This window comes from Mytilus trossulus, chromosome 14 (genome assembly GCF_036588685.1).
Source record: "Mytilus trossulus isolate FHL-02 chromosome 14, PNRI_Mtr1.1.1.hap1, whole genome shotgun sequence".
In the NCBI taxonomy this organism is placed as follows: domain Eukaryota; kingdom Metazoa; phylum Mollusca; class Bivalvia; order Mytilida; family Mytilidae; genus Mytilus; species Mytilus trossulus.
The window spans coordinates 12419745-12491833 of NC_086386.1; the positions used below are offsets into that span (position 1 = coordinate 12419745).

Here is a 72089-nt window from a genome sequence, read left to right on the forward strand (position 1 = left end):
AATATTTGAACACCAAAGTTGAGAAAGACTAGAACATGTGAAGAAGTATATGACCCAATGGAACCTACACATAATATCTAATTCCATCATTAACCGAGGAAGTTGGAAACGTAGTTCAGTAATGATTTCTAAATTTATTAACGGTTTCACATCATTTCATCAATCCGAACCCACTGGTTTCACTGGTTTATGAAAATAGTAAAATATCGATAGTTATAAGTTTGAAACCGTAATTGTTAAAAGAAGAAAAAAGCTAGGTATAACACTACGAAACAAATTTTATCTATATAACAATGACAATAACACGGTGAGTATGGTTGTCCTGCGAGAGAACGTACTGTGCTGGTGATTCGGTCCTGACGGGTGCTGGTGATCAATGAAAAAATGTAAACAAAGACGAAAATGATGATTTTTGACGTTTTCACTCATAAAAAATTGAAGAAAACAGTTGAGATTTTTCAATTTCGTTTCTTATGGGTTCATATATAAACCATTAAAAAAATGACCCTCTAAACTGTTTCAGTAAGCGTAACACAAAAATGCTCATTTTCAGAAAATCTCGAACTGAAAAAATAAAACAAACATGCTCATAGAGTCCGCTTTCTATACCGCAATCCACACGACAAAACAATTTGGTGAAAAAACATTGCAATTTATTAAAATTAAGCATTTTCTCAATTTATTCATGTCCTGATACTGTGCTGGTGGGTCCTGTCATTGTGCTGGTGGGTCCTGATACGGTGCTGGTGATTTTGGATAAGAAGTTGGTAATATTTGAAACAAATGTTACAAAATCAATAAAATTAGCCAGATAATTGTTGCCAACAGGATCTATGACTCCCATTTTAGCTCTTGTGCATCCATTTGGCTGTTTAATATGTGTTTTAGAATGATCTGAACTTGTATTACATAATAACATAAAAGGGTAACATCTGTCGTCGAATATCAGATAACAATATATAGTATCTAAAATAAGATAAACATACCACAATACTGTATAATTCATTTTATGTGTCAATTTGTTCGAAAAAAGTCGAAAAGAAGAGACTTTTTTAATTTCATGATTATATGTCGCTTTCTAGATCTATGCTTAGCATTTATTTCAGATGACATGGACTCCTCACCCTGATGACCCTGCTGTCTTTCATAACTTTATCCGTATACATATATTAATAGATAAACAAAAGGCTGCATGCAACACGTATTTTTGTATGTAAAATGGTTCGTTGTAACGAAAATATTTGTGGTGAATGGCAACTGTGAGGGTCACAATCTTAAAATGCTTATAAATGTTGCTGGAACCAGTTTCGTGATCTGATCTGAAATTTCTGAAATGTTCAAGGTAGATAGACATTTTGATTTTTTTTAATTGGGTAATGAACCATTGTGTTGATCCCATGCTAAACATAACAAAAATCTCTGTACAAAGGCCTGCGAATTTTCTTCAAAAATAGTGATTTTATTTTCACTAAATTATCTTTTTCTACTAAATACAATAATGAACTATAAATAATAATGCTAAAAATTAAAAATGCAAGAAGTTTCCCCTTGATATATGTACAAAATTATATCTCTATTATTTATTGTCTGTGCTGTTTTGATACTATTGCAGTTTGCACATTTCGGAATTGACAGGCCACATGAGGGGTCATAAACCGTACACGAAAAGATAAAATATTGATATAAGTACTTAATTTGCATCTTTGAACCCCCACCTGGCTTGTTTTTTTAGGAGCATGGGGTGTCTAAAAATGGTCGATTACAGACAGCCGAGTACTCATTTTACTTTCCAGGCGTGTTATTGTTGATTGTTAAAGTCCTGAAAACGGATAGATGGAAACAAAAAATGTTTGATATATCTGGCTTTAGATTCAGTTTTTTTTTAATATAAATTAAGGCTACATTTAATATGATAATTCTATGAATTCACAATATAAAAAAATGCAGAAAAAAAAATGAATGAAGTGAAATATCTTAGTAAGGAGTCATTACTACAGAGATGGTGTGTTTGACACACAAAACTTAAAAGCTTAGTGATATTACCAATATTAAAATGAAAGTGTATTTTAGTTGGGTATTTTTTCCATTTACTCATTTTCAATTATAATCAAGGCACATTTTATTTTTATTCATGAAAAATATTTATATATAGAAAAGAAGGACACATTGTTCACTTCCTTATTTTTTCTTTTACAATACAACTTTTAAATCTTACGGGAAACTATTCCGAGCTTTCACTGTAACCTCGCTCTAACTTATCCCCATCCCTCCCCCCCCCCCAAAAAAAAACAAAAAAAAACACCAAACAAACAAACTCGCAAGACTATTGTCATTCTTATAGTCAGCACTCAATTGTTCACAAACAAATGTGTTTGAAGCTGCTAAAGACATGATTCAAACGCTCAGAAAGTCCTTTGTTCTATATTTTTGCTCTCAATTTTTATGCAAAATCTTTTACATTTTTATTTTTTGGGTAATTGTTGAAGGTCGTACGATGGCGTATGGTTGTTAACACATACTTCCTTTGGTTTCTTATGGAAATTTGTCCATTGACAACAAACATATCACATCATCTACTTTATATAAGTATTGTATAAATTACAACGTATTTTGGTGATCTTGCAAAATGATCGTAATCCCGAAAATCGTAAACATATTTTATTATCTTAAAAGGGGGCAAGAAGGGTTCCATTAACAGGCCAATAAATAAGATTACAGTTAGTTTAAAAAAACATATTTAAAAATAGGTGTATTTTTTCTCTCATAATAACAGTAAACAGATTCACAACAATGTCAATTTCAAGAAAGCAGACAACAGCTAATAAGTCAATAACAGTACAGCATCAATGATCTTGAATATATGCCACTTTTAACTAAAATAAAAAAGCACAGAACCAGGACATAGGAGCACAGAACCAGGACCGTTTTTCTTATCACCAGCACAGCGTCAGGACAATTCCGTTTAACGAATTTGCACGACTTTTGCAATATAATGTTGTTGTAATATACTTTGCATGGTACTTATGACACATCAGAGAAAAATTAAGCAACAAAACAGTCGTTTTATTGCCGTTCTGATACAATGTAAACAAACCCACCAGCACAGAATCAGGACCCACCAGCACCCGTCAGGACCAAATCACCAGCACAGTACGTTCTCTCGCAGGACAACCATACCCACCGTGAATAAGCTACAAACATCATGTTCGACACTAAAACATTTCGATTTTGGCAAAAACTAAAAATAAATATAAGAAGTGAAGAGTTTTAAAGTGTATTTGCATACTTTGATGTTCAAAATGTGGTATATAGTAAAAAAAGAAAACAAGTACACATTAACCATGATAATTCCATATTTATTTATTTTTTCGAATATAAAAACAAAAATGCCATTAGTTTTGATTGGTTTTTACATTAAAGTGATTTACAGACTATTGACGAAGCATCACAAGCTAATGATTGATTAGTTTGTTGTTCTAAGTTTTTGTCTCTTCTAAATTTCATCAAAACCTATTCTTTGGTTTAACAATACTAACACCTCTTTTGACAGAATGATATTTTTTTTATATTGCAACTATTTATTATTGAAGACTAAAGACTTTGTTTTTATTGTAATACATATATACATCTATTTCTTGGTTTTATTAGGCTGATTCAATATGTTTGAATCTATAATAATAATTCCATCTTCTTTACGTTTTTTAAGAGTTAGCAAACAGTTAAGGTAAAAAAAAAAGACCAAATCATTAGACAAGTTTAAAAAAGAGCAGTAAGATTTGTTCATTACAACTACATAGACCCAACACCTGGCTGTGTGACACTATATTTTGGAAAGCCTGGAAGAACAAATGAAAACCAACATAGGGCTAACAGATATAGACAGACAACAATATATAATCCTCAAAATCAGATCAGAGGTACAGGCCGCTTTTACCAAGAAAGAGCAAAAACTGACACCTATGGACAGTCATTCTTCCCATAGACCAACAAGGATTGGAACAAACTTTTATGTAAAAACTCGACCGACACGTGCTCGATAGAGATTCAAGTAAGTCGACAGTATATCTTGTACATAAGTTTAATTGTAAATTAGTAAATGTTTTAAATGTAGATAACTTTGAGAAGACTAGCTAATTTGGGGGACCATACACATTCATATATTAATTGTGTTTCTTACTTACAAGGAGAAGCTCTTGGTTATGCTAGGATACTTCAACATGTAACTTTTTTTCACATTGCATTGTTACGTTGTTTTATTGTACTCCTGTGACTGTAAGGTTGTAGAGATATCGGGATAGTTTGCGCAACCATGGTTTTATTGTACGCCCCCAAATGACATGCTTAGCTCATCTACTTCTTAATATATCAGGGTGGTGTTTAGTGACCAAATTGAAAAGTTACACACACACAATTATTTTGAAAAAGTAATAAAGAACTTTCAGACTTACCTTTGACCCCCAAAAAAGGAAAACTTAATTGTTGTTTGTCTTTCCTTTTTGTGCTTTGTCTATACATGTATATATATATTATGTTTCTTTGTTACATGTATGAAGTGGCCTTGTACTCATACATCCCGTAATTGTGTCATTATACTTTATGGTAAATTTGTGTATTCTTGTCTATATATTTTACTAATATGCTTGGTCTATGCGCCATTTTGTGTTTCTTTGTTCGTATTTTTATGATTTTTTTTAGTAATTAAAATTATAACACAATGTTGACTGCTTTATGTTTGACATTTTTACCTAATATGTCTGTTTGTTTTGTCCACGCATCGATGTCAATATAATAACTGTCATACAAGTGAGATGTTTAGCTAGCTAGTTAAAAAACCAGGTTAAATCCACCAATTTCTACCTAAGACAATACCTGTACCTACTCATGAATATGACAGTTGTCCTCCATTCGTTTGATGTGTTTGAGCTTTTGATTTTGCCATTCTATTATTGACTTTCCGTTTTGATTTTTCCTCGGAGTTCAATACTTTGTGATGTTGTTTTAGTTTGAAATAAAAATAAATCATAATTTTCTGTGATAAATTGACTAACACAATTGTGCAAAGTAACGTTGAGTTTGCTCTAAAATTCAGGTTTCAGAAAAGATTAACTGTCCCCAAAGTTCACACGAGTATAGCGAATTGAAAACACAATGATTGTTTAATTCAGTTCTTGTAAATTAGATCATGCATATAACAAAGACAAACTGTAGATTCCTTTTCAGCGTGTGCACTCTTTAAGTACAGTGGTATGTTTTCATTTTACAATTAATGAACGTTCCAGCATAAGAAACGCTGGTTTACATATGGACTTTAATATCACCAAGATTAAAGTTTTACTCATAATATTTAGATTTTGATGGTTAAATATAAACGTGACTGATCTTGTATGTGTTGTATTTTAACCTTAGGGTATACGTTTATTCATGTATAATGTTCAATATTTTCTGCAATCCGTATTCCGTACTACTCGTGAAATATACCTAATTGTCCAATCGGTTCACAGTTTTCTACAGTAGTTCAATGCTTAAATCGTTTATAGATGTAACAAAATCAAATAAAACTGTCAAGCTGACATAACTCGACTATGACCTATATCTGAGTTAATATTAACTACGTATATTACAATGTATGCGCCTGTTCTAAATCAGGACTTGTAATTTAGTATTTTAGTTTGTTTCTCTGCCTTATAAGTATATTGAGATATGGTATGATTTTCAGTGAGAGACCAGAAAACAATTCGACAGAGTCCAAATAACGTGAATGAAAGAATTTGTTAATGTAACAAAAAGTTTTTTTTAGACCTGAAATAGCTCAAAGCTGTTGCCAAAGTGCGGAGTTATATACAGTTTTGATCAGTGGGATGTAAAAACACGCAGCCGCGTCCGGTCAGAATGAGAAAATTAAATCCAATACCTCGTGTAAAAAGATAGGGTGTGTGTCACACACTCTCTCCACGTTTAAAATCAACAATGTTTTTAAGGGTCCGTAGCTGATCCGTCGCAAGGCAAACTATCTGTCCCTATGCAATAAACATTCATTTCGCGGAAATGCAAATTTGACCTTTACACAGCCAATTTTGCATAGGTACTATGTGTGTACCAAAAATCTGTAGTTCTGGAAATCTACTTCTAATATTCAGTACTATTTTTTTACTCTAAAATTATTGTAATATTTAGGTACCTGTATTTTAAAGTACTTGATTTGTACTTGAAAATTTAAGTACTACATATTTTTGGTTACAACAATACATTTTCGGCATTTTGATAGTATGTCTATTTCAAATCTCTTAAAATTATAATTTTCAAACATGGAATATTGTGATCGCTTTTGGTATTATTTCTGTACCAAAATTTTAAGTACAAATTAAGTACTGTAAAATACAGGTACGTTAATAGTAAAAATAATTTTAAAGTAAAGAAATAGTACTTAATATCAAAAGTAAATTTTCAGTACTACATATTTTAAGTACCTATGCAAAATTAGCTGGGTAACCAGGACGATCCGTCTAAAGGATATAGAAATAAGAAGATTTCTGATTCCTTATGGGATAACTTTCCACAACAGTTCAAATGAAGAAGATATAAATAATTTCAGCAATGATAAAATAAATGTTAAGCACCAAGCAAACAATAATATATTCTCGATCTAGAACGGAAAGTAGATCATTTGTTCGAAGGTTAAAATGATTGAACCCAATCACTATGTATAGGGTATCACAAGCCCAGTAGTCATTACTTTTTGTGCTGACATGCATTGTAATTGATATGGTTATATTTATTTTACTGTTTACAATTTTTTGAATTTTTTGAAATACTAAGGCTTTTCTACCTCAGGCATAGATTACCTTAGCCGTATTTTGCAAAACTTTTAGGAATTTTGGTCCTCAATGCTCTTCAACTTCGTACTTTATTTGGCCTTTTTAACTTTTTTGAATTCCAGCGTCACTGATGAGTCTTTTGTAGACGAAACGGTCGTCTGGCGTATATACTAAATTTAGTCCTGGAATCTATGATGAGTTTATTTACTGTATAACTTCTTGATTAGTGCCGTTCTTTATTTCTCCATGTTTGTATGTCTGTTAATCACAGAATTGAAGTATTGGTTGTTGTTGTGGTCTATTGTAATGTTTAATATTCATTTTTTTTGTAAGTAGCAGCAAGTATTTATTCGATGTTTTAGACTAAAAAAATAAATCACAAACATATTGAACTATGAGGAATATTCTAAACGGAGACTCCCAAATCAAAAAAAACAAAATCAAAATCTCAAACACATAAAACACATCAAACAAATGGATAAAAATTGTCATATTCCTGAATTGTTACTGACATTTTCATAAATAGGGTGGATTATACCTGGTCTTATAGCTAGCTAAACTTCTCACTTGTATGACAGTCGCATCAAATTCCATTAGATTGATAATAATGCGTGAACAAAACAAACGAACATAATAGGTAAGAACGTAAAAAAATAGAGGTACAGCAGTCAAACTTGTGTTATAATCCTAATCACTATAAAAACAAACAAACATGTAACAAGGATAAAATAACCTTTGGAAAATATTTTCTTATATGCAACAAAATTTAATACAAAGCAAAAACTTGACTGATGAATGATTTTATTGTTTTTAGAATGAAAATACAAAATAATCTGCAAACAGTTTCAATCATTTTTACAGAACAAAACTATAACCACGGAAACATTGCATAGATGATGACAGAGTCAAAGAAGCATTGGTCACGGTAATTAGTTTTCACTATAGTGGTATTGAGTTGCCCAGGACTACAATTGATGACCCTTTTTCGTTGTTCTCTTCGATTATAGTGCATTTTTTCTCTCCCTTACTCATTCGTGATACTAAAATCAAATGTTTGAACGCATAACAAAGACGAAGAGGCTTGAGAACCCAAAAATCTGCAAAAGTTTGATAAATGCAGCCAAGGTTATCTAGTTATGGGGGTTGAAAATTACAAGTAATCAAAATAGTTGAAAGTATTGAAGAAAACAGTTTCAGAAATGAAAGAAAAGAGTTGAAAATACATTTTTGATATTTTATGCTAAAGAAAATGTTCTATAGAAAAAGTGAATTGTGTCAGACACAAAAAGGTAATATTTACAGTTTTTGAAACATCTTCTTTTGCATAGGTCGAAATTTGTGAGTTTTAAAGGTGCTATTTTCTTGAATGTTTGATATTATGTTTTACTTAATCTGGTTAAAATAACACACATAAGAAATTGGGCAAATCGTAAGGATTCGATTTATTTAATGTGACAACAACGTAGAGAAAAGAATTGTCAGCGACATGAAAATTCAGATTCATAAACATGATAAACAAGAATGTGTCCAAAGTACACGAATGCCCCACTTGCATTATCATTTTCTATGTTAAATGGACCATGAAATTCTAGTAAAAAATCTAATTTGAAAAAAATATATAGAACGATCATAGTATAGGGAACATGTGTACAAAGTTTGAAGTCGATTGGACTTCAACTGCATCAAAGACTACCTTGACCAAAAACTTTAACCTGAAGCGGGACAGACGGACGGACGAACGAACAGACGTACAGACCAGAAAACATAACGGGTAGGTGGGGCATAACAATGGTTGTATTAACGCATAAATGAAAGTTGTGGTTTAATAGCAATGATCAAATGATGTATTATGAGATGATAAAACGGTAATATTTCCGATACTTTCCCTCCCCTCCCCATATTATCTCAATTTCTCAAAGATGACATGATGATATTTTTTTCTATTTAAGGCAAAATATATATCTATATATTAAAAAGAAAGTATGAAAAATCTATGCATATTTCCTATCATGATGAATCACCAATATTCAATTAATTTTTCTTTGCGTTTTGTGTAAATCCCATGGCATCTAATATACATGATAAAACCAGGTTGTCTTGGCTTGTGGGTGACTATATTATTTCTGACTCTACAGATCATGTTAATAGCAATATCGGTTCCATTATCATTTATTAACATTATTGTGCATAAATTAAATAGAAGTGCAGTTACTACAATGTGAATAATGTACAAAATCTAAATGATTAAATATAATAAAAATGAAAAATGGAATGTGACTACGTTATCTTGGATTCTTCTATTCGTCTAATTAAATATATTGAAATATACATCCAAATACATATCTGTGACCATTTTTATATACTATGATTCAACCCTCCGTGTTAAATGTAACATACATATTTTTGTAAAGAATGTGTTATTTTCTATAATATTTTCCTGTTTCAATCAAATTTATAATTCATATTTTCACCCAAAATAATAAAATCTTATATAAAAATATGTAATCAAATTTAATTAATGAAAACTACGCCTTCTGCTTCATAAGGCGAATAAAATCTTTTCAAATTTTGATTTAATTAAAAATAAATTACCGCACTCGCTCACGACCAGGTATAACCAGTGCGGATATCTAAATAAATTGTAATTAAATTGGTTAAACTTTATGTATTTCTATCGAAACATATTCAAGAGAATTTAAGAACACAACGTTTTTTTCTTCTTTCGTTTTTTTGTAAACGTTTTAAAGAATTTATTATTTATAGTTGCTTAATATCGGGTGGCGGGCTACCTAAAAACAAAGATAAAACTGAAAAAGTCAAGACTTGGTTCATTTTAAATTTTTTCGTTGTTTTCATGCATGTACTTCAATCGCACAATCTTTTTTTTCTAATTAGATATCGTGTTTTCCCTTCCCTACATTTGCATGTATATATTCTATTGTATATTTTACATGAAAAACAAACGCACTAAATGTAAAAGAGATGATAATATATCTAGTTAGTTAAATAAAAGATATACATATACATGGAATAGACGTCTCATTTTATATTTAGCCCTTTCACCATACTTCCTCATATATCACAGTAAAAATAATAAGTTATACATTATTAAGTAAAACAATTCAAACATACACGATCAGAAATGATATCTACGCTATTAAACTGTAGTATTCTATATCGTCTTTCTATTCATGTCAACCGTGAATAGAGAAATGCCTCCAATTGAAACACTACCGTAAACGCACATAAATGACATAAAAATTACCATATTTTTTGGTAAAATACAAAATGCATATGTTTCAGAAGGCAGTTCATTTCTAAATGTATATTATTTCTACTTGGAATACATTTTATGTTTACCTTTTATGGAAGGTCCTACATGACAAAAAAGTAAAGGGTATAACGTTACTTGTTAACATATACATTGCATATCGTATTATTATCTGAAATTATCTTTACCAGACGCACACTTTTGACGGAAAACACAAATACTGAAAAACATTGAAAATTGATAGAAAAAAGTTTTGGGAGCATCAACACCTTGAATCTATCGAGGAAACACGAGGTAACTGTAGGTTGGTAAAGTTCTCGAGACCAACAACACGAGGTTACTGTAGGTTGATAAAGTTCACGAGACCAACAATACGAGGTAACTATTCAAATTCATCTAATCTAAAAATCATAAAAATTTAAGAAATTTAAGCAGAAATTAAGAATTTCATAAATATTTGAAATTTCTAAAATAATCCTTCATGAACGACATATATTTAATGCTGATAAATGAGGAAAATCCATCGTATAAGCTTTTATGTAAAAAATATTTAAGTACATGTTTACCAAACGATACTGATTGGCATTGCATATTGAAATCTGTGCATATATACTACCACCAGAGACAAAAAATACAAGTTGTCACGGTTTTCACTCTTAAAACCATCACTTTATCGTTTGTAAAGCTAGAAGCAAGCAACTTGTATTTCAACAACACCATTGCTGAAAAGCTCTTATTAGAAGAACCGTCATCTCTGCACACAGAGCCCTGTATTTATATCACACATTTCAGGAAGGATAAAGTTCATTGGCCACTTGTCTGCTGTCACAAATAATGTGTCCAGTAGAAGACATTGAACATTGCAAATAAGAATGGAAATAAGAATCTGGAAGCTACGTCCAAATACATGGCCTGTATGTGACCTGGTGTCCTATTCATGGACCTAGAAAGTGTTGGATCTGTAGCTGGGTTTAATTTCATCTCACCGTTTTCACCAATAACTACCTGCAGTTAAGATTAAGACAAAAATAGTAATTGTTGATAAATGTTCCGTATCAACTACACAATTGATAGATGATGGTCTTTTAGTATAAATTATAAGCTCTGACGGTTTTTTTTTTATCATTTTACACGACGGGTGCCACATGTGGACCAGGATCTGTTTGGTAAGGTTCGTGTTGCCCAGTCTTTAGTTTTCTATGTTGCGTTTTTTTAACTGTTGTTTATTTGTTTGTCATTTTACTTTTTTAGCCATGGCGTTGCCAGTATATTTTGGGCTTTTGAGTTTGATTGTCCCTTTTGAATTATTTGCCTCTTTTTTTAATTCCATTTTCAAAGTAGAAATAAGAAGTTTGGTCAGGAGCATTACTAATAATAGTATATGATCATGAATAATGTGCAAGAGTGGATATTCAGTATCATAGTCAGAGAAAGCATGTTTCTAGTAAACTGGGACACTACAACTCTCTAAAAATCAATTGCGACCAAAGGACATACATGTATATAATAATGATTTCAGTAAATGTTCTTCGTTCGTAATTTTCAGATCAAGTGCACCTGTAAGTTGTATTTTAGCAATAAACATTAATATTTCTTTTAAATTAATATAACTTAAACTTTTGTTGAAGATTCATACTTTTGATATGTCGAAATAAAGTAATATTCTTTCAAGTTAAACTTTGTGATATCATTATTACCAACAAAAATATAATAAAAAATAATTTATGAAACACAAATATTACCTCCGCTGATTTTGTTTTCTTTTTCTTTGTTGATATACGAGGTAAAATTGGGATATCTTTTAATCTAAATCCTCTATTTAGGTCACGGCGACTTAACACATTGGCCACAGCAAATTCAATCAAGGCAGCAAATACAAACAATAAACACGTGGACATCCAAACATCGATGGCTTTAGTGTACGACACTCGTGGAAGTGAGGCGTTGACCCCTGAACTTTGTGTAACCATGGTGAGAACTGTCAGCACACCTAACGATATCCTTCCTGGTACTGCACCGACATTTAACCAGAAAGACATCCACGACAGAAACACAACAAACATACTGGGAATGTACATTTGTACGATATAATACTTAATTCTCCGTTCTAAAATAATGTCTGCTATTAAACAACTGTGACCACCTGAAATAGAAAAATACTCATCTTTTAATGACTTACACGTCAAATTCATGTTTTGAAAGAGTTTTAATTGAGACGGCTACATTGTTTAAGTAGTCTCAGATTTAAAGCATCATTTTAAAACTATGTATATTTTACTATGATTAAAATAACTATTAAGGTGCACTAAGAAGATAAACGGTTGTTCAATTTTAGCCCTTTCCATATTTGTTATACCAATGAAATATATTCCATTTTATCTATTTGTTTCCTAGCTTGTATTCAAAGCTTGTGTTTCCCGACAATATTTCATTATACAGAATATTTGAGAAAACATGTTTTGACTGTCATATACCTCTATATTTTCTTTATAGGAAATACAGGGGTATCTCACAAAACATGTTTTACCCCGCCGCATGTACTAGTATGGGTCTGTTCCAAGGAGCCTCTGGCCTTTGTTGGTCTTGTATGATTTTTAATCTTATTCCGTTTTTGAAGTTTAGTATGACGTCCATAATTACTGACATAATATACATTTTTGTTTAGGAGCCGGCCTAAGCACGCCTCCAGGTGCGGGGTTTTCTCGCTGTGCTAAGACCCATTGGTAACCTTGGCTGTGAGCTGCCCTTTGGTCGGGTTGTTGTCTCTTTGACACATCACCGATTTCCATTCTCAAATGTATGTTATGACATATGTTCATAGACCCTCTAAGGCATCTGCTTGTATAGATAATAAAGGGGTATATGTATTATCATAACTACTAACTTTTATCTCGTCTTGTTCTGGACTCATTTCTAATATTTACATTGGTAATAGTAAATTGTGGCAATTCCACGTCTTCATTTTTAACAACAGGTCTGTGTTCACCAGTGGCCATCCATCTCAGTTTCAAACTCTTTTCACTTAAACTAACTGTAAGATTATCAGTATAACATATACTCAATGTTTTGAAGTGAAAATAATAACTTTGACATGTCGATGCAGTACATGTATGTATAGAAACAAATATTTCTAAAACTATAATATGATGCAAACTTTTCAATTTATTATATCATACATGTTATGTATACGATGCATATCATTTTACATTTTTTAAATTGAGTCAAGTTAACCTATATTTGTTTAGAAATATATGTAACAGATGTTTTTTGGTCGCCATAACAGAGTGCTGTTTTTTTGTGACACAGAGAACATGCATACATGTATGACCTCTTTATAAAATTTATATTCCGTTTTCCCGCCACATTTGATCTATTACCAGACAGAAGAACACGTTATTGGCTGAATTTGATAATGCTGTAGTATGCATGCGTAGTAGGATACCCATAGGGAAACCGTGTAACTTGTTCTATCATTGTAGTTGCTTGAGTTTGAAACAAATGCAGTTTTCATAATTAAGCAGTAACAATGATGCAGTTACAAAGAAACCCCAGAGGAGATAAGGGATGATAATTTAGTTTGTTATGGATAAAGATAAATATTAAAACAAAAAAATCGGAGAGAAAAAGGGAAAGGAACCAGAAAACAAGTCAATTTATTCGGTAGAGAAATATTCAATAGACGGTTAATCTTTTGGCAAACGGAATTATGATATAAGTTTTCTTAAAATAGCCAATTTAGCTAATAAATGGTTAAAATATTGTGTACTTACAACTTTCCATTTCAATAGAGCATGTCTGACGATCAAACGGATAATTCTTTAATTGCATTGGGCAATTAAGCTTCAGGGACACTCTGTAAAAACAAGGCAACATTTGTGACAGATGCTAATCCATTGGGGCATAATAGAATTCATGTATCAATTTTCATTTTTTTTAAATTGTTTTATAGAATAAACGAGACAATTACTTTGTAAATATATTTGTTTTATATTGAGAGATGAGGATTAACGAAACATATCGCTACGACTTTTAAAAAAAGGAGATGTGATACGATTACCACTGAGACAATTATCCACTAAATTCCAAGGGACATGTATTTGAACGGCTACTGGTCAATGTATGTTCTTATAAGAAAAATTGACATTGGACATAACAATAAAGATCCTGTACAAATTGAAGCATATTATTTGATATAAAGGTCTGAATATCCACTTTAGATCATTTACGTCCAAACATCAGCGACCAACTCTTCATCGTTAGCATTAAAATTTGGATTTTCAATGATGTTTGAGTTCAATTGAGCATACATTGTCGAGACATGCTCATATTTGATTATATTTTACCATACATTACATTTTATTTGTAAAAAACTTTTGCAATATACTATTCAAATCAAAATCATCTTGTAGTATAATGGCAAAAATCAAGTTGCTTTATAGTATAAGACACATATTTAATTACCTTGCAGTATACGACACATATTTAATTACCTTGCAGTATACGACACATATTTAATTACCTTGCAGTATACGACACATATTTAATTACCTTGCAGTATACGACACATATTTAATTACCTTGCAGTATACGACACATATTTAATTACCTTGCAGTATACGACACATTTCCTCCTAAGTTGGCACTTAACATTTTATTTGGTACAAAAACGGAATGGAGTCTGGCCTCTTTTTCATTTGGGAAATAAATATCTGGTAACCATAGCTTCTCCATACTCTTATGATCAAAGGAAACTTTGTGACTGGATGACTTCATAATCCACTGTATATATCTCTCGTCATGCCAGTACAAGTGGAGAAAAATACCCACCGTGAAATCCTGAAGGTATCAAGAGTAAAAAATAAACATGTATCTCTCGTCATGCCAGTACAAGTGAAGAAAAAAATCAACCGTGAAATCCTACAGGTATCAAGAGTAAAAAAAACCTTCAATTTCATATCAATCTCCATAAAAATTGAGAAACGTAGATTGATAAGTTATTGTTGCAGTTGCCTTTATTTCTCGAGCTGTACATTACCTTTATGTACTGAACGAGAAACGCGAGGTACTCGTTGGTACATTGTAGTCAAGGTCGTTACACTTTCCTTAATAGTATAGAATTTAAAACAGTTAAATATCAAGGAGATATAACAGTTTAATGTATCAATGAGACGAGTAAATGTACGTTATTATTAAATACAAGTAGTCTATATCCCTTTTTAAATACCTACAATACTTCGTTCCAATCAAATTTTCTTAATTAGATTTTATCTTGACACCACACTTTTAAATGATTTCATTAGACTAATTTATCTCAAGAAATAAACTGCATCCTCAACGTAAATTTTTAAACATCTTTGATACTGAAATCTAGTAAATCTGTATTAAACTTATCATCAAATTGAAAAAAGATAAACTTAACTGCAGCAAAAATTTCAAATTTAATTCCTGTGACGTAAGTGTTTACATTGAAATACATTGATGTACTATAAATTGTACAGGATCAACTTAAATCTGCACTGTATTATCGTTAAGAGATAAGAAGGGCGGGTTCGATTAGCTTAATAAGTGTTTTGTGGGAGTTTTGGGAACAGTTAGGTCTTATTCAACAGATTAAAAAGACGATAAATAAACGTATTATTATAATTAGATAGATATATCATAGTTATATAGCATAGAATTAAGAGATACAGAGATTAGACTCACCATATTGGCTTCATTTATTGAATCAAAACTGTCAATATTCAGCTCACAGTCGACGAGTATCGCACTTCCTAAAATCAGTTTAAAACAGTATAAAATTACAACCAAAGTAGGTTAATCGAACGCAACATTGTATCTAGCTAATTCGCTCATCTTAAAATTCAAATTCATACCAATTGACTAACTTATCTTAAATATCTTTTATATTTCAGTGTGTTGTCTTTACGGAAACCAACCCTAAATCAAGAAAAAACAAGAAAACATTTGATGCGTTCGAAAATTAGTATTGCGACGCTTTGGTAATTTTTTTTACATGATACCGAATCAATTGGACCATTATTAAGTGTTTCCAAAATATCATTATTTCAGATCGACATAAACTCTAGTTTCGGAAGCCTTAATATAAGACTTTTGTAATCGAAAAATATGTTTTTACTTGATCCATCTACAGGACTCCAATTAAAATTGTATGTTTTTTGTGGTTATATTATTTATAAGATTTAACTAACTCAGTAGATTTATTAACAAAGATTATATTGTTGTTTTTCAGTTCTTACATCTGTTATTTTTCTTGGACGAGAATCAAGTCGTCAATTTTATAGTTCGATGCATGAGGAAAGATTCTGTACACTTCAGAACATTGTACAACATGTATCATCCTACTGTTTCAAATGTCCCTATATAAAAAAGTTACATGCAACAGAAACCTAACAAAAACCAACAATTTATACACCAGAGATATAAAGATAAGAAGATGTGGTATGTTTCCAAATGATAAAGACGTTAGCAAAGATCGGTACCGTACGGAGACTGACTAGGTACAAGTACGAAATTACTTTGGGCAAAGAAAATTTGATGTCTCTTTTTGTCATATCTGCCTCAATATTCTATTATAGTTGATGCTGAATTTTACAGAATCGCTTTACCATATTACATCATACATGCATGTACCGCAAACATAAAATATCATCAAAGACAGTAGATTATATATAGAGAGCTTTAATGAAACTATTTTACGGGATATCCCAGTGCTTCGAACGGTTATAAAGTGTTTTCATATAAATCTTTCTACAAAATCTCTTCTGTAACCACAATTAGTCAGTGTTATTAAATAAGCATTAATTACGGATGTCTATGTTGGCGAAACAAGCTCTGATCAATCCTATACATTGATGTACAGTAGACACATCATATTCAGATAACTAAGTATTATCGACAACGTTCCCGTAATAAATTCTGACAAAACTTATTGAAAAATCGTCCATCAAAGTTAATTTTCCAAGCAGGTCATCATACCAATCAAAGCTTCCTTTCATATTTATTTCCTAAATGTTTAAGACCAATCCTTGGCGGAAAAATTAACAAAAAGACTAGTAAACTGATGCCAATCGTCTTTCAATTAATAACCATCGAGCGGAAACTAATGTCGTCCGATGTAAGATATATTTTGAAAGTCTGTCCAAAATAAAAGAGGCTTATTATTCGGTCATTTTTTAGGTAAAATGAATCTTTTCTTCTGCATATTTTAGAGGAGCGGGTACAAAAACACTATCTACATATGTGTATGTATCGGTTGATTTGGTACCTTACTATAAAAAATCATGAGATGGCAATATATAGTATTATATATCAGGTATTGCGATTTTTCATGTGTCTTTGGAAAGTAATGCAGATCTTTCATTTAGCTTTAAGATCTAATAAAAAAGAGAACATTATGTCTGGAGAGCAACAAACCATCATAAGGTAAAGCAACAAATACGACATTAACAAGAGGAGGAAAGAAAGAAGACACGAACTATAAATGCATCATTACACAGAAAGCTAACCACGAATATTTAGACACATAAACCCTGCCAAGAACCGAGAGTGAAATGCAATTGCTCTGAAATGTCAGCATTTCCCAATAACAATATATCCATCATCAAAATATCAACTCATTCATACATTTAAGTAAAGATGTTAGGAACTGTCTCCCGATTAAAGATATGATGTCTTACTTCAAACGCTGTATTATGATAAAGATAGTTTAAACTAACTCAATTAATATTGTATTGGTAGTAACATACCATTTTCTGGTGCTGGAGGAACTTTTCCAATTTCTTTCAGAACAAAAGCGTGAACATCATGATTTAAAAACGTTCTGAAAATAAAAGAAAATAATCATTTTAACTATGACGCATTTTTAATATTACACAAAGTCATTGCTGATCTTCAATATATATACAATATACTCATCATTGATACCAGGACTAAATTTTATATATACGCCAGACGCGCGTTTCGTCTACAAAAGACTCATCAGTGAAGCTCGAATCCAAAAAAGTTTTAAAAAGCCAAATAAAGTACAAAGTTGAAGAGCATTGAGATCAAAATCTCCTAAAAGTGTTACCAAATACAGCTAAGGTAAAAAAGCCTTAATATTTCAAAAAAAAATCCAAATTTTGTAAACAGCTTATTTATAATATAACAATATCAATGATAATTCATGTCAGCACAAAAAGTGCTAATGTCGTTTTGCTAGTATTTTCCTTCTTTTTATTCTTTTGTCATTATATCGTCAACTCACTTGAGGACAAGCCCATAAGCTTATACAACTATTTGGTAATGGTTGTTGGAAAACGTAAAAAGTCCATCTTAAATATTATTTATATCTATATAATTGACACATTATAAATAGTATTACTCATGTTCATCCTTCCTTACATTTAGTTATCTACAATAAAACGTAAATAAACGAAAACAAGATCTCCCGAGACAATACACATCATATTTTTTATAATAACACGAAACCAAAATATCTTATCATGAATCAGCTGTTATGTTTAGTTCGAATTGTTTTTGAAATATCTTATTCGCTAAAAAAAATATTGTAGGATTTCTTGGCATGCACTTAAAATTAAACATAATGAACATTTCCAGGTTTCCCATTTTGATGATACTTGTAGGTGTATGGAATTAATTTGTTGTGTAATTAATCAAACTACAGGGACTAATATCTGTCAATAAAAATAATTAACAAAATGATGAGGGACAAGATTGACTCGACAATCTTCAATTACCATTAAACAATTCTGTAATTTATTACCCTTTGTTTGAAATGTCATGTAAAAATAGAAATGGTTGGGTTACGACACATTTGTACTAACTGAACAGTTCCATATAATACATCAAACCTTATTACTCTACGAGTAAGGTAGATAGAGATTTTATAATGCGACAATCCTCCAATATGCATAGTTTCTCAGCTTTGTTTTAATATTTGCATAATTAAAAAAAAACCATATGAAACAGACTTATAAAACAAACAAAAACAAGATTTCGCCAGCCACAGATGCTCGGTTTAATGGCAATATACATAGCGTCCTAAAAATCTGTTTCAGAACAACTACAATTATGCATATGTCGACATATGTCAATTAATTGTACAATTTATTCGCAATTCGTACGGACTTAGCAGGATTTAGAGCTCACATATGTTATTGATGCTTGGAAATCTTTTAAGATGTTCGTTTTGATTTTGTTTGTATAGACATGAGCAGATGTTGTAAAAGGTTTTCATTGAGACAACTATCCATCAGAGTTTAAATGACGTGTATGGCAGAAAATATAGGCCACCTTTAATATGGTCTATATAACAAAAAGAAACAAAACGTACCATGTAGAAAGTCATAAAACAACTATCCCATCGATTAACTAGCTACTGACTTGGGTAAAACATATACATGATGTGCCGGGGTTTAAATGTTCGTGGGCGCTCAACCTTTCCTTCCCCGACACCAGAACAGTGATGTAACAGCACAACATTATACCACACTGTAAACATTTATTACTTGAGTTGAAAATTACTAAACCCATAGGATCGGTACTAGACACTTAAACAAGATTGACCAAGCCTGCCATTTACTTCGATTTATAACACAAGACCATTCTCCTATTTGAAAGATACACGTGGTACCCATTCAAATGCCTGCAACTTATCGATGGGCGCCGTAGGAAGTAAATTGGAGCTTTGAGTGATGATTTCTACGCATTTACGCTTTTGATTTAATTCACTTTAATGATAATTATGTTTTCTTAAAGTAAATTCTTTTAAAAGTAGTAAAAACATTTATTCATGTGTATGTAATGATTTTACCATGAACTAAAAGCAACATTTGTTCACCTTATTCATGGTCTAATAAACCACAAACAATTTATCCGTTTTATATTGTCTGCTTCTAAGATATAATATTGTTTGTATTGTCTATTTTGTTATATTGTAGAACATGCACACATCAGATAATTTATTTATACATAACTCCTGCAAAATGATATATACGACCGATTTCTATGAAAATCGATGTACCATGTGCCTAAAAGAATTCATTTCTACACGAATGAAACATCAAAATAGAAAACAAGAAATTTGACATTACAAATGCATAAAATATCTTGTTATAGCGTGCTTCACGAACGATTTTATTGATAACTTTATGTTATCAAAAGGTTCAAACAATAATTTTTACTTTTTGTGTCGAATACAGTTATCATGCCTGTATAGATTAGTTTTTAATAAAGTACTTTAATTAAATTAGATAAAAGGAATAATATTAGATTTCGTGAGATCGTTAAATCCACTTCTTTTTAATATGTATTTAAGGGTAAAGTTACTGAGATATATTCTAACAACCTTTCAAAAAGTAAAAATCCTATATGCTTTGTGCTACAATATTGTGAGTTTATAAAAAAAAAAACCCAACATAAAACACTTATCAATATAGACGTGCATACCAATTAAGACATACAGTCTATATATTCTTGTTACATGGAGTTTTGGGTTGATATAATGAACCATATAAGATTTGAAAAAAAATATATATGTTATCGTTTAAATTATTCTGCTTCATTTAACAATTTATTGTGTAGTTTACTAAATTTTTTCTTGTCGTTCTGAAAATATATTCCATTCTTGCCACTGAACGTCAAACAAGAATCAATTAATACATATATCGTCCTAGGTGTTTTTGTCCCTAGCTTCCCAAATCTTTATAATGCTAATAGAGAATGGATAAATCATAACTCAAGTTGCAAGAATATTGATGCATCACATGTATCTCGAATACACAAATCACAATGATTTAATTTTCATGTAGATGAACTGGTACGTCAATAAACCCTGGCTTTTATTCAATGATTCTTTTATCTTTAATGCCAGGCTATAATAAAAAATCTTTTTTATCTGCTATATAATAAGAAGTTTTATACAGTTATTGTTCTTAGAAAACGAGATAAAGCAGAATGATTTGTTATCTGAAATCTTCCCCAACCCTCTATCTGACAGATACGGAGAAACACTTATACTGTTTCTAGTACGATGAGCGCATCAATTTTAAACATATGATATTTTTAGTAACTCTGTTCAAAGCAAAATGTCAGAAGTACGTAATGATTTATAGCTTCGCTTGGCCTTTCCATGCACTTTGTAACTGTGTAAGGTTTGAAACCAGCCATTTATTTATGCTGTAATTCTCAAAAGTAGAATGAAACGCTTCGAATATTTATTCTCACACGTAGACTGTTATACTGTTGAAGAATTAGTAAATACAGGTTACTTTGATACTTTGATGAGAACATGTGTCAGATATAAAGCATTGGATTTAGTTCTGGTGCTGGGATTTGATTTATCCTTGCAATGGTTAGCAGGCAATCTTTTTGGCTTTCAAGTCCTACTTTTTGCCCCTATTGATTTCGTTTGTCGGCTTTCAAGTTTTATCGTTTGCATTTACTGATAATATATAGGCTTTCTTTGTACACTTTCAATCCCCATCTACACTTATTGGTTGCATAAGTGTGTGATTCAAAATCAACATTTGATATTGCAACTAAAATTAACAAAATATACTTTGTATTTCCCTTCTTGGTCCCAAACAGACTTTGTTGTTTTTCAGTTTTACATTTCTTCACTTTAATATTGATAGTAAACTTTATTTTTGTAGAGTTGCTAATCATCATTTTTCTCTTATTAATATCTTGTATACTTTGTCCCATATATTACACGTATCGATATCCAAAAATCATTTAGTTTCATCAAGTTTTTATAGTCCATGCTTTTTGCGTCACATGTGTTTTGTTTTAGTTTTCTGTCCGCACTTTTACACCTACTGATATTTAATGTAGGCTTTAGAGTCCTTTCTTTTTCACTAATGTATATAAGTTGTTATATAATAGCTCATTTCTACAAAATTGAGAAAGGAAATGGTGAATATGTCAAAGCGACAACCACCCGACCATAGAGCAGACAACAACCGAAGGCAACCAATGGGTCTTCAATGTAGCGAGAATTCCCGCACCCGTAGGTGTCCTTCAGCTGGCCCCTAAAGATATGCATAATATTACAGTGATAATGGACGTCATACTAAACTCCGAATTATACACAAGAAACTAAAATTTAAAATCATACAAGACTAACAAAGGCCAGAGGCTCCTGACTTGGGACAGGCGCAAAATTGCGGCGGGGTTAAACATGTTTATGAGATCTCAACCCTCCCCCTATACCTCTAGCCAATGTAGAAAAATAAAAGAATAACAATACGCACATTAAAATTCAGTTCAAGAGAAGTCCGAGTCCGATGTCAAAAGATGTAACAAAAGAAAATAAGTAAAATGACAATAATATATAAATAACAACAGACTACTAGCAGTTAACTGACATGCCAGCTCCAGACCTCAATTAAACTGATAGAAAGATTATGTCTTCATCATATGTATGTTACATTGTCGTTTATTTTTTGTTGCACTTCAGTGTTCTTGTGGTTCGTTGTTTTCCATTTATAGTTGATGCGTTTCCCTCGATTTAAGTTTGCTACCTGCATTTGTTTTCTCTTCATCAATATATATGACTTTTAAACAGTGATATACTACTGTTGCCATTATTGATACCTTATAGACCTTTTTGTTGAATTTGATCTCTGGCCTTTTGTTAAAAAGAGGCGTGTATACCAACCATATGTTGAAGCTCAAAAGTCGAAAAAAAACTGACAACGTCATGGCAAATAAATCAAAAAGAGACGAACCGTCATAAAATATAATAAAAAAAAACAACACGAACACAACCAGAAACGTCTTATTGCTATCTATATAATCTTGTTCATGTCGGCTGACTAGTCGCACATGTTTTTGTGTTTTCCCTTTTATGTCACGTGTATTGTTGTCATGATAACGTATTTTGGTTTATTTTTTATTGATGGAAACATATCATCACACACTCGCTTCTTTTGCTATTTGTTTAGTATGGGAAGACGTTCTTAAGTGGGAAATATGAGAGTTAATCACCAAAGTACTTAAAATTTTAAATCATGAAACAAATTGTTAAAAATGTTCGAATATTACCCTTGAAATATACTTTTAGATTTCGCAGAGTTGTTATTCTATAGCCCTATGGCCAAAGTATAGAATAATGTTTTTTGAATTAAAATTGACTTTTTGTTAGTTGAAACAGTGCCCCAGTCTAGACAATATGTCAGAAATGGAATAAATATGCAAATATTTACACTTTCTATTTTCAGATGATGAATTTATTGTTAGCATATGCAATAACCTTTTTTAGTTTCTTTATTGACAATGTCGAAAGTTATGTAACTTTTGTATACATTGTGTTAAAGTTTGTTTTCTTTATCTTCCATAACACTCTCAGACAACTTGAAGATGAAGCAGAATTTAATATGATGTCATCGCTATAGAACTGCAATAGAAAAGGTTTGAAACTTGCAAACATTCATGTCCGATTTCATGAAAAATTGAGTAATAAACATTTATAAGAAATCTTAATGTATTAGCTATGCGTCTCCAAGATTGCCTTCCGGCATGTAATAATGGAATTTTGACGTCTATTCATTAAATTTTACAAAACTTATGGGTTTCTATGGAAGTCAATACGTTCTAGCAATTTAATAAGGGACATTATGTCTAAGATACATGGATATCAAACACCATTAATAAGATTGATTGTTTAAATTTCAGCATTCAGAATAATCGAACGAGACAAACCAAATTCATTATATTTTCTTAAATAGAAAACTTAATCATGAACGTGTTCAAACAAAACACTTATACTACGTCCCTTCATACTTTTTGTTAACAGTTAGAAAATAATTAACACTCAATCTAATCCTAGATTAATTTCAAATTTTAGTCACCTTCTGTCACACACCAGTTTGTACAACTTACTCAGAGATACATCTCTCTAAAGTAATTTATCAATAATGAAGAACAGGTAATATGAGAAAAGACGGGCCAATTTACACTAACAATATCTTTTCACATGTATTCTGTCATGTTTGTATACCCATTTGTAATACAAACAGGACTATGTGCCTCTGAATACTCCACTTTTTTTTACCCATATATGTGATGTAGGCACCCCCGATAATATTATGGTAGGTACTAGCTAAATACTTGAAACCTTGTATTAGCTGCTTCCGTCTAGATGTTAAACCCATATGGCATTAATACAGCACTATGTGTTATTTCGGGGTGTTATCGTTTTTAGATGTTATATGCATATGTTGCGAAGGCACCACTAGGTGTATTTGTAGATCCTCATTTTTTTTTTATCATTAACCAAAATGTGATGTTAGCAGCATAATGTACATTGCATAATTTAATTGTCCAATCTCAATAACATGTCTTAATGTAAATCATTCTGACGAACTAGTTAACTGAAAATGTGATTGAACCGTTTTCTAAACAGTTGATATTTTAAGATATAATATTGGCGCCTGGTAGAACCACGAAGCGAGGTTTACGTCTTTAATTTTGAATAATGGACATAAAATATACGATAGAATAAATTGTATCGAATGAGTTTCTATTACGTTTGTAAAAATACTAACGATCATTAATTGTTCATTTATATTTACTTTCAACAAACAAGGTCCTTGAAATATAAAAAAACCCAGCGATTTACCAGCGAAAGATGTCCCTTCGTCATGAAATTCTATCATGAGTAGCAAACATTCTACATCATAATGTTATTTCAAATGTTGTCATTCTCAATAACAGAAGTATAGAAAATTCAGAATGATTAGGAATACGTCTAACTCTTTTGTTAAAGAAAAAAAACCAAAAATCATACTAAAGAGACATTATTTCGCGGCGTAACAATGTCTGTATTTTAATGTTTGTTTCTGGACAGTGTCGGAGGTTTACATGCTTATATGTTTGACAGTTCATTTATGGACTGCTGCGGTGGTTTGCCATGTTCGGCTGTTTAATCCTTGACGGTGTTAGAAGTTTGCGGCGGCGCTTTACACAACGTTTGAGGGTTCTTTCCCGCAATGCTGCAGAGGTTTACATGTATATGTTTGTCAATTATGATAGCCTCGAAAAGTTTCTTATTAACATTTTTTCATTCTATTTTGAGACAACTGGAACCTAGCGGTTGCAAGCAGTTTTTTTATATACTTAGCGGTACAAATAGTTTCGCAACAGATGAGCATGTCGATATTGAATGTCAATATATATATATATATATATCCAATAAAGTTCGAAGAAAAACTTTTTAAAATCCAAAACCTTATAAAAGTTAGAGGTTGAACAATAAATAAAAGATATCAAATGATAAACTACTGATCAGATCTTGTTTGTCTGGTTTTCCAACAACCATCAAGATATGGTTAAGTTATCTAACTTGTTAAAATTAGAATTAAAACAATAAACTTCAACAAACAACTGAATCAAGTTATAAAACCATTAATTTTACTGCATTTTTTCTTTCTCTGATATCTTACTTAGCATCTGCCACAGTCTCTACTACTCGTCTGTTTTCATCAAATTGACTTGAGTGTACTACAATCAGCCATTTATAACCAAGATATAAACATACTTTGTTTACAGATAATACTGTTTGATTCGAGAGATTCTGTAGAAATTAATTGCTATGGCAGTTAAAATTGCGTAAGTCAATTTTCATTTTGGTTAACAATATATATATGATTTCAGACAACCCCGATGCAGAATATAGTTTTGAAACCGACGATTGAAATAAAAGACTAAAGAACTTTTAAGCTAACTGACTTGACTAAATATGAGGCAAATATTTTTCACAAATGCTAAAATCTCATAAAAACATTAAGTTTGGTTTAACAATAATTAAAAAAAATCCAATCAAAAAAGGAATCAAGATTTAAATCTAAATACTGACTAAAGAGTAAAATCACAAAAATACAGAACTCCGAAAAAAATTAAAAACGGAAAGTCCCTAATCAAATATCAATCAAAAAGCTCAAACACATCAAACAAATAGATAACAACTGTCATATTCTTGACTTGGTACAGATTTTTCTTATGTAGACAATGGTAGATTGAACCTGGTTTAAATGTAGACAACGATGTGTGAACTAAACAAACACAATACGTATAAAATAAAATACCATAACAAGACCTCTTTGGTAAGTTTTCCCTGTCTTATATAGTTCATTACCTGTACATTGTTGTATCCTATCTTTACCCAAGACTAAAAGCATGTATTATCACAAAACAATATTTTCATATAAACGTTTCTGTTTCCTTGAATAACTGTTTAAGATAAACAGACAAAACAGAGTTTTCATGGTAAAACGAAGATGTCCTGTGTTATGTAAATGTCAAGTAAAATTAACACAAGCAAACAATAATTTGGGGCTACAAAGAAATATTTTTATCCAGAAAAAAGTTATCTTTACATGTTCAAAGAGATTTAAATGGAAAAGATAAACATGATAAACAGCCGTGATATGCATTACTAATATAAAATTTAAGTTTTGATATCTGAACAATAAGAACACTCGACTTACTTGTGGTAATGACTTGTTCTTTAACTGTTTTGTAATCTACTCAAGGTCGGTGCATTAGCAGCATATGTATACCTTGTCATTGCTCGAGGTATTTATATATATCATGTCAATGCATGTGCTTTTCTTAATGATTTTGTTTTGCCTTAATATTGTAAAAGAAGAGTGGCAAAAGATACAAGAGGAACATCAAACGCAAAGATCAAAATAAACTGACAACGCCATGGCTAAAATAAAGACAAACCGACAAGTATTAGTACACACGTCACAACATAAAACAAATAAAGACCAAGCAACACCTGTTCCACCTTAAAAACTGGGGGTGATTTCAGGTGCTCTGGAAGGGCAATCAGATTAAATTTGGGCATATATGGTAAAGAATGAGTTATCTCATTGACATTATTTTTGTTAACCATTGGACGTTGAATGCTACCTTTATATCTAAGTTATATTAGTGAAGATGTCACATATAACAAAATTAAATGATACTTAGAGACAACTACTAATACATGTGAAAAAAAAACTCAAAAAAAGAAAAGACAACAAGAGGGAGGCTAACAGAAAAAGACAAAAAATAGTCCTTAAAAACACCCACTTAACTAAATAAAACCACATATGTACACACTCGTATCAAAGAAAATGACGGAAACGGATTCGTGTATGTAAGCGCATATAAAGATCTTTTTGAGATTAAACAGATTAATACATTTCAAAAAGAACAGTTATCACCGTACATACATAAAATGGAAATATATGTCCTTCCGAAAAATGAAGCAACTTTACAGCCGAAGTATAATTTATTTTGCAAAATAAACACACAAATTCGCTCGTCCTAGTTTTCTCAAAAGTTTTAACGAGAGGCTGATAACCATATTTCTCATTGAATCCTAAATACTTGTATTTTACAGTTAGATTGATTGATAGCTCGCTCATCGTACAGTGATATTAAAACTGAGATTGAAACACAACAAAATGCAATTTCAAGCTAAGTGCACATAGAGGTTTGAAAATGTCCTTTGACAAAAATGTCTTAAGTCTTTTATCAATTGTTTTTTGTAACCGAATGGTATTTACATTTTCGAGTTAATGTGCACTTTTAAATCTTTTATCGACTTTACAGAAGGTAGATATCAATCAAATGCCATTTTTTAAACTAAGAAACTATTTGTATTTTGTAAATGAAGAAAATAGAAGGAGAACACAATCGATGTTCGAGATTAAAATACAGAAAAAAAGTTTACAGATTTGAAAATATAGTGGAAAGTTAAGAAAATATAGTGAATCATTTAGAATGATGCATACAAAATGTATTTATATCTTGAATGTTGTTATGTCAGTCAGAAAGTAGTGAAAAGAAAGTAATGGCAAAATAAATAACAAAGTCAAATAACAAAAATACTGAAATCCTAGGAAAATTTAAAAGTCCCCATTAAAAATTGCAAAATAAAAAAAAAACATACTAATCAAACGAAAGAAAACAGCTGATATTTTCTTGACTTGGCAAGGCATTCCATTATGTAGAAATGATAGATTAAACTCAATTTTATAGCTAGTTTTGTAATTACGAGACAACAATACTATACCGATGTTGAATAAAATCTCATGTCTAATTGTAATTTACAAACTAAATGTAGATAACTGATCAAATCGCATGAATTCGAAAACGTCTTTTGGTCTAATGATTTCAGGATGTCGACTATGTATCCTCTTTTCGAAAAAAGAAGCAAAGCAAAGCAAGCCAAACAAAACAAAACAAAACAAAAAACAAAAAAACGAATCGTCTTTAGTTTTCTATGTTAGAAGTTTTGACTATTATTTGTCTTTAAGTCGTCATTCGATCTTAATCATTGTATTTTTAGTTTGTTTTCAGCTTTTGAATTTAACTTTTTGGGGGTATATTTTGCCTTTCTTAAAATCAATGTGTTTGTAGCATTGTCTTTGTCAAATTGAAAATCACCTTAAACAATGTTTTTGTTTGCTCTTTGTTATATCTATTTGCATGTTTTTTTTAATTGTGATGTACATGTATGTCTGTAATCTTTTGTTGCTGAATACAAAATAATTTACATTAACATACAATGTATGTTGAGTTTATCATCCTATTTTGTCCATATAACGGAACTTGAAACAACAACATTTTCTACTGAATTTGCATGTACCAAATCATAAATATTTCACTTTGTTTCCACACATTTCGTTGGTTGATAACATTTCATTTTGTCTGAATTCCCCTTTTTGAATGTACCGTTGAGTACCGTATTTCTGTTACATTTTTTGCTGGTTTTTTTAATTTTTACAGTGGTAAGTTTATAATTTGATTTTAAGCAAAATTATTAGCATTGAATATAAAAACTATTGTTGATATGACTTTATCTTGAGAAATGTTGAACAGATGGTATTCACTTTGTATTCTTCATTTAACATTGCTGTGCATAAACTGATAATTTCTTTATGATAAAAAAAATATATATATGATAATACCCAGACAGAGGGTATAAAATAATACGAACTTTACATTATCAAAGTAGCACACTTAACGTAAACACTCATTTTCAATAACACCACACTTCCTTATTTGAAATACCTATATGGAAATAGATAAAGCAAGTTTAACGACGCAATTGCTTCAAAAACAATTCTATACAAATCCAATAAACTCATATTTATCTGTTTGATAGATTTGGTATGAAATGTAGCAATCATAACGAAATGTCAGTGATATATTGATACTCAACCGACTTTTTATTGTTTTACTTAATAAGGTTTAATGCGGTCAGCTATAGATGGATAAAAAATATCAAGGAAATATGTGATATATTTTGAATTTATTTTAAAAGAGGGACGAAATATACCAAAAGGGACAGTCAAGAAGCTCATACATCGAACATAAACTGAAAACGCCATGGCTAAAAATGAAAAAGACAAAAAGACAAACAATAGAACACATGACACAACATAGTTACTAAAAACTAAACAACACGAACACCACCAAAAACTAGGGTTGATCTCAGGGGCTCCGGAAAGGATAAACAGATGCTGCTCCACATGTGACAACACTAAATGAAGGCGACAGTAGTCAATAATAATGTTGTAAGAAATGATTTTGTATGTACTATATCAAAATTTGAGTGCTGTTTAAGATGATTTATACATTCCATTTCTGTTTCAAAATAGAAATTAAATGTTGTATAAAGTAAATTGCAAAAATACAAAACTCCGAGGAAAATTCAAGACGGAAAGTCCCTAACCAATGGCAAAATAAAAAGTATGTATAGGACTGTACGACCTTAAACCGTGGGCAAATTGCTTATCATGTGTTCTATATTTCAGTGCTTTAAAAGTTTGTGTAATATGTAATTGCTCTATAAATTGCCCTAAATCAGAAGTGCGTGATAAGATATATCATAGCTAAGGTCATTTTTTTTCAGATTAACAATTTAGATAACAGCATCAGAACTGTTCATAAAAAATGTTATAGGTTTTGAATTAATTAGAAAAAAATAAAATTTAAACACCAGTAAAAAGTAAAATCACGAAAATACTGAACTTCGATGAAAATTTATATCGGAAAGTTCCTTGATGATACTAAATTTAAACACCAGTAAAAAGTAAAATCACAAAAATACTGAAGTCCGATGAAAATTCAAATAGGAAAATCCCTTGATGTCTAAACTAAAAACAACCAACGATTAAATTGTTGCTAATATTTAGACACTATTGTCGTTCGGAATGCTGAATATGGATGAAGATCATAGCGTTAAAAAGGGTAGATTAGGAATGATATATAGATTATTTGTCAAAAAAGTTACTAAAAACAGTTGCCGGCATCATGACCGATACACATTTATAAAGGAGTAAATATGTTTGAAACATTAACGTATAAAAATGCGCTTAGAAAATTTAAAGTGCTATAACTTTGATATATATTCAAAATATGTGAATTAGATTTGTCGTAAACTCTCTATTTCTCATTTCTATATCTGGTAAGGCTCCTAGCTTCTACGATTACACTGTACAAATTACCCAATAAAGTGTTTAGGTTGTACAATATCAGGAATTATTGACAATACATAGATATTAATACTATGTAATGATTTTCTGTAAATGTCAAATCTATCAATTTCTATGGTGATCTAAAAGTTGTGGTAATTACATAAACCGGAGACCATGACACCGTTACAGGACGAGGACGTTAAACTTGAACAGTATGTATTACTCGTGTATGTGACGATTCACTACGAAAATACATACCGATCAACAACTAGTTCGGTGGTAATTTCCCAACCGATATAGTAGAGAGGCGAAAAGGTACAAAAGTGATATTAAAACACAAACCGACAGTTCAATTGCAAAAATGATATAGTTTATATAAAGTAAAAAATTATAAGCGAGAACAGGCGCATTGACAGGATGTGCGACGCTGCAATAAGCATGTTTCATATGTCATTCATATTCACACCTAGTTAAACAAAATCAGACATTAATAAAACTAAATCTGCAAATCAACAGATTAGACTATTTTTTTCTCTATATAAGTTCTACAGCTGCGAAACGTGTCCCATTTTGTGAGTTAAGACATATTGACATCTGATCGGTTAACAAAAAAATGATGTTGAACGAAAAAAGATTTGTTATGTCATTAATGCGGTTAATTTTAACTGCTACAATGCGTTTAATCAGTTCGTCAAAGATAGTCCAGCTACATATCGGTTCCAATGTTTCGGAAATTAACAGAGGAATTTCTTTATTTATCGTTTTCTATTTATATGATATTATAGATTAAGAAAAGAAGGTGGTTTGCTTGAATATTTATAAAATGCATCAGATCAAACTGAATTATATATTCTAGATACTAAAGATGTTTATCAGCTATAGTATACAGTACGTGTTATAGCGTACTATTGTTCATTTGTGTTATGTGCTTGAGCTTTTGATTTAACCATTTTATAAGGGACTTTCAGTTTCGAATTTTCTTTGGAGTTCGAATGTTTTGTTGTTTTTCTCTAAAAAAAAGAGTAGAAAGTTTCAAAGAAAATTCTACATCGCAATAGTTTCCTATTGAATCTTAAACACCATTTAATAGAAAATCTCAGCTAGACTCTGTTGAATATAAACTTTTTTGTTTAAAATGCATATTATTAACAACCACCGTGTACTCTTGGGAAACTAAAAATATCAAAAATGCTTTCTCTCAGATACTGTTTTTTTTATATGAGTTTACTGACAAAAATACCTGTATCAACATTATCAAATAATATGTTATGATTACAGTAATTAGTCGATAAAAACATCGAGAAAGACAAAACAAGTACATAGGGTTATTTAATATCCTCTATTTAAATGAATCGTTTTAACTTTCGTAAGACTTATAGATAAATAGAAATGATAAACCTACTACGGTAGTCTGGATTGGGAGGGTATTATTAGTATATTAGTTAGGGTTCCAGCAGGATAACTCTCTGCAATAGGTAGACGTTTTTTGTATTTGTTTTTTTTTTTAAACCAGTAAGAAAATCCCTTAATGTCACAGACTGTACTAGCCCGCTTTCTATTTCCCTGTTTATTCAATAGTTTTTCAATATTGGTGTATCTCATGTAGTTTTGCAGGTTTTTTTTAACTTCCCAAGATTAAAACCATTTCGAAGTTTAGTTTTAGTTCAATATGTACTTTGGTTTATACTACATCCATGTATTAAGTTTATTCCTACGTCTAGAATATGCGTTCTATGGGTTTCTTTTGAAGTCCATTCAAAAGTACATTTGTTGCTTTGTATAACTTCAGAAATTGCAAATTTGAAATAATGATAGAACTGTCATCTTCCTGGGTGGAGAATAATCGAACTTAGAAGATAACCTGTGAAGTAGAAAAAACACCTGTTCTCTTTAATCACGTAAGAACTTCTAACAAAAATAAATAGATACGAAACTATCAATTATGAAATATTTGATTTATTCTATCTATGCTTTGTAAGTTTGAAGAAGACTTTAGACGTGTAAGAGGAACCAGTTAAACACATGCTAAGTTACCAGAGGTAATGATATTATGATGATCAGTATGTCAAGTATGTTATGTTGTACAAGAAAGCGAATGTAATGAGTAGTCATCATCAAAATAATGTAAGATAAAAACTTGCTGATATATTAATGGGAGCAATTATTTTTTTGATTTATTTTTACAGGTGTCACACTTTCACGAAAAAATAGCATTTATTGCAGAAACTTCAAACGTTATGTTTCAATACACATGCCACTTCAGCTGCAAAGATGAGAACTTTTGAGTTAATATGAAACGAGAGACGAAAGATACCAAATGGATATTCAATTCAAATTAATATTAGTCGACCACAAACTGATAAAGTCATGCCTTGTAACAATAATTGTACAACTTCTATAATGGAATGAAAAAACTATCGTAAACGTTTCTCAATAATCGACATGCACGTTTTACTGCTTACACGTTTTGAATTAATAACCAAATTAGAAATGAAATATCCATACACTGTTTTAATTTTAGAAATCCATCAATATCCTGCATATAAGTACATGGAAAATAAATAGGTTAGGAGGATATTGCAATTAAATGATTGTAAAAAGCACATGTCAGACCTGACATAGATATCTGAAGGTGATGCTGTTATCGAATTGAGCTAATTGTTTTTCTTTAAAATACTACTTGACAAATCAATTTCATAAAACATAGTGATATACATCACCAAGTATTCTGCTTCTCCCATCTTCCAATAAGATATAACAAATTAGTTTTTGAGTTAAATATAAGAGTACGCTTAATTTCAAGACTTTAGAAAATGGTAGCATATTATTTGAAATGAACAGTTCTCGGCCAGAAACGACGTGACACAATATTTACATATTAAATAAATCATACCATTGATGTAGCTTATTTACTAAAGAAACCATAATGAGAATGGATTTATATTTTATCGACAAAATATTAAATATAACAATCATTATCATCATTATTGCAATGCTTTTAAACACAGAAGAGGTAGTTACTGTACAAATTTAGCACAGCTGTATCATATGTATTTGGGAAAGAGAAGCGAAAGATACAAGAGTGACTATCAAACTCATAAGTCGAAAAAAAACCGTAGTCAAAGTGTTGGGTGCCACCTTAAATTACAGTTTTATAAAATATTCAAATAGTCAGCGACTTTGTTTTATGGTGTACACACCAATATATTACCTAGTTAGTAATGAAAAACGTCAAGATATACTTTAAAAGTTTATAACTGGTTAAAACGCGATGATGTCACGCTTTTTTTGCGTTCTTGTCAACTTTTCACCTGGAACACCAATTTGAATGTTGTATGCCAAAACTTCATAAAAGTTTGCCATAGCCAAATTATTGTAACTTGAGGAGCTGAAGTCGACTTAGTTATGTCGTTAGCACAATATAAAATAAGGAATTAATCAAACAATATTTTATTAGAAGAGACAATTACAAGCAATTGTGTTACAATGCAATACAAAATGAGTAAATCATTAAACTGGCCAATAGTCAATTCTGTTGATGATAGTAAATGACAAATATCATATACAAATAATGAAAATGTCTTTCAATTACACAAGAACAGAACATATGACATTACCGTGCGTAGTGATTAACTAAGGGTATTATATATTACCGATGTTCGATAAAGGCAACATAAGTATACGGGTGTTCAAAAGTCATAAATCAATTGAGAGAAAACAAATACTTGTTTCAAACTAAAACCGAGGGAAACACAACAACTATAAGAGTCAACATGAGAATAACACTGAATTGCAACAAATACAAACGCCAAAAACATAGAAACGAACTATTTGACAACAACTGCCATATTCCTGACTTGGTACAGGACATTTAAAGAAATAAATGATGGGTTGAATCTGGTTAAATGACCAGCCAAAGTCTATAATCAAACAAATCAATGTAAAAAACCGAAACTTAAGGAATTACATGAATTCTAAAAGGAGTTGGACAGGGTAAGAGTCTCTTGTCATTCATTCGTCAATCGACTTTGGATTTCACACTCAGTACATATGTCACATTGCAGAATAGGACACAAACTGTAATGTAACATATTTGATGACACCACTAGTATCTAATGATTAAAAATCTGTAACTAGTGAGAAAACGCTGACAGTAATTTATATGTGAACGAATGTTGCTGTCAAATAGTTAGCTGCGATTTCACTTCCTAAAGTGATAAAATAAATAGCTCACTATCAATTGTAAACGACCCTAATATTTAATGATAGTATACTGCAGCTAAGATACGCACCAACAGCCATAAGCACTCAGTCATAATATGGAATATGACACAAACGGTTCTTCTAGATGACAAAAACATATAGGCAACGGTAGTGTATCGCTGTTCAAAAGTCAAAAATCGATTGTGAGAAAAACAATCCGGATCACAAACCTAAATCGTTGGATACATACTAAAGTTAAGAGGAAAAACAAAAGAAAGACTAAACTGCTACAAAAACAAACGCTGACTTGGTACAGGACATTTTAAGAAGAAATAGGGGTTGAACCTGGTTTTATGGCTAGCCAACCCTGCCATATATGTCACTGTAACCAAAGGAGAAAAGAGTATCTGTATTATCATCTGTAAACTTCACTAAATTAGCAAAACAGCAAGAAGAAAGGACTTTTCAAACTTTTTCAGTTTTAATGTGTTCTCACAAGTTAAATTGCTGCAAACATGACACCTCCTCGGAGTAATTTCAATAATCAGTGTATTTGTTTTTTTTTATATCTTTATATTCAGATTCAGACATCAGCCATCACAAGAATGTATCTGAGGTTTCAACACCATGTAAGACAGACACACAAGTAAGTATATATAGCTCGTATGTTTTGTCGAATTGCTTTTCACAAATGTAACAATTTGAATTAAAGAAACACGTAGATTGTATATATAACGATGTGTGGGGCAAATTAAGGCAACTCGACAAACCACAGCATTGAAGCTATCGTGCTAGCACCACCAAGTTACAGTAATTAACTTCAATAGAATGTTAAACATTTACTTATGCTATTATGAATCGAACCCAAAAATAAACAAGACACGAGGGAAATATAACAGTAAAGTTTTATTTGTTGTTGGTTAATAACGTCAGAACATTTTAAACATTTTTGTAGATAAATATAACTGAAATGTTTATACTCGTAACAATTTAGAAAAATAAATCATCGCTTTTTTTAATCAATCGTTGTTTACAAATTAGAAGAAATACACCATTGACAAGAATCTACGTTCTTAGTTTCTATCTATCTAATATAATTGATATGGACACGAACAACAAAATATTACACATTGGGGTCCCATTAAATAAAATCGTTTACTGGGCCCCTCTGCTGATGATTTTGTTTGTTTCATATGCTGCTGTATTTAATGACCTGTTATTAGGGATTTTATTACTCAAGGGATTTGTTTTGAGTAGCTTTGATTCGTTTATGATAAAACGGGTGATGTAATACAATTATAGGATACAGTTTCCCTTGTGAATGGAGAAGAGAACAATCCAGAAACTCGGTCTGGTCAAAAATTAATACCGTATGTTTATGATAACTCCAGAGGTTTGACCAATGTATATTACTACGTCGAAGTCTGGTAGAAAATTCGTCAAAACGAAAATACGTCATAGGGATCTGAATATTCTAAGAAAACGACAGCTGATATTCAATCGCTTTTTATCACGTTAATTGTTCATAAAAGAATATCATTGGAAATGTTTCTTTGTAAACTCGCATGACTGTTGCTCAGCATCAAATGATAAATAAATGTATAAATTTAACAACGTTTTGTCTGACACGAAAGACATCATCATGTCTTCGATCTTCCAGTACTTTAAAACACAATTTTCTAATTATTTGTACTATAACATACCTCATTTTTAGAGTTATTTTGTCTGCATTATATTAAGGATGGAAGGATATATAAAGCCATTAATTTAGATTTATGAATATTATATGAAAAGCATCATTTTTATAGTATATTTTAACATCTTAAAAAGATTTTATATGTTTGGCTTTCAAACTATATTCATCTGTATTGTTGTTTGTTTTTGTTCCACGTCAGTGCTTCTGTTGTTTCGTTGTTTTCCTCTTATAGTTGATATGTACCCCTCGGTCTTAGTTTGTAACCTGGATTTGTGTTCTCTGAGTCGAGTTATGACTTTCGAACAGCGGTATACTACTGTTGCCTTTTTTATGTGTTACAATGGCCGTATTGTGTATTAATGTCATCTTGATCTCTTAGTCTTACTTACAGCATATGTTCACATCTATGAACTTATAATAGCACATTGAGATAAAGTGTGTAGAAATGAAAAAAAATAACGAAACTTTTGACGTCATTCGTGTCAAGATTATGTAATACCCCACTATAAACCTGTTATTGGACATAATTTGGTACACTCACACGGAGTATCATATTGAAGTGCAAAAGCATAAGGTTTTTAAATATAAATACATCGAGCAATAAAACAGCTGGTTTTTGGGTGAATCTCATCATAAATCATACGGAAAATGTCGAGAACTAAAGATAACGGGAACGATTCAAAATAAGATATCAAAAGAAATGAAGAATCTTGAAAAAAGAACCACATCTTTTGTGATGACCTTAATTATCTATTGAATGTTAAACTGTTACCTAGTATAACTATGAATCAATCAAAGCATAAATTATGTCTTAGAATTATTTAATGAAAATTCTATCGCAGTGTAAAACAGACATTTTTCTGTTTACGTTCTTTGCCTAGACCTTTTTGTGTCATAATAAAATGATGCCTTAATATAAACTAAGGCATAAGAGAAGAAATGCTTTCATACTCGCAATGAATGTACTGCTTTTTATGTTCCTGTTAAAGATTGGTAGCTGAATTTTAATTGAGTGTCTTATATTTAAGATATGTTGTCTAGCTAATGACACTACATCGGTAGTGTCGCGGTGGCGGTTTTTTTTTTTTTGGTCTAACGCGGAAGGTAATAAGTCCAATTGTTATCAAAGGTACCAGGATTATAATTTAGTACGCCAGATGCGCGTTTCGTCTACACAAGACTCGTCAGTGACGCTCATATCAAAATATGTATAAAGCCAAACATGTACAAAGCTGAAGAGCATTGAGGATCCAAAATTCCAAAATGTTGTGCCAAATATGGCTAAGGTAATTTATGCCTGGGATAAGAAATTCCTTAGTTTTTCGAAAAATTCAAAGTTTTGTTAACAGGAAAGTTATAAAAATGACCACATTATTGATATTCATGTCAACATCGAAGTGTTGACTACTGGTCTGGTGATACCCTCGGGGACGAAACGTCGACCAGCAGTGGCATCGACCCAGTGATGTTAATAGTTATCAAAGGTACCAGGATTATAATTTAGTACGCCAGACGCAATTTTGACCATTGTTCAATCTAGAAATAGCAGACAGTCACTATTGTTTGTTTGTTTACACAAGATTTAGATAAAATAGCCAATACTAAAAAAAAAATCAATTTAAAAGAAATAACGCTCTTGTTTAACATTATACTGCTCATATCAAGCAAAATAAAAATGATATCATTAAGGATTGCAATATATGATTCTTGTGATATTCACAATATTGTCAATTAAACAAGTTGTTTCTTCCAATGCATAATTCTCTAATTGTTTGCCTAGTTAGTGATTGTATCTCTAGAAAAGAAACTCATTCGCGTCCTGAAGACTTTGATAGCTGTACGTTTCCAAAGTTTGTATGTTGACCTGTAGATAAACTCATCATACATATCAGGATTCAAAGTTTCTTTTTACGCCAGACGAGCGTTTCTTCTACTAAAGACTCATCAGTGACGCTCGAATGAAAAATTGTTAAAAAGCAAAATAAGGTACAAAGTTGAAGAGCACTTGGGACCACAAATTCCTAAAGGTTTTGCTAGGTTTGGCATCAGGTTGTCATCTGATAGATATTTATATATTTATATCTCAATTGTGAGGTAGTCTATACGTTGTGGCCTGTAATAGTCTTTATTTCCCATACGGTTGCCATGTCATAGACATTTACCCGACGTACCGCTTCATTATATATGTATATAAAAACTAACAGTAAGTAGTTCCATTGAGAGAACAGCGCGATACTACACTATCAGGCCAGTTATTAGTAATAGTTTAGCCGTATATCTCTGATTCAAAGCCTTGATAAACGGTCAGTAAGCGCCGCCTTGACAGCTAACTAAGTACTTACAAACCATACTAAGCTATTTTATTAGTAAGTAATAATTGAAAAATTAATGTAATCTATCTTGAACTTTCCAACAACCCGCATAAAATAATAGAAATAAACTGACACGTTCAGACATAAGCAAAATCATCAAAAATAGCTCATTAAGTATTTTTAAATTGATGAATGTAAAATAAATAGGCGTGTGTTTGCACTTTTGCAATGATAAAGTACAACAATTGTGAGATGTCATAATAAATTAGGATCTCAAACAGCATTAAAGCTCCCACTAAATATTCTAAGTTCAAAGTGTGAAATCATATTTCTGGTGTGAAATGTAAACAAATGGTGTTTAGACAGTTATCAAAACATAATTACGGTTGGAAAAATATTTTGTCAAAATCCCAGCAATCCTACTAAGTCTTAAAGAGAACTAAAATAACAATAACAAACATTATCGCGGGAAAGATTACTGACAGTTTAAACTCATAATACACAAAGGAGGTAGCAACCTAGCAAATATATAACATATGGGTGTAATGAAACTTACTTATTAGCAATGAGTCATTATGTAAGCGACTGAAAACAAGGGATTAAAGGTTTATGTTCACATTATATTAATAGAAATAGCAATGTATTTTTTCTCATAATACGTTGATAGAATCGCTTTATTACTACTATCACATACGTATAGTTAAAATGCACTTATTATAGACACTAGCATTATTTCTGCTCTTTTAATCACTCTCCAATACTATAAATAAGATATGAATGTCCCAGTAACTCCACTGTAAACCTGTGAGAAATATATCTAAATAAGTCGTCATCAGGGTGCCTTACGACCAATGTTCCCAGTTCAAAACCTCAATATGAACAATCCTTAGCTTAGAAATTTATGAGTCTTATACAGGAATTCAATATTTTCAGGCTGTCAAAGATATACGAAGGCAAACAAACAAACTCATTTATTCTAAAACTTATTTTTGAAAAGACAGTAAACAATAATCTCATAAAACATTCTGTAGAAATGAAGTAATTCGATGATCAGTCTGTTGTAGCTGTATTTGTTTATAGAAGTTGTTTAAAATAACGAAACAGGCGTAACCGATTAAATGTACCCAAAATAACCTGTAGTTTGTAAATAACACGTAAAAATCCTCTTCTCGTTATAAACTTAACACAATACTTAACACAATTAAAAGAAAATCTTTATTAAACGGTTGCCAAGAAAAATATGACCCATTTAGATTCATCAGGCATTAAAGAAGCTTAAAGGCGTCATATAGTGTAAAACAGACCACGAAAGAGAAAAGAGAACTTTACACATCTTCTCATGCAATTATTGCTCACGCGAATTTCACATGAAGCTCACGTGAAATTCACGAGAGATTCATCTCGACACAATATCATAACACTCACGTGAAATTTATATAAGAATTTCACATGATTTGAAATTGTCATGAATCTCACGTGCTTTATTTACGTGAATTTCACATAAACGTGGAATTTTTCAGGATTTTAATTGAATTTGCAATTTACATGTTATTTCAATAACATTTTGTTTTAGATTTACATTAATATATAGTGAACAATATTCATAGGATTTTCAGGTGAAATTCGCGTGAGTTTGACATGATTCACGTGAAATTTATGTGAGTTTGACATAAGATTCACGGGAAACTCACGTGAGGTTCATGTGTTTGCTCATTTGAGGTGAAAGTAATTGCTCATGAATTTATATTAAAGTGTAATTTATTCTAGTGAAATTAACCGGTGTGCAACATTAAAACTGATTTCGGTTTTTTTTTATGTTAAAAAATTGTGTAACATGAAATCAAGAATACCATAATTATGATGATAAACAAAACAATGGCAAATAGAGAACTTGAAAGAGAAGGTACCAAAGGGTCAATTATTGTGCTACTTGAATATAAAAGCATTTATGTAACAAAATCCATAATCCTTAAAGGTATAGAAGTATAGGTGTCAAAGTTCTATTTTACTCGACAAAAATTAGATTGTAATTCCAATCCTTGGTTGTATATCTTTGAATATATTCTTTATGTAACCTCGGAGTGTTATTTTGATTTATTAGATCGGGTCTAAAACCCTTATGACGGACTACTTTGGTGAAGGGTATATTCCATTGTGTCTTTTTTACGGAATAAATTTAGAAAATTTCTGTTTAGCCTTTACATGTAGTCAATTTTTAAATGTTTCAAGTGACCCCTCATTTCAAGGATGAGTCGTAATATGTTTGGTTTAGGGCATGTAATGAAATCTAAATTAATAGACCTTTTCAAAGTCACATTTTTGTTATTTTTTCTAGTACCCTTTGTTTAGTGATTTCTAAGCCAACTCACATTTAAAATGCTTCAATTCAGAGCTGAAGACAGCTTAGATCACAAATAATGCAAATATGCAAACTCATGTGTATCAGTTTGTTTTCTTTAACGAAGGCAGAAAGATAAACACGATGTTCATTGATCCTATTGATCTGGTAATGTTAAAAAGACCTTTGAAATGCATTTAATTTTTAACGCCTCATATATTGTGTAACTACAAATAACAAAAATGCAAGTTTTCATTTAGAAATAATTACATTTTACATACTTTTTGCCATTACTTAAATACTCTTCATTAGTGACTAGGTGCAGTTAGCTGGTAATGTTGGCAGCTACATGGAATTATATAGATTTAAATGGTATAAGAGGATACCAACAATGACATACTACCAATTGTTACAATGGAACAACACGTGGTAAAGATATTAAAGTAATAATATATAATTGGCTTCGTTTACAACATTCATTATTTCTAAAACGCACCCATTCAGCGCTCAGGTGAAAACCAGTGTTTAATAGCAGATTCACAACACCTTTTTGCCAATGCAAACACATTCTCGCTATTAATTTCTAATTGTGCTGATTTTTTTGTCAGTTATGTTATGTCTTACAAAAGGAAAAAGCGCATGGCATCTATAATCCAATGCTAATAAGGACACCATGACATCGTAAAGACATACTAAAGTATGCTGTTTGTCTCTGTAATGTCATCTACAGACATGTAGGCTAATTGAACAAACAGCTGTCTACATGTGTCTTTATTCTGGTAGAGTGACTATACAATACAAGAACAAGATGTGGTATGATTGACAACGGGACAACTTACCATAACAGAAGTAACAACTATAGGTCACCGTATGAACTTCAAAAATTAGCAAAACCCATTCCGCATATTCAGCTTTAAACGGCAAAGAATTGACAAATGTACAATATATTAATTGAGAAAATAAAGGGCCTGATAGATGAAAAACAATGAACCAAAAAAAACTTGATATACAACAAAAGTCAACCATTGAATTGTCTCCTCACATGTGACCGACACATATGAAATTTTTCGGAGTTAAACTAGTTTGTTGGCGCCAAACCCTCTCCTAACCTTGGATAGTGGTGTAACAGTACAATATAACAACATAATATAACAATCAGTTGAAAAATAGTTTTTAAAATTTGCCCCATTGGATTGCCAGATTTTTAAACTGAAAAACAAAATGGCGATGCTGAACAAAAATTATGCTGCCATTCAAAATTAGAAAACAGAAGAACAAAAAAAAACATTATCTCGCTGCCTCCGTGTCTGTTAGAATTTTGCTGCATGCCTTTTGTATTGTGTATTTTAATAGGATTTTTGTCGGTAAACCCCAGCTTTAATGGTCCTAAATTTGAAATATAGACAAACACTAAAAACCAAAAAAAAAATCAACTCTACACAATATATCCGAGTGTTCGAATGTTCTGAATTCCTAAGATGCAGAGAACGTTTCATATTTTTTTTCTTCAAATATCATAAGCGATTTTACAAATATAACATAGGTTGATGCATTGCCCGGAAGTTTTTATTGACTTGCAGAGTTATTAATTTTCCGGATATATCATAACGTATTTGAACCAGTTGGAGTCTACACATTAAAAGCCCTTTATGACCATATCACTGGGTTTAAACTGAAATTAAATCTCGCACAGAGAGGATAATATAGCATTTGAGATTATTTTAATATTTTCTTTAAATATTTTATGCAGTTGAATGTCAATTCTTTATATCATGTTATCTTAGTCCTATATCATCAGCTTTCTTAGGTTCATAAATACACCACCGAAATCAAACGATTTGAACCTACCATAACCTACCCTTACTTTTGTAATAGGACTTAGTGTAAAGGTATTTTAAATATCGTCTTCTTTATTTTTAAATATTGTTATTTTCGGATTGTACTTTCGTTTAATACATACTTGTAACACTTACAAGTTGCAAAACTGTATCGTCATTTTTTTTTCATTGCCTGAATACGCGTAAAAGTGTAAAGGTATAGTTACAATGTTATATTTTGAATGAATATTCTTAATTTAAGAAACTTTGACATGATATTTGAAGCATACACAGATATGACGACAATACGTGAATATAACCAGATAGTATTAAATTCTGACGAAATGAACTCTCTGTTACATTTGTAAGCAAACAATTCGCATCTTTCTCCTTTCGAAGACATATCGTACATGACATCTTGAACATTAATATTCTTACAGCTGATAAATAAAATATATTTTTGGATTTGTATTTTTTTTCTTCAGCCGGTGGGCGTCTTTTTAGAAAATATACTTATATAAAACCAATGATAAACAACTGGTGCATATAACTAATTTCTACAACGGGACTGTAAGTGTAGGTTTGTGTAATTAGAATTGGTGGTCAACAACAAGACTTACATACAGTATTAAAGACGAAATCTATGTCTCATCTATTCTAGACTTATAGAAATATAATAACTTATTTCGTGTTAAACACATAAACATGATTATAAATGGACTAAAATGTATCCTCAAGTAATAATAAATACAGTCCGGACCAGAACTAAAGGTATGAGTGACCGGTGGTACTACAAGCAGTCTTTTATCTTTCAAAAACAGCTCATCAATTTGCAATATACGACATTTCACTTTAATGGCATAAGCATTTGAAAAAGAATATACCTGACTTGATATGTTACAATATATGAAAACGTTTGATATTTAATTGCTATTTAATATTTATTTCCCTTAAGATTGGTAGTGAACATATCACACATGCTTTGGAGTAATAAACGTAGGAAGTGTTATCTGATGAGAACAATATGACAGGGAAATCATTTTAGTATAAACGTTTTCTAGATCATCTATGATTAAACGAAACATAATAAAAGGTACCCATATCACAATATTGATTTAAACAAAAGAAATGAAAGAAGAAAACAACTTACTTGGCAATATTTTCCCCTTCTGTCTCGCTCGGGAAACATATAAAGGTGACAACAAGTCCAAGCACGAGAAATCTGTGATTCTTTCGTGTCATTCTTATGTTAACTGGCGGAAGTTAGTAGAAACTTCCATGTTTAATTCAATGTAAGCATTTGATATTATCTTCAAGCAAATTCGCCTGCCAATTTATTCTCCAAAGAGTTAGTATAGAGATACTGATAAAATATCGAGCGATGTATACAGCAGACGAGAATCTCTCGGCAGACGATCATCCGTTATGTGATCAACACTACTATTATCACTCTAACATGTGTTTCAAAAATAATTAAATTCAAAAAGTTTCACTTTGCTCTGAAAGAAACTTTTCACGACTTTTCACAAGAAGTCTCGAGTCGTTGTCACGTGATATTAAGCCTCATCCACCATTTTGAAATTGGAAGTGGACGTCATTACTACAGGTTACGTGAAATATCAATAAACTATTATTCGCATTCTGTAATTTTATCACTTATTACCCAATAGATTTAAAATTGCAGAATTCATCATGTTAATTTAATGTGCCAAATCGACGTCTTCTTGATTCAATTGTAATTTTATATACGAATTAAGCGTAACGTCTTCTTGACACTAGAAGACTTTGATAAATTCACGGCTGCTCTGTTACTACTGAAGAGGTTATAAATTCAATCAGATGCAATGACCTCTATCAGTTTTGTTTTAACTAATCATAAGCGTGTTTCATCATTAGCTAATGTTTTCATGTGTAAAATCACAACTTCTTACAAAGTAGCGCTTGATTAAATCTAATACTTTCTCCTCCTTCGATAACGTAAAAACCAATCTAATTGTTTATCGCCATTGTGTTTTCTTGGCTTATAATGGAACCACTTTAGAACTTGAACAAATAAAAAAAAGTATTGTGTTAAGAACAACCTTTTTACCGAATTAAACATTCAGACTCGGTTGGTTAGCTGTATTATTGGCAAACAAATCACATCTCCATATTTTTTTTATTTTGGCAAGTATCGTGAATTTGTGATGCTTTGTTATATTAATGCACATGCTAATTAATAAAAAAAAAAAAGAATAAAAATTTCGATATGAACACCTGAATAAAATAACATCTGTTTAAACATCTATCGTTTATATCCAGCAGCTAATACACAACTTTAACAAAAAGATGTCAGAAGCACAGTTGTGCTCCTTGATTGGTATTCCAATGGGTACTTATTGTTCAGCTGTGTTATATTCGTATCCGTCTTGATCTTGTACGAATAATAAATGCACGAAGCATTTTTAATTAAATATATCATTTTCAAAATAAGACAAATTAGTAGTCAACAAAACTTTGTTTTCGAATTTCAAGAAAAACTGAATGATGCCAATCCATCTAGTAAAAACTGTTTCTTTTGAGAGAGCAATTGAAAACCAAATATCACTATTTTAATCCACTTCATCTGCATTTCGGTGGATAGTTGTCCCATTGACAACATTGACAATCGTATTGTAATATCTGCGACGTCTCTATACTTTTTGTACCGATTAAGGGATTACGGTTTTTACAGAATCACATAGTTTGCGTAAGCAAACCTTTTCCTATGTGGTGTGGTTCCACTTAATACTGCTGCAAGTTGATAGATTATTTAATTACTATTTATTTTAAAGTGCAGTGACAAATATGTCATAGTTTTCAAGGCGAGAAAAAATAGCAATAAATCCGCTAGGTATAAGTAAATACTGAATGCGATTTATCAACTAAGTTTTACTGGCTTTAAACATAACGAAGGGCGAACCTCGTAGTCATAGCCAGCCCCTCCTTCCTAAATACATGTACTTTGTTTTTTTCTGGGGTTTCGTCGGATCGCTCCCTTATATCTACTCAGTCATTTTGTCGATGCCTTCCCTTCTTCAATTTGAAAAGTTTGGTAGGAATTTGGTTTATAATTTTAGAAGGGAAGACAGTAATGTAATTTTCTGTAATAAATTAATACTCAGTGCCCAATAGCGACTCTGTAAACAAAGGTGAGGATACTATACAATTTAAACATAGTTTCAGAGGTATTAATTTGTTAATCAAAAGCAATGATTGTTTCTGTCGGCCATGTTCTCGTTCATTCAGATTATGAATAAACAAGAATGTGTCCAAAGTACACGGATGCCCCACTCGCACTATCATTTTCCAATGGACCTTGAAATTTGGTAAAAACTTTTTATCTCATTTGTCATTCAAATTGAAAAGATCATATCATAAGCAACATGTGTACTAAGTTTCAAGTTAATTGGACTTCAGCTTCATCAAAATCTACCTTGACCAAAAACTTTAATCTGAAATGGGACAGACGGAACAGACGAACGAACGAACAGACGAACAGACGCACAGACCAGAAAACATAATGCCCCTCTATTATCGTAGGTGGGGCATAAAAAAAATCAAAACATGTTAGCGATTCAAACTGATACGTTTTTTACATCGCAGATGACCTAGATGTATAATGAATGCTGCGGAGGTATTACAATAGTTTACGTCTTTTCATGTTTCAGGTGAGCTGAAATGCAATGAATTTCTAAAAACTTTGCTATTTGAGGGAGAAACACATAAAAAAAGATAACAACGTTGTAATCAAACGTGAAACGTTGATTGTAGAAAGAAAACTCACAGTTGGAAACATCAGCCAACAATCGTTTTTTTTTTATTATTATTTATTGTTCAGATCACCATATAGCATATGTAATGTATTATAGTACATTTGTGTATGCAGTTTTCCTATTTTCATAGCATTTAGTATAATAACTATAAACTCATTTTCATTCTAGATTAGGTAGGACCAGATTCAGGCGTACACCAGACAATTACAGGTTGGATAAGTGGAACCACACTTATAAACAAATGCCTTCTCAAAACTAGAAAACTAGAAAATGTAAAATGATAAAGGTAATAAAATTGACAGAAGATTGTTCCATCATCAATAACTCTCATGAGTTAATGGCTCTATTATTTTTAAATAAAATGTCTTGAACGATATTATCGCTGACTACATAACTGTTTTTCTAATCATTCCGTACAAGATATAAGCCACATGGCTCGTCTTCGTACTAACTCAGTGTGACGTATTAGATGCACCAGTTAAGCTGAAAAGTTTGATTATAAGGATAGATCCACGAAAATAGACTTTCATATTAGCAGAACTGACAGTTTTTATCTGATCAATAATTTGTAAAATAATGTTAAGATGACAAGTTATTGATATGTTAAATGAAGCTGTGGTACCGAAATGATGAGCAGATATGGACAGCTCTCATTCAGTTAAGTAATCTTCACAACAATTTGTCTACTTTAAACAAAATAAAACGTTTTAGTGCTACCAAGATAGAACATAAATATTTCTAGAATAACAACTTTTTTGAAACTATTTGTTTTTAATTCAATAAATTGTATAACACGGTGTTTTGTTCAAAATTACATTAAAGACAAGGAGCAATTTCGAATAAAGGAAATATTAAATCTTCAGTGAGTCCATTTGTACTTGAATGTACATGATACTGATTCTGTTCACGATGCTGTGCAATGAAAAATAATGCACTAACGCAATTACTATTAATTACCGTACATCACCCAAATGTTACATTGCCAAAAAAAAATTATTTGATAAAATAGAGAATGGAAATGGGAATATGCTTAAGAGAGAACAACTAGACCAAAGTGTAAAAAAAAATAATTAGAAAGCCACCAATGTGTTTTCATCACAGTTGGGCCCGAAGCAAATTGTACTAGTTCAGTGAATTTGACGTAATTTGTATAGAAGTTACAATGTTGTATATATTCAGTTCATTGTTACATCTACAACAGCAACGTGTTATTGATCAAGAACGTTATCGAATGTTTTAGGGCTGTTTTATTGATGACGGGAGACATTGCAATCCAAATGAAACTTTCATAGCATATTATACGGTTTTGGTTAACTCATTGTTGAAGGACGTTCGATGACCTATATTTGCCAACCTTCTACGTCATCTGGTCTCCTGTTGAATGTTATTTCACTGGCAATCATACCACATATCTCATTTTTGTATTTGTTTGTCTTTAGCAATTGCTCAATGTCTTAATAAAATGTTTAGTGCTAAGTGCTCAAAAGCATCGGGTTTAGAAAATGTAAACTATAAAAAAGGACGTAAAACGATTTGTTCCAACACCGGGTTTCCTAACTGAAATAAACCCCCTCTCAATAGATTGAAAAATGCTGAGTTCAGACAACTGCTAACAGGGTTTCTAACTATTGACCGACAGATAAACATAAACAATTCATAAACGCTTCCCTTTTTTCTTCTAACTTCTTTCAATGAAATGAATAAAGGTGCATAAATGAACGGATAATAACACTTTCACTTATTTATAGGGGAAAACACCTTACTATGCTGATATCGATAAGACAACTAAACCATTTATTAAAACAAGTAATACCATATCAAAGAAATCTCATATATTATTAAAGCCAGCTCCAATTGAAGTTATTAAAAGATAATTCAAATAAAGCTAAACATGATTAACTTGATGACATAGACAACTATAATTCCGATTTTCTTCTGAAAAACATAATCAAAGGGAAAGATAAGACCTTGTGCAATAGCCATAATGATCTTTTACTAAGTTGAAGTGGAATATTCATTTTGAGAGCATTCGTGTATATTAAATTTAAGGTGCCAATGGCAGCATCTAATATAAAGCATTTGTTTCTGTATACAACTAGTCGTCTGCAAGTTGATATCCATTTCAATCTTCAGTGTCTGTTTTACTCATTTTATTGTTTTTTCCTATTCTTGTTTGAAGTTCTTGTTATTGCCGACCTGTAGATTTTTATATCATTAAATAGAAATATTATTCTATTGAAAAAGATTATACTTTCTATTTACATTGTGAGATAAAAGGTATTGTATTAATAGCCCATGACATATAAATACGATCTTTCCTTAGGTAGGTATTATTGATGGAGTTATTACGATTATCTCATGCATTGACATTTCAAGGTTTCGGTTTCATAGTTTTTATTCTTTAACAAAAATCTCGTAAAAATTCGCAGGAAAAACACAACAAAAAACCTCGCAGTGACAAACTTAAAAATGTTTATGCTTTAAGATGGTACCTAACCATGCTAACACTACAGGGAGATAACTCTGTAAAATCAGCTAAACGTTTTAGTTACGTTGTGGTGTTATGGAAATATTAAGCTTCTCAATGATCAAAATTAGTGTCTGTCAAACTGCTATATAAGCAGTGTAATTTTCTGATAAAATGGTTAGTTCAAATATTTTGGAATTTCTATATTTTTGTGAAAGGGTCAAAGTAAATACTTTGTCAAAATTTTATGAAAATTAAACGAGTCAATTTAATTTTAGTGAAGGTGTTGGGTACCACCAGTGACCTTGAACTATTCTGTTGCCGTTCTCCTTCAAACATCATGCTGGTTTGAATACAGAAGCCTTTGCGAATTGGTTGTGTATTTGTGTATATCACCTTATTGTGACCGCTTAGACTAGATGTATTTTGTTAACTCGTGTCATTTTCGCATTTCCCACATATCTCTTTATTCCTAGTATTGAATAATTGGAGTCGGACACGACCACTGGTATATTTCATTTGCCGTAGCCACAATTTTAAACTTGATCTAATAGGGGATTTTTAGTTGTCATTGCCTGTTTTTCTTTTTTCTTTCCCTGTGGTGTTTTTTTCATTTAAATCTCTGATATAAACCAGATTTGGTGAAAGTCTATGTTCTTTTTTTTCACCATATAAAGGTTGCAGTTCTGTCAAATACAAACAATGCTCAAGAGTGGTAAAACTTTGACACTTTAACTATGAAGTTTAGTGAAAAATAATATCCAAGTACGGAAAGATGATATGCACTACTATTTTATTCAAAGGTCAAAATATAGGGCTGTGCGGCAGATTTCCAACATTTATTCAATAAGCTACATGTATAAATAAGGCATCCAACTTTGAAGATAAAAAGAAACGAATACAACTTTAGTAAACCATCTACTTTTATAAGCTAATCGCTTAACAGTAAGAGGATTATACGTTTACCCCATCCGTTTACAAATGAAAGGGACTTGTTGTACCAGAAAACAATCATTGTGCTACGATTATTAACCTAAAATTGAAATAAATATTTGAACATACAAGAGCAACAGTCGATGAATTGATGGCTTGAAACTTTATATGTCCAATCAAAATTATGGTTTCAAGAAGTGTTGCATAATACTTACAAACCTAAAGCGTATGAAGAAACAAACTTTTAATGGTACATGAAGTTGAATGTTTCGATAGTTAAACAATGCGAAGATGTTAGAAACTTCTTAAGTACACCACAATGATTGGATAATGTAATCTCAGTATAAGACATCATCATCAATAAGTAATACTAAATTATTCTAAGATCAAGTTAGGAGAAAATGTATGATTGCCAATGAAACAGCTATTTATAAAAGTTCGAATGAAGTGGATGTTAGAAATTATAGAAAACCTTGCGGCCATCAACAATGAGAAAATAAAATACTGCGACTAACGACATAATATATTAAGAGACAATTTACGAAAATCTATTTAATATTAATGTATACATGAATCAACGACAACCACTGAATTATATAGGCTCCTGACTTGGGAAAGGCATAATATATTGAATGTGGCGGGTCAACCTAGTTTGTAGGTGCAATTTTTAGTCATGCTGCGTTACACAATTTCTGAAGTTTTAGACGTGCATATTTGTTTGAAAAGCTTTCGTTTAAGCGGTAAAATTCCTACACATTGCGTTTGATTTTAGTTAGAAATTGGTACTTAAGAGTTGTCTAAAACTTACCATTCCGGAGCACCATGACCACTCCTAGTTTTTGTAGGGTTCGTGTTGCTTAATCTTTAGTTTACTGTGTTGTGTCATGTGAACTACATGTATTATGTGTCTGTTTGCCTTTTTCATTTTTAGCTATGGCGTTGTCAGTTGTTTATTTGCGATCTATGAGTTTGACTGTCCCTAGGCCTATGGTATCTTTCGCCCCGCTTTTGTAAAAGTTCTAAGTTTTACTACCTTGTACTTTTGGTTATATAAATGTTATCATTTACTTGCAACCATATTATTCCAATTGATAGATATTGTAAAAGGAATGAAGGCATACTAATCGTTCTCATTGGATAACAAAACAGTCATAAACAAGAATTCTGAAAAAAAAATAATGCGTTTCTAATTTTGAAGTTACATTCAATGGGTTTAAACCAACACAAGTGTAACATATTTTGCCTGTCAAAGGGTATGCTTTTCAAAGTCTACACGACAAGTTGGTAAAAACTACTCCAGAAAAACTGAATGATGTTTTCTCTACGACTATTCCATTCTTACAGTAAAACAGGTGTGAGACTTGACCTTTCAAAAGAATAAATAAATAAGACTGGCTCTAGGTTCCGTTATTTGTTTGAATTATGTCTATTCATTGTTTTATTAAAAGTCGGTGTGTGTGTAATGTTTTGGACAGGTTTTCACAATTAAAATAAACAAACAGTTTTCTGCTAATTCACGCTCCGAAATATAGATGATGTCCTCAAATTAAATGATTCAAAGTTTGAATATATATGCTGAACCGTCTCGACCGTTCGACATGAAACAATAGATACAACAGAAAAAGGTAAATCTGCATCATTTTGTTTATTAAACCTAGACAAAGGAGAGGACTTTATTTTTCCTATTAAATGTACCACCATTGCAGGAGCATCTGTACATATTCAATTAGTTACGATATTGAAGGTTTTAAGTTCCGGAAATCCTGGCTATAAAGAAACTTTTTGGCTCGGTACTGGGTTCATTCCTTTTTTTTTTAACTTATATTAATGATATTGTGGAAAATATGAGTAATCATATTAGATTATTTGCAGATGACACCTCTTTATATGCCATTATTGATGATGACTATGATACTGTTTCTATGTCTTTGACTGATGATCTTGGGAGAATTAAAACATGGGCTGAAAACTGGGCTATAACCTTTAATCCCTCCAAAACAGAAACCCTATTATTTTCTAGAAAAGATATCAATCCCCCCCCTTTATACTTTGGCATTGGAGGGGACCAAATAAAAGAAGTTAAAAGTCAATGTCACCTAGGTCATAACTTTGAGAGTAAGGCTAATTGGAAATTACATATAAATGCAATTTATAAAAAAGCATGTTCTAGATTACATTTATTAAGACAATTAAACATAGTTTGGATCGAAATGTACTTATTACAATTTATTCAGCATTTATTCGCCCTATTCTAGAATATGCAAACATTATATGAGAGAGAGCGGGAGTGGATCGTAACCCTTGGCTAGCGAAGATGAAAATTATCAGACAGAAGGAAGAAGCATAAACTTACTACATTTTATGAAATAAAAAATGGATTTTCTCCAAGTTATATGATAGATTTATTAGAACCTTGTTTTCTCACATCGAATGATTACAATCTTAGGAGAGACTCTCAGAATTATACCATCCCAAGGTGCAGAACAGTTTTATATTATAAAAGTTTCATACCTTCTGTTGTTAAACTCTGGAATGAATTAGATACTAATGCTAAAGATGCTTTGTCGACTAACCAGTTCAAATCTGTACTTGATAAAATATATAAACCAGAGATTCCTCCTAAATATTTTTGTTCAGGTATAAGAAAATTTAATATTATTCATTGTCAATTACGAAACGATGCAAGTAATTTAAATTCTCACTTGTTTCATGATTTTTTGACAGAAGAACCTTCCTGTCCTAAATGTTTATATAAATGTGAAGACAACCAACATTATTTTTTTGATTGTCCATCATACACTATTAATAGGATCACACTCGTTGATAAACTGTCTGATTTTGGAGTTGATATTGATTTAAACTTGATACTATTTGGTGATCAATCTATGAGTTTTGAAGACAATGTGCAGATAGTTAAGACTGTTCATGAATATATAAAAAATTCGGAGAGATTTGTATAATGAAATGTATTTTATAGTCTAAAACCAAATTATGTCTGTATTTTGTATTATATTAAACTCTTAGACCCGAATCAGCAGAAAAATAACTAAAATTGAAGTAAAAGTTATAATGAAACGACAGTACATTGAAATTAATATTATTAACGCTAAAAAGCTAATAAATGCACCTTTATTTCTATATCATTCATATATTCAATTTATCTTTAATTTCTTAAATCTATTTTTTTCTTTTCTTTTATTCCAAATTCTTTTTATATTATTATAATTCTTTAATGTATCAATATGTTTACTACTTGCTGTCGTTTTTCTTCAGGTGCAATAATTTAGTAAAAATAAGTACATGATATCAAACATGTTGTTTTAAAAATGAGTTATTAAATTTATTATTTTAGATAGCTGACTGGGGTGTCATCCTGGTTTGCCCACTTTTAATTACATGTATATGTAAACATAGAGGGAATTGTTGTTTTAACAATTATAGTTTATATCTGAATTATAGTCATATTTTTTACCTTTTATTTTACCTGTAAATTTTTAAAAGATTATTATATTCTGCTATCAAATCAAGGAAAATGTGCAAAACTTTTCTATATTTCATATTTCTTTGGCAGGAAAATGTATTTGTATTTATAAAAAAAAGTAAAAAATGTGCACTTAAAATTAAGTATTATTCCAATTTATCAACAAATATTTTTAATTATTGGTATATTCTGATAAAAAAGTAAAAAGTAAAAGAATGAAACTACAGATTTATTAGATGAAATCTCATTTGAATATCTTTGACTAAAAAGTTTATTCAACTTTATTCTTAAAATTTTAATAAAATATACAGCTCTAATAATTAAATATAAAAAATATCAAATTAATTCTAAAAACTAGAATATAAATGGAACTGTTCAGTAGCCAAGCTATGAATATAACACAATTTGAACAGTAATCTGCATCCAAGCTAGCATTTTCTTAAAAAAAAAACCAACAACAATAAAAGAGCTTTCAAAAAATAATCATGATTGCTAAGAACACCAGTTAGAACTTCAACCAGAAAGACTATTTAATGACTATGAGACAACCAACAATGCAGCATGAACAGTGTGGCCAAGAGTAAACGAGAAATGCTGATACTTCCACTTCACCCAGTGCATTTTGCGATAGGCATAGAAAAATGGACTACAGTCCTGTATAAAGAAAATGACGACATTACTCAACTGATACGACAAGCTTCAGTACTACTTCTTGCTCCGCCCATCTTGTTGAGGATGTTTGGCTGAACACTTTAGAAGACATTGGAGAAACTAAAAACAAAACCGCTACAATTTCATTTACAGAATATAATTATGACAGAGTTCTGTGTTGAAAGCTACCGCTTTCTATGGAATCACTATTACACAGGACCCAGCACCACAAATCACCTGGAAGGATGCCATGGCACAACAAACTTAAGAAGAGACTCAACATGCCCGCCGAAACATCTACGTGATCGGCAAGGTACTGAAGGAAGACACCGGCACTCACAAATGCAACATTATCCAGTATGACGACGATAAAGAGTAAAAGACACAAGACTCCAACTACCGAAAGACCGATGCCAACAAGACTCATCAACTTGGTAGTTTACTCTGACACAGCATCCTATCTTCTCCATTTGAACTGAACAATGAAGTGAAATATTGTAAATTTTGACTTTGTAAATATAATGTTTTGTGACTTTTGATGTATTTATAAAAGATTGTATTTATCCTCATTTTACATATTTCCTCATGTTAAGCATTTATTGAAATATGTTTGCAATAAAAGAGATCTAATTTTTATCATGAAAATCATTCAAAAACTAATGAACTATTAAGACACTTTTGTAACTGAATATCATTTTTTTTGTGTTATTTGTTGTGTACATGTATGTATGTTGAATGAATTTATATTAAATTATTGAGAAAAAATATTTGATTTTTTTTAATAATTTTTCTATACACTGAAAAAAAACCCAACCTGAATATATGGAAAACATTTACAAACTATATACCTTAGTTGGAACAGACTATACTTTTGTATGCTCATTAAACCTTTTGTCTTTTTTGTTTTCTTTACTTATAGATAATTGGTAGAATTAAAAGTGGGCAAACCAGGAGTAAACCCTGACTGGAGACCACTTAATTTAATGTGAGACCTCTAAATCAATGTTGGAATTTATAACCTAAAATACTAAAACTTTTTTTTCATAATATAATTTTTATTAATTTTTCTGAGTTAACATTTGAAGCATTTTTAAAATAGTCATACTTTTGATCTAAATTAACTATTTGAAAGATCATTCCAGTCAGCTAAGAGGTATTTTTGAAAAAATAATTCTGTTTTGTCTTTATGTTTGTGTATGTGTTGCTTTGTTTGAATGTAATATATTGTACCTTGTTTTGTGGAGAGGGCTTTCATAGGCTATGCCTGTTGTCCAATCCAATTCAATTTATTTGAATAAAATATTGTTTAAACTAAAGAAACTTTTTTCCAGAAAGATTTTGGGAAAGGGTACATAACTTCAATTTATAGGCTTGCGATTAAAACGTTCTATCATAAAAAATGGAAAACAATTCAATCGAGAAAACTAACAACCTCATGCATATTTTGTTTGATCAAGTATCCGACCAAACCACTTCACAAAAGTAATGAAAAGAGAAATAACTCTATTTTGCTAAATGCTTAATATATAGATTGCAAACAACAATTGATTTCGAGATAAAGACTTTAAAAAGTTAATTTTTAAAACGAAAACTTGCTAGAAGTAAAGAAAAACTATTCCAACAATATTTACTGGCCCCAAAACAAATTGATTTTCTTAGCGCAATGGATACCCATCTCTCTTGCCTATCGATTCTGCACTTGAAAATTCGTGTTTCAGCTTAAAAAATACTGAGTCAAATGTTTAGGACTTCGAGACAAATATATCATTTTGCCTTTTGAATAAAGCAAAATGGACAACGTACAATGACGTATTCACTAATGACTGCACACAACGACCAATCAGGATTAGCTATACTCTTTATTCTGAATACCGTGATGTACTGAAACCTATGTACATCAACTAATGCTTTACCTAAAGTTGCAAACATAGTGATGCAGACTAGTTTTGTGTGACATGACAACTTTGTGCGCAGAAGGCGCGAAAATTTGAACCCGCGAACCTCCTTAATTCAATTTATTACATGATTGTTTTGGGTGAAACGGCATCATATAACTATAAATATGGTTACACGAAATTGCACTTACATGATTGTAAAATATTAGAAGCTAAATTAAAGAAAGCGATGTACATTACTACTGAAGTGTAAATGTTATATTTAAGCAAGGCAATCTTGAATGGTTGCAAGAATATTGTACTAGTTACAAGAATGAACTACTTTTTTATTCATAATTTTTATTAATAATGAAATCAAATGCATGACCATCATGTATAGAGATAATGTTTATATACACGTGTTACTTATGCTGCCTTTCTTGATAACTGTATTAATTTGAAACCTATTTTGGATATATAAGATTATTACTTAAACGAAAATTGATTTTTGAAAAGCACTCGAATTTCTAAAGTTCTGTTCTAATGCAAATAAACATACATGGCATATCTTCCAGTTCAAAAGGTTCAGCAAAATAATTGTAAAATAGTTGAATACTGTATCTGATAATAAGTATAAAAAGGACAATGAAAATACAAATTACTGTTTGTAAGTTAAGTGCGTTATTTGAAGAGAAAAAAACAACAATACACGAAATAAAATGTGAATTCAGGTAAGTTTACAGATTTCCGAACGAGAAAAATAAAATCCTCAAAATGCTAGTTGTCATTCTTCTAATACAATTCAATGGTTCTTAAGAAAACAACCCTGTTATCATTGGTATGACGATTTAGAATGGATATTTACAATAATAATGTTATATAGGATATGATAACGATAATTGATTGCATACATTCCCTGAGAATTCTGTTTCAATACATTTCACAGTATCATTAGATATTTAGTTCTTCACATGAAGACCTATTGTACACAAGCAGACACATTTTTTGCTTGAGAATAATACAACATGTTTCACCTCAATTCTGACAACTAACAATTTCCATCAACTCTCAGACACGCTTACATTTAAAGACATTCCTCTGCCATATATCTCTAAATTTTAGTATCCATTCAATAAACTTTAAACAATTATAGCACACCATTAGCATGATGATGAGTTCAATGTTTATAAACTGTATTCCTGTCTAGCTCTTTACTTTTCCCCCTCATCAGTGGGTACTCTAGTTGGTTTATGTGATCGACTGTAACTCGCACTATATTCCACGTTTTTGTCTGTTACAGGGTTAGAAGGCGATCTGTATTGTCCTTTACCAGTATCATAACTAAAAAGAAAAATGTTTTTGAAATACGTTAAAAAGACCCATACATTATTTTCAAACTAACATTCCTTAGAACTTAATATTTTACATGAGTCAAGAAAGAAATTCATATATCTAGATTGGACGTGTATGCGAATTACTGTATTCAGGAAAGCCAATTGGACGCCCCACTTAAGAGCATTTTTTTGGGGGGGGGGGGGGGGGGGGCTACCTAGCGATAACCATACTTCTAGACACCACTCAACCAAAGATTTAGATAGGGAAAATAGAATCTAGAAATTTTGGAAATATTACTTTCATTAAACCTTTTACGGAATTATGTGAACTTTTAACCTATTGGGTTAATTGAGCGTTACTGATGACTCTTTTCTGGACAAAACGCAGTTCTGGCGTACACACATTAATCTTGGCATCTATGATGAGTTTATCACTCTTTCAACTGCTTTCTCAGGGTGATTTTGAAAGGATGCGATAATGTAACCGAATAAGAACAACAACACTCATCCAGAAAGGAACAACTATTTTGCATCGAACTTAAAAATGATTGTGTTAATCTACTATGCAAATACAATTTAACAAACTGTTTAACACAGTTTATGTCTGTTTTGTATTCCTTCTCAGCGTTTTTGGAAGCGAATAGTTAACACCTTTTTTAAAATATGAACTTAGTTTATGTCAGCAACACATGCGTGGTGATAGTGTACTATTGTTTTTCTGTTTGTTTTTTTCATTTTTAGCCATGGCGTTGTCAGTTTGTTTTAGATTTACGAGTTTGACTGTCCCTTTGGTGTCTTTCGTCCCTCTTTTAAATGTATTGAAGATACATAAAATATTCCAGTCTAATCTAGCATAGAGTGTTGCATAATATTTTACTTGTATAAACACGCGTAAGACCTATTTTTTTCATCCGTGCAGACGTATCTTTTGTGATATCTATTAGTATTTTATGTATATTACTGTTTCGCCAAACCATGCAAACGGAGTCTAAAAGGATATTGAAATATATAATCATCAAATGCCCATTAAAGACGAAATATAAGGTTTCGTCTGAAAATATCATATAACACATACACGATCATCAACACATTTGGCACCCGAGAATAGATAGAAATAGCTACGACTGAAACTAAAAAGTAACGTCTGCAACTAAACCAACATATGAAAAATAAGATTTGTATATGAATTATTTTCGGAAAAGACAGACAAGGAAAGTGTAATGTTGCAACATGCAGTCGGCCATTGTCTATTTAACAATACCAAACTCCAAATAGTCTCTACACAATAAACGTTGTCAGTTGATAAAAAAAGAAAAATCAGTACATAATTCTTTAAATCAAAAAAAAAATATGACGAACGACAACCCAAGGTTTATGTCACACGACAGACACATAAAACAATTTTGGAGTTCAATTATATTTATTTTATTTTTTTTTAGATCCCACCCTTTTCAATCTTAGTTTTATAAACATTTTCTATTATTCGTATGTCATGTTTTCATAGGAAGATCATTTGTTACTATTATTGCCATTTGATTAGGTTCTGTCCGTTTTGTATTTCCTCGCAGTTCAGTATTTTGTGATTTTACTTTTTATCAACACACATTTAAATATTTTGAGATATTTGCATGCTTACCTTCTAGACCTACGAAATGTTTTAAATAAAACAACAATAACTACAAAAACAACAACAGCAATAACAACAGCAACAACTATTCCAATTATCATACCGGTATCGGCTTCGTCAACTGTTTCTGCAATGCAATTAAATACTGTCAATATATGTTTGAAGAAGGATGGTTAAGCCCAAAAGTCGGCCTGATAGCTATCTCAAACTATTTTTTATCATATTTACAAATAATTATTTGTTCCACATTTCTTTAAAGTCATATGAAACGAGTAACTGGTGAACGAAACAAGCAATTAAAAAAAAGTAAATTTCTTCTAAATGTGGACAAACTAAAGAATTTTCTTCAGACAAAGTATATGTACATAGTTACGTTTAATAATGAAAAATTTCCAATTTTGTTGACCCCATATATACCGTGTTAGGTCACTAGCACACTATGTAACTAATATTTTTTTTCTATCATTGTGTAGATATAGGCATATTACAGCAAATCTACTGGCTAACAAGATATTTCAACAAAAAATGTTAGACATTGCCTTTACTGTCATTGACGGATTTTAAGCTGTTGAATAACTTTGCTGAACGCTTTTGGTAATTTTATTGTGACATAAAAACAATTGTTCTAGATGAAAAAACTAATTCTTCGAACCCAAGTACGGCTCCTATGGATCTCCATTTTAATACAAAATGTAAATAATCCTGTATAACACTTATTATGATTGTTGCGATTGTTTTCTGGTGTGTGGAGTGTTACAGAAGTAACCGATTAACCACTTTTTTTTTATATTCGTTTAAAGATAATATTCATTATAATATATTCTTTTTGTCATATTTTGTTTCTTGCAATGATACCTTGATAAAAGTACTTATTATAACGATGCTTTAGATATATTTGGTGTATACAATATTACCTTTATTAATAATTACCTGAACATTTGGCATTAACCGAGGGAGACCATGTCTGAGTATTTTTGCCGGTCTGTGAACATCTGTACGTTTTGTCGTCGCCCTGTAAATGTCCCTCTCTACAACTCTCTATTGTAACGGTCTGTCCGAGTGAGTAATTCGTGTTGCTCTTTATACTTTTAGGAATATTTAGTAGTCCACAAGTCCTAACTGCAATTTACAAATAATTTAGATTTAGCTGAACACTTTCAAAAACAAATTAACTATTTTATTTGACAACCATGTAATCAATCTTTATTCTACATGCATTTTACACTTTTTGGCAAGGCCTGATATTTTCATTAAGAGTTACAAACACCTGAAAAAGTTGATGAAAATAATTATGATACCTATTGTAAATGTATATAGGAGCAGAATGTCTTTTAACATAATCAAATATATAAGTGGACCATGCACATAGATTATACAATCGAACTGAAACATTCACATAGTGTTGTCAATTTATTTTCGATTTATAAGTTTGACTGTCCTTTTGGTATCTTTTGTCTCTCTTTTGAAAGTATTCAAAAACAATGCACTACAATGCAAAATAAAAAAAGCAGAACTCAATAAAAACTGACAAAATCAAACACTTGGTACATGTACGTGCATGTCTAAAGGAAAATGATGAGTTAAAGCCAGTTTTATAGCTAGCTTAACCTTTCACTTATATGACAGATGCTTGTAGTTTGTTATATTTACAAAAAATGGACAAGTAACACGAACAGACATAAAAGGCTAACGCGACAATAATACTGAGGATTGGAACATTCCAGCCATAAATGTGTAAGCATACATCGCAGCCATACGATTCAACCGACTAAAACAATTCAAACAATAAAGTTGAGAATGGAAATTTGGAATATTTCAAAGAGACAACATAAATCTAACAAAGACGTAAACAGTACACATGGTGTAGCTGAAACTTTTGAATGTGTGATATCATAAATGTTGCCTTATGACGTGAACATTAAGCGAGGACGTCTGAAATATCCAGTTATTGCGGAGAAAAGCGATTAAATGTATCATGCCAATACTTGTAATTTCCTTTTCGTGAAAATGAAAAAGGCGAGTTGATACATATATTGTGTTTTAATATCTTCATTTTGCTGATTTGTTTTCTATCAATCGATTTGCGCCCGATTTAAACTTAAAGGAAACAGTATTTTACCGCTGTTTGAAAGTCATTAATCGTTTAAGAAAAAAAACCAGATCCAGGTTACAAACTAAAACCGAGGGAACCATATCAAATATATGAGGAGAACAACGACACAACAGAAACACAACACAAAAATTAAGCACACAGAAACAAACTAAAATAATATAACAATGGCCATTTTCCGGACTTGGTACAGAAGATTTTAAGACAAAATGGTGGGTTGCACCTGGTTTTGTGGTACCCAAACCTTCCGCTTTTATGGCAATGTTAAGTATAAAATTAAAATGACAACATTACATGACAGCTCAAGTTTATATTTACCTGGAGCTAAGAAACGTCGTAGCTCATGGATTCTCATTGACATTAGTTTAGTTTTCATTGCTATATCCTTGTCACCAGTAGCTTTATAGTCAAACATACAAGGCTTATTGTTGTGACAATCTTGTAGCGCTTGTCTCTTCGGTTGTTCTATTGAACAAATTGGTGGATTATAACTTGGATCGACGTACATTGGTAAAACACTTTCGTCTCTTTGTGCTGCCCCTATAAACGACATTAGCGATTGTATATATGTATATATGAGCTAGTATGCAATGATAAAGGTACAGAACAACGAGCATTATATATACCATTGACAAATTTAATAAACAGGCCTCGTTTAGTGTAGAACTTCTTTAGCGCTTTGTTTCCTTCGAGTGTTATGTTTTTAGTATTATCTTAAAATTGTTTTTATTTGTTACAGTTTTATATAAAGCCCCATATATGCAATTTAGTTTTTTAAAATGAGTTGTATTTGTGAAGAAGATAAACATCGGATAGGAGTAAGGACAAAATGACTTATCATATACGTACATGGATATTTGAACAGCTGATAAAGCGTTAAATCATCAAATGAGTGATTATCAATCTGTGCAGCAACGGTATAGTTGACATTAAGAAGGTCATCTGTGGCATTTCCATTAAAGTTTCCTAGAAGACCTTGTACTTTCCCCTGAAATATATCAAATTTGTTATATAAAACATTGAAATGAACTTGTTGATAAATATTCCGTATCAACTTCTCAAATAATACACGATGGTCTTGATGTATAGATTCTGCGTACTGATGTTGTGTATCATCTTAACAACATGTTTTATTGTTCTTTTATTTGTTTTTGTTCTATTATTAAGATTACTTTTACTGTTGAATGGTTTTATGTGATATCCGTTTGACGTGGCTCGGTACTTATACATCTCGTCAATGTGTTTGTATTGGCTTTCATTTTTTGGTGATTTGTTTTGTATATGTGACTCTTTGTATTTCTTTTGTGCTTATAACGTGACTCTGTACTTTAAAAGATCCCGTCAGTATGATATTTGTCTATAATATGTCATTATGATATATTTCTATTATGAATTACTTTATACGTTGAACCACAAACGTCAAAATCAATCAATGGCGTAGTGGAATTGACAATTTTTGGATTCTCATAAATTCTATGTATAACTTTTGAACTAGTTTGAATCTCGGTCTATTTCTGTAATTTATTCTTACATACTTTTGATTTTTTTAACTCTGTATGCGTACATTGCCTATGAAAAAAGTTTAAAATTGTTTGTATGCACATTGAACATCAAATTTATGTGACGTATATAATTTTTCTAACGTCAGACACTCAAATCAGTCCATGTGTTCTTAGACAGTAGATGTTATTGTGTCCTGTTAAATTGATCCCTTTAAAAAGTTTTGGATTCTCATATATTCTATGTATAATTTTTGGACTAGTTTGAATCTCGGTCTATTTCTGTAATTTATTCTTACATACATTTGATTTTTTAACCCTGTATGCGTACATTGCCTATGTAAATTTTAAAATTGTTTGTATGCACATTGAACGACAAATTTATGTGACGTATATAATTTTTCTGACGTCGGACACTCAAGTAGATCCATGTGTTCGTGGATAGGTTTTTGTGTCCTGTTAAATTGTTCCTTTTAAAAGTTTTGGATTCTCATAAATTCTATGTATAACTTTTGGACTAGTTTGATTTCTGTAATTTATTCTTACATACTTTTGATTTTTTAACCCTGTCTGCGCTCATTGCCTATGTAAAATTTAAAATTGTTTATAATCCAGGTACTTTGGATAACTATTGTATGCACATTGAACGACAAATTTATGTGACGTATATAATTTTTCTGACGTCAGACACTCAAATCAATCCATGTGTTCGTAGATAGTAGATGTTGTTGTGTCCTGTTAAATTGTTATACGATGATGACTGATGTTCCCATATTTTGACTATTTTATTGATTGTGACTGTTTATTTAACGCATCATGTAAATGTAACGGAATTTGATGAGACTGTTATTAAAGTGAGAGGGTTAGCGCTATAGAACCAGGTTTAATCCACCATTTTCTACATTTGAAAATGCCTGTACCAAGTCAGGAATATGACAGTTCTTGTCCTTTCGTTTTTGATGCGTTTTGTTTTTTGATTTTGCCATGTGATTATGGACTTTCCTAATTGATTTTCCTCTGAGTTCAGTATTTTTGTGATTTTACTTTTTGATGTGGGATATATGCAGTTGTAGTCTGTGGTCTATTAGTAGACACAAATATTACATCACTTGGTTCGTTTTTGGATTCCTTAAATTATTTTATAAAAGTTTGACACAATATTTTCAATAATAACGACTTCCCGGATACTGAATAATGTTGATGTTTTGGTAGAAAAGAATATGTTCTATTTTTCTATTTACATTCTAAATGTTACGTTACTTTGACAAATATGTTTTATATACCTGAAGTGATGGAGGTGCTATAATTACAACACATAATGTCCGGTCACAATCAGCTACTTGTATTGCAAGTCCATCCTGTAGAATAACAGTGAAGTTTGATTCCATACCTGTCTCATCTGTATTCGCCACGATAAAAGCTTAAAAGGTAAACGATGATAAAATTGCTAGTAGTTTAAATAATAACGACAAAAGAAACATGTTTAGTAATTCATTTATTTATACAATGCAAGCATTTTAAGTTTAAGCTATATTTAATATGACCAGGTTATGGGTACCATTAAATACGATACACATACATTAGAAAACAACTTAACAATATTTCAGTGTAGATGGATTTAGTAACTGAATTAGTATCTATCTATTTTCTGTAATGAGGCCGAAGATATGATAAGATTTTTTTTGCCATTGCATTTCAAAGATTTGACAGTTTCGTTTATGCATATATTGCTATGATGGTCAGCTCGCAAATTCTTTTCAAATTTGATTACTACACGGCCTTTCATATAATTTGACAGATGGAAATATAATAATAGCATTAAACATATACTCACATTTAAAGTCTTGCCAGTATGATTGTTTATTATCGAAGAAATGATATTGCTGATTAACCAGGACGTCAATTTTACGTGCACTCCTATCTGCAGTTGGCAATTTTAGTCTTATTTCTACAGTCTCAGTAGATCCACCAAGAACAACACGAATTCCTACATTGGTTAACATGACAGACGTATTTCCCGTTTCACCTTAATAAAAAGTAGCATATAATAGTTTATGTTAAAACTATTATTTTGATTTCTTTGAAAATTGAAAAAATAAATGGATTACAATATTGCATTTCTCTCGTAGCTAAAACTTTTTACAAAGCAATCTCCTTTTTGAATAACTTTACATTGATAAATGTGCCTATTGTTGATATATTTTGCAGAAGTTATTCTTAGACAATGTTAGATGAGTAAGTCCAATTTCTTAAGGATTGTATAATATCTTCAAAATGTACCTTTACAAATCTTCTAAGTTGGGCAATGTTACTGGACAATAATCGCATGTGACATTCAGTCACATGTTTCTCATTCTAACAGATCGGCAATGGAATAATCAAAACGCATTAACGTTCACAAATTAGTGTCATTAGGCAGTGTCAATTCTAACCTAACCATGCTAACCTTTGTTAGATATTTTTGGGGATTTTACTGTTTTTCCCCACATCCAAAACAATCTTATTGTGGACTAGATCTGGTATAAATGATCCTAATGTTCAAAAAACAAATTGCTTAGTTCCCGAATGTATATGATTTAAATACTTAGTGGAAATAATAAAGTAAACTCGTATACACATATATTGTATTATACTGCAATCAGCTAGTTTACTGTACAGATAAAGCTATACGTATAAACGTTAGCTTTATACGTCAATGACCCCAACTGACCTATAAACCCCGCCTCCTTATTGTATTTCATCAACAACATCACGTCGCGACCATGACAACGTAAAGTAACAATGGTCAAACTTTTTTCAATTTAAACTTTTATGTCTTCAAATTGGTTATTTATATATCATGTTTATCAAATGTTATTAATTAAGTTCATTTTCCCTTTCTAATTCCTTAATACGCAAATGTCTTACCACCTGGACTACGCTCATAGGGAAATACCCCAAAATGGTACCTCAAGAGGGAAATTTCAAACACTTTTTTTAACAATTTTTGTTACATGTTTTTTTCATTTTTCATTTTTTTTTCCCGATTTCAGTATAAAAACAATATACGTATAGTGTCTTGAAATATGAAATTTATTTGTATTCGGCACGAAACGGGAAAATGCTCGGTAGAACCTCGCATTTTCCCGTTTCTAAGCCTCATACAAATAAATTTCATATTTCAAGACACTATACGTATATTGTCTAACTATTTGCCTTTAAAGGTAGCATGTTCATTGAAGGCTCTGTATATAGATTTGTAGAAGTTTTCATTGTGAACAATACTGATATGAAATTATCACAGATTTAAAAAAAAAAACCAATATTTGAAATTAAAAGAGAGGCAGAAGAAAACCATACAAACTTCCAAACTCGTTAGCCGAAAATAAAATGTCAACGCCTTTGACAAAAAACGAAACAGACCATAAAACTAACAACAGTATACACGTTTGAAATCAAAAGACTGAGAAACACGAAACTAATAAACAAACCGGGATAATCTCCACGTGAAGTAACGTAAATTGAAAGCTGACACATTGATAGAAAATTTGCCTAGAATTTACAATTGAATCTTTAATTGTTAAACTTTAAGGATCATTGTAGTCCGGCGGCTTTGTGAAAAATTGTGCACATCCTGTTACAAGCATGAAATTTGGCATAGACCTTCCTCAACTATTACTCTTTAATTACAGATAGGGAGGCATTTGAAAAAAAAATGTCTCACTTCCGGTAAAATCCAAAATGGCGGACGTCATACTTAAATCAGCCCAATATCGAGGGCTAGCGTGTAAAAATGTCCTATTATCATGCTACTATCATAATATTTGGTACATACCTTTGTTTTTTTACTACTTTTGGATAAATTAAATAGATAAGATGTCTTCAGAACCCCCACTTCCGGTTAAAATCCAATATGGCGGCCATTGTACTAAAATAAGCTTATTTTTTAGGGAGGGTAATTGAAATGTGTTTTAACGTATTGCTACTATAAATACATTGTGTATGAACCTTATTTTGTAGCTTCTGATGGAGACAATGTATAAGAATTATGTCTTAAAAATCCTTACTTCCAGAAGTATCCAAAATGGCGGACAGAGAAATATCAATTTTTTATTCAAATTTTCAACTTTTTTCAAAATGTTAAGAAAATTATTTTATTTTGTGCTGGTCATTAAACTTTTGGCTTTAAGTTATCCCCAAAACCACTTATTCTAGCATGTTGAAAATGCTAAGATATAAAGTTAACACTTCTGGTTAAAATATGACGTAAATTTCAAAGATGAGTCCTCAATCTATTTCTTCAATGTAGAGTTTTTATTGTATTGATTTTGGTTGTATAATTATAAACTTACCAACAATTTTTGGGAAAACATTTTCATAAAATCGACCTTGAACTGTGACAACACTAGTATCCGGTAACGTAGTCTTTAATAATAGGAAATCACCATGACCACACATACGTTGGTGCATCCCATCAAATGTTTCAATATGACCTTGACCGAACAGCATCGCTGTAAATGAATCAGAAAAGATAAACCCTATAAATAATTTCTATAGTTTAATTAATCCCATAACAGAGGGTAAAGGATCTTATTTAACCCGCAACAATCAGTTTGTGTATCAACAATTTAGACATAGGAATATTCTACTTTTTTAAATGACAGATGTGAAAGTTCAGTGTTTAAATGGTAAAGACAAGACAGATTGGTATTGGCTAAAAAACAAAAATACAAAAACAAAATTAAATTCATATGTGTAGCAATATTTTAACATGTTTTTACCCGGTGTTGGTGGATTATATCCTTTACAGTCACGGGTTGACCGCTGGTCCATGTAATAATCACATTTCCTATAATCATTCCACAAACAACATTGATAGAACGTTACAACATCTTTAACCCAGTGGGACATGTCGGGAACAAGTCCGGTTTTACCATAAGGATAAGCACCGGCAGCATGGCTTCTATCTGGCGTACTGCCTTGAAAGCTATCAGATGAATATCTGAGATTGCCGCCAGCATCATAACAACACTGGTTTCCAGCACCGGTTTGTCTAATGGAAAATAAAATCAGTTTTAATATAGTTATTATATCAAGAAAAGAGTTTAACAGAGAAAGAACACGTTTCAATTTTGTTAAAAACGTTTTACATTTTAATGTCGGGATACAAAAGATAATTTGACGCCGGTTATTTGTTTTATATATTTTTTTATCATGGGTTCCATTTTTAGATTGCTCAAATGCATACAAATATAAGGACATCCATTGCCGGATTGGTGCTTGAATGAACAGCATGATGGATGCCATATCAAGTGGCTTAGCTGCACCTTCCGGAGCACTGAAGGTTACGAATTTAGTTGGGCTCGTGTAAGAAGTTTAGGTTTAAGTTTAAAGTTGTGTCATAATTTATAAATTGTAATTTTGGCAGTTGAGTTGTCTGTTTTAGGTGTAATACCACCATTTATTTTCCCCTATTAGTCTTTGTTAAATTTGCACTTTTCAAAAAATTGTGCAGAATTTATCTGTGTTTCAAATAAAGAAATACTTGGCATGAGTAAAGTTTTATCCTGTCCAGTTCTATAGAAAAATGTTCACATAACATTTCATTGCATGTAAGAAAATAACCATCATTTGAAGTTAACCATTCAAATTTCTCCCCTTATGCTATATGTGTACAAGGTTTAGTCACCATGTAACCTCCAGATTACAACATTTTTGTATAGAAATCACAAATAAAAGATAATGGTGTTTTGAAATACCCAAGACATATGTTTATGACACAGAAATAGTTTTACTGCAATAAAATGTAGGTTTAATTACCTACAACGGTCAAATTCAAGGGAATATTTTTTAGACCTACTTTCGTATGCAACCGGGTGTGACGTACCATGATTTGGTGGTATTACACCTTTAATGATAATAACATAATAAGGCAGCAACAAACCACTATATCAAGAAAAATAGTGTCACACATTGTACATTCGTCATTTTCATTTTATTAATTTGGTAGAGAGTCTTTCGTCCGAAAATACCGTACTTTATTATATAAAATATACATACGAAGGGTGAACAGATCGGACACAATGGACAGATCCCTCGTGAAATCTACATTTAGTGGTTCTATTATCATAAAGGTAACATCCGAAATCAGCATGAAAGTTTCCTACATCACTAAGTGCTTGTACCAGTGTGCATGGACATCTCACAACGTTGTTCAGCCAACTCATATCTTGTCTGTCCTGATCATACCAAGTCTTACATTTTTGGCTCGGCCAATTCTCTCCCAGATTCATTACCATGGCGTTGTTTACAAAAAAGCCAAGGGTTATAGTTTTACTGACTATGAATCTAAAAAATACAATATGTTTGTATAAGCTTTTTAGAAGTTTCCTGTACGGTCAAGGTTGCAAGTTTTATTCGTAATGGAATGGCCAAATAGAACATCTCAGTCTATTATAAACCATTGAAACATATTCAAGATGTAGACCAAACGTATTTACTATTTCACAAATAAAATGAGACGTAATTCTACAACTGCAAAACTACTTTCTTTAATACTTGGCCACAAAGATATATCCTCTTTATTCGCTGCCATTTCCAGGGCAATTAGACCAATCCACCATCGCCAAAGAAATATAAGATAGTGTTTCATCAATCGACATACGAAATAAAATGTTTCTTTTAATGTGAGTCATTGAAGATTTCTTCCACTTTGCTTTATTATTTTTATCAAAAAAGAAAGATTGAAACGATGTACTGTTATATTGCTTCATACCTGTAGAATTTTGCCTGTTTTATATCTTGTAATTCCATCATAACAATTCCAATTTCATACTCATCACAAACAGAACCTATACAATTTATGTCATTGGTTTGAATTGTAAACTGCCCGGCTGATGCACGAACAGTTCCCATACTTCTCAGATTTGCCCAGGTTATCTGAAGTGTCAAAATATACCATCAGACATAATTTCAATATCCGATTGCTTAAATAGTTTCACGACTAAAAGTCCGTATCTTTCAGCGATATGCATACCTTTTTCGTTTTTCTGTTCACTTTAGGAAGCACCCCTTAATAAGGTTATGAAATTAATGAAAATAAAAAAAAACCTCATGATCCCCAATCCGGTCATCCAACAAGTTGCATGTCCAATAATAAAATGTGTGCATCACGTCACCATCTTCAACAGCTAGTACATGACAAATGAATGATATCAAAATATATTTGACTAAACGTTTCTGGCATATTCTGCTAAATTGTTCGTTTGGAAAACACACGAGAACAAGAACACAGAAAAAAATATAAAGCATTAAAAAAGACATGCTGTAACAAAAAGAGTAAAAAGGTCACATGTCATGACTCACCCCGTTGCTATCTTCTTTATAACCCATCAAAGAAATATTGACATTTGCATATTCATTATCTGTCAGCAAAGTACTGTTCCAATGCAATGACAGCTGTGTTGTGGCAGTCTCGTTCCATCCCTGTCCCTTTCCCATGTATGGTAAATGTAATTTCTCACCCTTTGATACTCTCCCAGGATGAACTGTAAAACAAATGTAAGTGACTTATTCAAACAGAAAAAAAAACGTTCATGTATTATGTTTTGAAATCCTCATGACTATATAAAGGAAGAAAAGGTATATGATTCATATAAATTACTCAAACTATTCTGTAATAAAGCAAACTTTCGCCAAGTTAAGAAAGGTGTGTTTGGACTGAGATTTGTCTGAATTTGGTAACTGTCCTTATAAATAATTAACCACACAATCCTAATATACTTACCACGTAGATTTGTGTTTTTTTACGATCCGAATGAATATGTAAATAATATGAAACCGACTTTCTATATAATAAAATAATAGCCAGGATTATGATATTGGTGAATACTTATAGTGATTAAAAAGTAAAATAACAAGAAATACCGAACTCCAAAAAAATGTAAATCAGAAGTTCCTTATTGAATCTCAAAATCTAAAGCTGAAACACTTCAAACAAATCCATTACAACTGACAGTTGCTACTTTTATACCGTTACCTTTATTTTCGTTTCACATGCTTTTGTCCGCTTAATAACACATCCCTGGTGACAATATTTTTTTTGAGTTTCGTTGATATATATGTATTATAATTGAATCATTGTTTTCTAATAACATACCTATCAATATTTGAGTTTTATGTGAATATTGTCTGTTGTTGATTGACATTTCTACAGATACCCATCCACGGACAGACATCCTCGGGACAGAACATCGAGCTTTCATAGAATTAATCTTATAACCATATGTGACCAAACCGTTGTCCCCTCCAAATCTACACTTAACATGTGTGGTGAGATCGTTGAATTGCATACATGGACCAGATACATCCAGCATTTTACCACCAAGCATCCCGGCAAATGTTGGATAAATGTTTAGGACACCTTCAAATATAACATAATTTATATAAATATATTTATTAAAAAAAAGTGAAATTATATATATTGGAAAATTTTGAATTTGAGTCTTCATTTCCAAATTGTAACCTGTTTTGATTTATAACAAAAAGTATGTCGGGAAATGTTACATATGAGTGAAAACAAAATATATCTTCAAGTCGAAAAAAGGAAGATGTGGTATGATTGACAATGAGACAATTCTCAAAAGACACCAGATGGCAAAGAGATTAACAATTATTGGTCACCGTACGGCCTTTCACAACAAGCAAAACAATACTGCATAGTCGGCCATAAAAGCCCCAAAATGACTAATGTAAAAAAAAATTAACGAGAAAACTAACGGCATAATTTATGTACCAAAAATGAACGAAAATATGTTATACATCAACAAACGACAACCATTGAATAGCAGGCTCATGACTTGGGACAAGCACATACATACAGAATGTGGCGGAGTTAAACATGATAGCGGGATCCAAATCATCTCCCTTATCTTGGATAGTGGTGTAACTGTGCAACATAAGAACGAAATATAAAAATCAGTTGAAAAATGCTTAACTCATCAGATGGATATTAAAAGAAATACATCTAACAAAAACAGTGATTTCTTTGGTAAAAAAAAGGAAATATTCAATAAATATGAAACAAGATAGCTTAACACAAACAGCTAAGCAGTTACTCTTTGCAAACTATATAGCTACTTAATAAACACAAAAGTCTAAAATAGTCTGTGACACCGTGTTTACTTTGATTCAAATTGTGTTTTTGGAACCACTACCATTATTTAAAAATTCATGTTTGTATAAAAGATTGGCTTCACTACAGACATTCTCTTTCCGGTGACCAGGGTAATATACAGGGATGCTAACATAATCTAGATCTGAACCCATGCTACTGTGATATCGTGACAAACCCTCCTGATTTGTGTCTAGAAAGTGGGTTAGGTCACC

General features: G+C 31.3%; 2 protein-coding genes across 3 annotated transcripts in view; both read right to left on the reverse strand.

Annotated features, from left to right (window-relative positions):
* Positions 1–9386: 9386 nt before the first annotated feature.
* On the reverse strand, positions 9387–44883 carry LOC134696293 (glycine receptor subunit alpha-2-like). Of its 2 annotated transcripts, none has more exons than XM_063557998.1 (8): positions 44104–44883; positions 17853–17926; positions 15790–15857; positions 14693–14922; positions 13857–13939; positions 12971–13117; positions 11829–12229; positions 9387–11091 (listed from the first exon to the last, which is right to left on the reverse strand). In XM_063557998.1, the coding sequence occupies exons 1-8, from the start codon at positions 44193–44195 to the stop codon at positions 10912–10914; spliced, it is 1275 nt and encodes a 424-aa protein (XP_063414068.1). In that variant the 5' UTR covers positions 44196–44883; the 3' UTR covers positions 9387–10911. The 2 variants fall into 2 exon arrangements, with proteins under 2 accessions (XP_063414068.1, XP_063414070.1); XM_063558000.1 differs by lacking the exon at positions 44104–44883 and adding an exon at positions 26246–26350.
* Positions 44884–57075: 12192 nt separating this feature from the next.
* Positions 57076–72089, reverse strand: part of LOC134696202 (sushi domain-containing protein 2-like) — a 23667-nt gene continuing 8653 nt past the window's right edge. The window contains exons 6-18 of the mRNA XM_063557869.1: positions 70861–71124; positions 70068–70249; positions 69478–69641; positions 68763–69050; positions 67484–67755; positions 67055–67213; positions 64558–64749; positions 64007–64143; positions 62074–62212; positions 61543–61764; positions 60045–60233; positions 59124–59241; positions 57076–57494 (exon numbers count right to left, since the gene is read on the reverse strand). Of these exons, the coding sequence (XP_063413939.1) occupies positions 57365–57494; positions 59124–59241; positions 60045–60233; positions 61543–61764; positions 62074–62212; positions 64007–64143; positions 64558–64749; positions 67055–67213; positions 67484–67755; positions 68763–69050; positions 69478–69641; positions 70068–70249; positions 70861–71124 (2456 nt within the window). The 3' untranslated portion in view covers positions 57076–57364. The remainder of the gene's footprint in view (positions 57495–59123; positions 59242–60044; positions 60234–61542; positions 61765–62073; positions 62213–64006; positions 64144–64557; positions 64750–67054; positions 67214–67483; positions 67756–68762; positions 69051–69477; positions 69642–70067; positions 70250–70860; positions 71125–72089) is intronic.

Coding starts and splice junctions, on each gene's coding strand:
- LOC134696293 (XM_063557998.1), bottom strand. CDS start 44,195: ATGACACGAAAGAATCACAGATTTCTCGTGCTTGGACTTGTTGTCACC. Junction 15,858..17,852: donor TCCTCCAGCACCAGAAAATG/GTATGTTACTAC, acceptor AACTGATTTTAG/GAAGTGCGATACTCGTCGAC. Junction 13,118..13,856: donor CTCTATTGAAATGGAAAGTT/GTAAGTACACAA, acceptor ATAATCTTACAG/TTAGTTTAAGTGAAAAGAGT.